Source organism: Dermacentor albipictus, chromosome 1, assembly GCF_038994185.2.
Source record: "Dermacentor albipictus isolate Rhodes 1998 colony chromosome 1, USDA_Dalb.pri_finalv2, whole genome shotgun sequence".
Classification (NCBI taxonomy): domain Eukaryota; kingdom Metazoa; phylum Arthropoda; class Arachnida; order Ixodida; family Ixodidae; genus Dermacentor; species Dermacentor albipictus.
The window spans coordinates 257,809,833-257,881,563 of record NC_091821.1 but is presented as its reverse complement, the minus strand read 5'-3'; the positions used below and the strand labels follow the sequence as shown (position 1 = coordinate 257,881,563).

General features: G+C 46.3%; 1 protein-coding gene across 4 annotated transcripts; it reads left to right on the top strand.

Annotated features, from left to right (window-relative positions):
- The first annotated feature begins 33,591 nt into the window (after nt 1–33,591).
- Nt5b (5' nucleotidase B) lies at nt 33,592–59,203 on the top strand. 4 transcript variants are annotated; one of them, XM_070531201.1, is made up of 19 exons: nt 33,592–33,762; nt 34,052–34,158; nt 34,232–34,305; nt 34,366–34,483; nt 39,656–39,751; nt 39,838–39,926; nt 40,637–40,694; nt 42,317–42,410; nt 43,819–43,898; nt 47,953–48,013; nt 48,103–48,144; nt 48,242–48,334; nt 48,416–48,482; nt 51,086–51,308; nt 51,389–51,449; nt 51,526–51,583; nt 51,662–51,780; nt 58,302–58,439; nt 58,545–58,627. In XM_070531201.1, exons 1-19 carry the CDS (start codon nt 33,664–33,666, stop codon nt 58,614–58,616), a joined length of 1,749 nt encoding a protein of 582 aa, XP_070387302.1. In that variant the 5' UTR covers nt 33,592–33,663; the 3' UTR covers nt 58,617–58,627. The 4 variants fall into 4 exon arrangements, with proteins under 4 accessions (XP_070387302.1, XP_070387301.1, XP_070387304.1 ...); XM_070531200.1 differs by lacking the exon at nt 58,545–58,627 and adding an exon at nt 58,653–59,203 and having other exon boundaries at nt 33,595–33,762; XM_070531203.1 differs by lacking the exons at nt 33,592–33,762; nt 58,545–58,627 and adding exons at nt 33,771–33,902; nt 58,653–59,203.
- Nucleotides 59,204–71,731: the final 12,528 nt, after the last annotated feature.

The following is a 71,731-nucleotide window of genomic DNA, read 5'->3' as shown; positions in this document are numbered from 1 at the left end:
CAAAGACTCTTTATGACCCGTAGCGGCAGCAGTCGCATAGAACATGTCGCAGGTCTTCAGCGACGTTACATTCAGAGCACACTGGCGAGCCCGTGAGCTAAATCTTACACCTGAAGTAGTTTGTGTAGGCCATGTTGAGCATTATGCGGTGAATTGCATGCTTGGTCTTGTCTGTTGAGGCCTCACAGCATGTAAAAGTTGCACGATGGATCTATTTTGTGTAGGGGTCCGTACTGGTAGCTGGCATCTGTCCAGAGGGATCGCTGGAGACCAGTGTCGCCGTGTCTTTTCTCGAGAACGGTACCTGGACCATTTCTCTCGAAGTGTCGTGTCCAGCTTTGGCAGCATGGTCAGCCTGGACGTTGCCTTGTATTCCGCAGTGGGCTGGTAACCACTGCAGGACAACGCTGTGATGCAGTTCGCAGGCTTTATTGCATAGGCGTCTGATGCTCATTACGAGTTGTTCCTGCGTGCGTAGCGACTTCAGGAACGGCAGGGCCGCTCTTGAGTCGGTGAAGATGGCCCAAGACTCAGCTTTCTGGTCGATGATGTAAATCAAAGCGACCCGCAGTGCAGCTAGTTCAGTGGTTGTAGTTGAAGTGTGGTGATTGAGAGTGGCATAGATGGTAACATTCGCAAACAAAATCCACACACCAATGGCAGATGATGTAGGCGTAACGGAGCCATCAGTGTACATATGACGGTGAGCCCTGTAGCTGGTGTTAACATGCTCTAGAGCAAAATATGTCAACGCTGGACCAGGAGTGTTTCTCTTGCTCTTGAACCCAGGCCGAAAGTGACAATGACAGAGCATCGCACGCGTAATCGAAGACGTGGGATCGTTCCCCACTTGCTGCAAGTTGTTTTTTTTTTTCATTGACTTTCACTTCCATTTACTTAATTTCGCCGCATTTCGATGGAGGCAAAATGCGAAAACACCCGTGTACTTAGATTTAGGTGCACGTTAAAGAACCCCAGGTGGTCGAAATTTCCAGAGTCCTCCACTACGGCGTGCCTCATAATCAGAAAGTAGTTTTGGCATATAAAACCCCATAATTTAATCGTTTGTTGTCTTATGATATGATTGATAAAAATTGGGCGCCGTAGTCAACTTTTCTTCTCGTTAATGGACCGCGAGAGAATTTTCCACGGTGGCTTCGTCGGCATAGAAGGGCTTTAATAATTCAGCGGGAGCAAGTTCCGCACCACAGGACCGCTGTCTGAAGCAAGCGGATGTACCGGCACTCTGGCGGCAAAGCGCATGTGTACTCGAGGACATTCCTGCTGCAGAAGCAATGGACCCGATAGGCGCCTGGTTTCTGCAAGGGTTCCTACACTTGATGTATTTTTCGGTAGGCCAAGGCACACCCTAGGACTTTTGCGTGCGCACCAGTGAGTGCCATTATGGTCGTTTGGGAAATGCCCTGTCGCATAGGAAGGCTGTATCGCAGGAGACCTTCACAGAGAGCCGTATACATGCGTAGCAGAGAATTTACGGAGAAGCCTCCAGTGTTGCTTGATAGCATACGAAATATTATCGCTTGTGACCAAATTTTTTAATTTAGTATTCGAATATGGAGTGTCCATGTCATTAGGCTTGTCGATTGTCACACCCAGAAACTTGACATGTACCGAATGGGTGAGTTTGCATCCTTTAACATGTAGCGCAAGACATCACACATAGTGAAAGCAACGGCTGCACACTTTTCTGGTGATATTGTTAGACCTAGTGCAAACAGCAATTTTTCAATATAATTGATAGCTATCTGCGGTCTTGCTCATAGGACACGTCTCTTGCGACCACGTCTCTATATACAGATGTCATCTGCATATAAAGAGATTTAAACCGACGTGGGAATGCTTCTCCAGTCCAATAAGAGAGATGTTAAATACTGTCGGACTTGAAACACCGTCTTGGGGAACTCCTCGATGCACTGTGTGCGGAGCTGTGTCACCTACTTTTCTGGACATGTAGACTGACCGATCAGTGAGGCAGTCTGAGATCCAACGATACATACGAACACCGACTCCAACGGACTTCAGAGCGTATAAAATAGCCTCGTGAGTCACGTTATCGAACGCTCCCTTCATGTCGAGGAATACGCCAATGGTGATGTTGCGTGCAGCTTTGTTGAATTTTACGCAGCTGTCAAGGCTGATCACGTTGTTTATGCTGCTGCGGCCCTTTCTGAATCCTGACATTTGCGGTGGGTAGACATTCATGTTCATCAACAACCAGTCCAGGTGCGTCAATAGCATCTTCTTCATAAGCTTTCCCACGCAACTAAGAAGAGCAATCGGACGAAAGAAGTTTATGTCTTTATTTCTGTCTGTAAAGGAGGTCCGTTGCAGTCTTTGACTGCGAGACCTCCTTCTGTATATTAACCTCCTGTAATTTTTCTAATCATCACAATAAAACCGATTCTGATTTTGAGTCTGGAGACTTGCCAGGGTCGAAGACTAGAATAACACGAGCTCGTTTCCAGCAAGGTTCAAGACGGCCACTCTCCCGGCTCCTTGTCGCCTAAATGTGTCAACTCGGCGTATCTGACGCAGTCAGGACCAGGAGATGACGCCTTGTTCACCAACACCAACGCGTGACGTAGGTCCATGATCGAAAAAGGTTCGTCTGCTGCAATAGTTCTCACTGTCGCTGAAGCCTCCTGTGCTGCTCGGGGCAAAGCTGCGAGCGGCGCTGCCTGTAGTGATGTTGGAGCAGAAAGTCTCCGCCACGTCCAAGTCGTTGTTTCGGGATAGTGCAATAGGACTGAAAGCACGCAGTTGAGTCGGCAGGGTTTTTAGGCCGCGCACAACGCTCCATATTCTTAACAGCGGTTTTCTGGGCTCAAGTTCGTAACAGAAGGTCCTCCATTTCTTCTTGCCTAGCTTGTCCAGGTGACGTTGGATGTGTCTTTGCATTCGCCGAGCGTCACGATTCTCATCTACAGACGGTGTCCTACGAGCACGTGTCTCAGATCTGCGGCGCTTTGCCCGGAGCCTCTCATGCTCAACGTCGGCCGTTGAATGAGTTCGAAGTGGTTTCACATGTTTAGTCCTTTGTTTTGCTCGATTTAGCGCACGAACTAACGCATCTTGCCTCAATCCAGATTGATATGAATCCTCTATTGTAGCGTTGTGTATACATCCCAGTTAATGCAACGAACCGCCCTGCGTTGTGTGTACCGTGCAGGACAGCCCAAATAGATATAGGTTGGTGCGTGGTCACTGCCATGACTTTCGATGTCTCCGAACCAGCTCGCCGTAGACATGAGGTGCGCTGAGATCATGGTGCCGTCCGAGTGCGCTGGATCGGTCATTATTGAAGTCATCTTCCTGTGAACCGCTCTCTTGTGATGCGTGCGAACCGCGTGTCGTGTATTTGGCCGCACAGATATAGCTCCTGCAACTCCCCACAGGTTCTCCGATTTCCCGTTGAGGGGATAAGTCGCCGAAGGCGAGGGCAGCTTAGAAAGTGGCCTTGTGGATATTGAAAAGGGGCCACGAATGACAGTTTACACAGACAGCAGCAGGCGGTGTGTCCTTTCGTCGCTATCAAGCCGACGCTGTGTGTGAGCTCGCCAACTCTGTCTGTACTTCATAATACTCCGGAAGGCCACACTGCCGCACTTGCAATAGCTTTGCGGGTCGCGTGTTTGAGGTGTGTTTCTCTTCTCCACGCGTCCCCCACTTCTCCAAGTGGTTCGCCTCTGAAGGTCGCCCGCTCCATCCACCGTCAGGCGTTTTCTGAAAGAACTTAATTGAAGAAAGCTGAATTGCAATCGCGTAACGCAAACCAGAACAACAACATAAAAAAATAATCGGCCGCGTTCACTTCTTCAATCGGGTTGCGTATAGCTCCGACCAATATGCAGACATTCAAGCGTTCTCTTACTATTAATATTATTATTTCTTTCGTTTCATGTCTTGTCCGGTGGCCTCCACGTGTACCGTCGAGGTCTCCTGCGAGTGCTGCTCGTGTCTGGCACTGGTGTGTTAAATAGCAAAGTGGGCGATAGTCGGTCTGGCCGAAACAGCAGTTCTCCTTCGAGGCCCCGACTGACTCGGTCTCGCTGCACGGCTATTCAGAGCAAGAGCGCTTTACGGTGATTGAGACGCATTAACATAAATGTTTTTTGCTTTCCGCGCTTCGATCTGGTGTGCTGCATTCTGTGTGCGTGGCCACTTCGTTGCCTGACTGTAGGAATCTCAGAGATGTCAGGAAATGACCGAAGAAGGGCAAAAGTGGAGGGTGTAAAAAGAGAGCGAGCGAGAAAGAAAAGAAGGAACGAAAGCTACTATTTTGATCGTGCAGTGAACGTAAGGCAAGCCACTTTTCGTTTTTTTTTTTCCTTACGGAGTGTTCACGTTGCCCGTATTGGGTGAGCAGCTACGTCCGTCGCATCTTTTTGGCGATGGGGAAACGTTCTTTAATGGAATGCGGAGGGCTAGCCGAGTGCGCATTCACTCGGGGACGTCGACGAACTTTCCTAAAGAGAATACACGGAGTTGTCAGGTTGCTTTCTTTGCTCTTGAACAGTCTGTGGTCCTAATAAAAAATAAAGATTAGCTCGAACTGCGTCATTGGGCGCACCGCCCTCTTTCTGTAACAGTGCCGGTGGCTTTATCGGGGAGTCGCGATTGATTTAGTGTAAGGAAAACAAAAAACACATAAACCCAGCAGCATAAGGTGCGACCTAATACTTGACGTCAATCAATTGCCTTCCTAAAACACTAAACTTAGCATAAGAAGAAAGGGGGTTAACCGAGGGGCCCGATTTTTGTTAATCATATCATAAAAAGCCAACAAACAAAGACACCAAGGACATCACAGGGGAAGTTACTTGTACTGACTAACTGTAGTAAAGAAATTATAAATTAATGGAATTGAAAGTGGATGAAAAAACAACTTGCCGCAGGTGGGGAACGATCCCACGTCCTTCACATGCGAATGACGTGGGATCGTTCTGTTGCTCTGTTCTGTTGCTTCTATTCTTGATAAGGTTTGTATTTCAACTTTCTATGCTAATGAATACGCTTGTGGCGCAGAATTGCTGTTTATTTGGTATGCATATCTTTCGCGAGGTAATATTTGCCAATTAACAAAATTTTCCATACAATGACATAACTGCGTGATGCGGTTGGAGTAAGTTATTCCTCTCGGTTATGTCATTTATTTATTTATTTATTTATTTATTTATTTATTTATTTATTTATTTATTTATTTATTTATTTATTTACTTATACTGCACGCCAATATAGGGCTATAGCAGGAGTGGGAACGTTATGCATTACTATACATTACACATTGTGTACGCATTGTGTGTAACACACACACACACACACACACACAAAAAAAAAAAAAGATGAATGATCAAAAAGAAGCGCTGTACATGTTAGCGAGGTGCTTACCAGTGGTTGCTATAAAATCTTTTAGTGATAGTGAACGAATGTTACCGGGTAGAGAATTCCAAAGTTTTATTGTACGTGAAAGAAACTGCACTCGAATGTGTTAGTACGGGCATAAATAGGTGATACGTTCGAGGCGTGGGAGCTTCGGGTACAACTTGCGTTAGTAAATGGGATATAGTTACAATCAGAAAGACAAGAGCTGCAGTTATTAATTGCATTTAAATGTTTTAAGGGTTCAATGCGATAAAATGAAAGCAATGTCTCAATGTTCAAAGATTGTTGAGCCTGTGTTGGTGGGAAAGTGTGGCTGTAATTTTGGCAAATGAAACGGATAGATTTTCGTTGAACCTTATTGAGCGAGCTTATTTCGCATTATTTGTATGGGAACCAAACGACATATGCATATTCTAGAACAGGGCGAATTAACGTTTTATATAATAGCAGTTTAGTATCGCAGGGGGTCTTAGCTAAAGTGTGGTGCAAATAAGCTAATTTTTGTAGGTCTTTCCCGTTTACATATTCAATATGTTTAGACCATGAAAGATGTTTTGTTAGAGTGATACCTAAGTATTCATATTCAGACACTAATTTAAGTTGGATGCCATCCGGAGAATAATCGAACGAGAGGGGGCTCTGTCTATTGGCAAGTAACATGACTGTTTTAGTGCAGTTGATGTTCATTTGCCACGTTTTGCACCGAGCGCAGAAAGACATAAGGAAGTAGGCAAGACGGTGGTGGTCATCAATGAAGTTGATAGGTTCGTATAATGCGCAGTCATCTGCATAAAGTCTGATTTTAGTTGATATGCTGCGAGGCAAATCATTGATGTATATTAGAAATAATAAAGGGCCTAATGCAGATCCGGGGTCATCCCTGAGGAACGCCTGACGTAACATCAGCAGGAGTTGATCCCACTCAGTTAAAAGAAACAAATTGTGAGCGATAATGCAGAAAACTGGCTATCCAAGAAACAAGACAGGGGTTATTGAATATGGCGTTTAATTTGACTAGTAATTTAGAATGAATCACGGAGTCAAAAGCTTTAGAGAAGTCAATAAAGATGGCATCCACTTGATGACCTATGTCTACGTTAGAAGCAATATCATGAACAAAATCGACTAATTGCATTACAGTGTTCTTAGGTGTTCTCGGCTCCTCTTGAGTACTTGCACTCTTCTCGAACTTCCGCATCAAGGAAACCAAACTGAATTTTAACAATAAAGCTTGGTTACAGTGCAAATACTAAATCGGGAAAGCGAATACAAATATGAGAGCGGCTAAGCAAAGGCCTCGGTGCCGGAGGTAGTCCGTTGTCTCTCAAGTCTCGGACAGCTCTGCTGCTCAGTCGCGCGCATTCGTATGCCCAGCACTGGGTCCACTGTGTTCTCACCCCCTAACTTGCACCGGCGGTCGGCGCTATACATTAGAGCCGTTCGCCTCTGACCCAGGCCTACACCCTCCCCCCCCCCCCCACCCTCCTTCCCTCCTTCGTGTCCATTTGCCGCTCGCTGTGCTATGCACGATTTACGGGTCGCCGAAGAAGCAGTTTGAGACTGCACTTCCATTCTGCAGCACTCTCCTCCGGAACTCGTTTCATCACTGTTCCCCCGAAGTACACTTCGCTGGCGCTCCCCCAGCAGTACGCCATGAAAAGGCAACACGTCTACAAGTACAGAAAGGGACGAGCGAACACGCGCCACTACAAGCCTAGAAGGAACAAGTGAACGTGCAGTTTAAACGAACCAAAAGAATGCATAAAGGACGTTAGCCAAAACGAGCTTTCACGGCGACGTTACAGTTTTTGGAGACGCTCGACTCTCATGCGTCCCGCGCAGCGAAGCACCGGCGGCGGTCGGTGTGGTTGCAGATTAGCAAGAGAAATGACGCGATTGTTGCGCTGCTAACGCCACCTAATGGCTGGGTTACTTGGGCGCAAAAGGGAGTAGGCTGTTTCCCTTTGGCTTGTAGTCGGCTAGTGACGCGGACCTTTCGCGCGCTCACCCACGGCTTCGCGGGACCGTCCCGAGAAAGGCTTAGGAGTACAACACCGGAATGGACGAACACTATCGTTCGAACTCGCCACGGTTCGCGTGGCCGTACACGCGAACGATTAGGCGTTGGTGTCCAGCATGCATGGGTGCGAACTTTCCGGGCGCAGTTAGTCGGAGTTACTCGGTTTGTCGCGCTCCCATCGGCATGTTTTATATTCGGCCAGCAGGTATCGGTCTATGAAATGTGCACTAAATGCAATTTTAATTGCTTGCATTGCTGTGTTGTTGTTCCTTTGTCATAAGAGCATGCGTGAGACCCCACAAGTTTCAGTTACATGTAGCTACAGTTGCAGGCTTTAATAATATCGTTTAGCTTCTTGCTTTATATATATACGTACGAAGATGTAGTAACGACTTTGTCAAGAATGTTAGAGAGACGCGGTTTCAAATCATACGCTTGCTTGTCTTCTCGTGTACAGTGACGGAAGTATAATTGTAATTGCTGATAACTCTTGTTGTCGCCTTTTGTGTAGCGTAAAAGGCATTTGTACAAAAGCAATATAAAGTGATAGAGCCGTATGGTTAACGCACTGTGCACGTGCTCTTTTGCTAGATATACCATATGGGCTCGCCAAGTGTGTATATACGGCATATCCACGCATGTGTATCGCACAAGAGGTCACGCGATATACATTGGATGGTTGGCGGAAGGCTCGTTGTTCTGATGCTGTACCTATAGTATAGGTCTGCAACCTACGCAGAGCTATACTATACATCATTGCAAGGCTTCCTTGCCTCACCTACGAACGAGCACTCCATTTAGTGTATGTAGCCGAGAACGTGTGATGTGGCCCGGCAGCGTGCGATCCTGATATCATTTCTAGTAGTCATTCGTCTGACATAACTCTCCGTACCTCGTGTGAAGCCTCGAGGTCTTGCCATCGGGAAATCATAGATTATGGGGCAAGTCTCACGTGTCACCTCATTTACCTCATTCCTACATCCCTAATTTCCTGTGGCGCGATGCTGCGTAATCGGGCTCGCAAGGGGCACCCATCCGGTTCCGTCACAGTGACACTGAAAGGATTATGGCTTGCTGAAGGTACGCTTGGGCTTCGCACGAACTTAGTCAGTGTTCACTCCTTTTTCGCTGTACGCTGACGCTCGTCTCCTCTGATGGTCTCAAAAGCGACGATCTGCTGTAGACGTGGCTCAGCTAATGGACGCCCTTCAGCGCCACATGCGAAAGTGAAGGTTCTACTGGGGCAGTGGGGCTCTTCGATTTGTCGTCCCGGACTTCCTACGCGACTGCCCGAGGCGGTGCTCCCAGCCAAGGAGCTTTGCGCATGCTGCGTCTCGGGCAGTCGTAGACAGTTCGTGACGAGAAATCGAAGAGTGTTAAATGGCACTACTTTTTTCCCCTCCGAGACCAATTGATGTTGCCCTCGACGACGGACGGACTTGTCAGTTTTGTTTTGTGTTTGTGTGTGTGTGTGGGGGGGGGGGAAACTTCGCCGAACCTTAATGTGGGCTTCATAACACAAGCACGTACTAGATTTATTAAAAAGTTTATCAATCACCAATCAGTACTTTTCACGTCTTGCATTCCCAACGCCATCAAGCTGCTTCGCATGAGCGCTGACGTAGTAGCATATTACGTACTTTCATAGCCCGAGCGTTGCTTTTGACTGTAAAAACCTCATAAATCTTTGTGTGTTTGTTTATTTCTTTAACAACGCTAAGCGGATAGTGTTGGTGAGATCGCATTGTGAAAAACAACTAAAAAAGAAACAAACAAAGAATCCGACACCCCCCAAGCAAGGTAGCACGATGATGCTATGGTGTCGTTCTGTTTCATATCCCACGTTGTTGCATTGTTTTCCGCAGTGCAGCACATTTATTATTTGAACGGCATCGAGAAGTGTGCACAAGTGCCCATCGTTTCTCGGTGAAGGGCGGCTGTTCATCCCTTTGAACATATGTTCTTAGTATACCTATTGAGCGCACGCCTGGTGCAGGCAAAAATAGCTCCGCGATAGCGACGCTCGTACATGCGATCGTTGTTCATGCAAATATATCATTGGGGAGAGGAATGCGGTGCCACCTGTGTAGAAATGTTTTTTTCTCTTGATCTCAGCTGGCTTCCCGCTCATGCTAAACGAGATCGAGTCTGCCCTCGCGTCGTATCGACGACCCCCCCCCCCCCCTAAAAAAAAAAAAGCATTCACTGTTTTCTCAACAGATGAAAAGTGATGCTCTGTAATCGCCCGCTTATCTCATTCACTAGATATTGAGAATGGAATTATGAACGTTTTCCTGCATAAGATTGCGTGTAAAACTATTTTTAATCGATTCCGGAAAAATATACTTCAGAGGATAATTGGATGGACGGGCCATAGGCGAAATGTTTGGATACAAAAAGAAATGAGTATGAGGTGAGGTGAACATTTTGCCTTCGACTCCTTGAATCATGCAGGCTAGGGGTTGTAGAGTTCGAGGTTTCATCAAGAACACATAGCAATCAGAACTTTGTCAGAACGGAAAAATCTTGATAAAGTGGCCGAGTGTAAGAAATGAAGACTTCTCGTGTGCCCGTGCTTGACGTGGGACTTCGATGCGCGGGGGAAGAACGTGCCTTTGGAGAATTTTTCTGGTGAATGATGAGTATGTTATTAATCAGTATCATTGAAAAGAACGCTATGAAGTCAGTAGTACGTGCGATCAGTGCGGGCATCTGAATTTAATGAGCAACTGTAAAGACAATAATTTCGGCTTGGCGTCGTTGCTAATTTTCGGCGCTATTCGAAAATATGCCCTTTAATAGACATTCCAGCTAGGTTGTGGGTGTTTCCCTCGAGCAAGTGATTGAATAATTATAGTTAAATATTCCTGAATACGACACTAAATGTAGCGCGTTTCAAGTGATGAAAAATTGCACGACCGAGTTCGCCTTAAATCGAGAGCCAGTTTAAGCCAAATGGTGTATTTTTTAAACTTATTTTGTAAGCCGCTTCGGATAACTACTCCGTTCGATACGATAAGATCCTCGCAGACAGAACAAAATGCGAATACTAAAATACGAGCATGAAAGCAGCCCTACATGTAATGACTAATGCACTTTCCAGCTTATCTGAGTTTTTTTATTTTTCGTATACCGCAGTAACAATGTTTTCGCAGTTGTGCTGCAACTACTCTGTCAATGAACCAGAACAATTGAATGCGTACGTGAGGAATTTTCTGCTCGCTCTGAACACGTGGTATGCTGCGTATGGAGTTGTGCAGCTGCGCGAGCAGCAAGTGACGTGCGACCTCCTGGCCGCTCGAGGGTGCAAGAGCCTGCTGTGCGCGCGAGGCGAGCGACCACGCGATTGAGGAACGGCCGTCCCGACGCGGCGGGAGGCCCTGGCGAGGGAGTCGCTCTCGAGGAGGTTCGCCCCCTGCGCAGCCATTGGCCGCGCACGGCGCCGGAAGCTGCGAGGGCGTCGTATATAAGGCCGTCCCGCGTGTCGTCGCGGTGGTTTTGCCCGTTTGGCACACGATGCGGACCACGGAATGCAAAGCGTTTCACGCCTTCAACGAGCACGACGTAAGTGATGCTGCACCTGGTGGGGTTGATGACACCACCCCCGCGGAGTTGGAGAGGGCTTTCTTTTCCATATTGTGTGCGACTGCGTCTCCCTACGTGATTTTTTTTTTCCCCCTTAGTGCAATTCATTTTTCTGCAACCACCCTTCCACACGTCGTGCCCTTGCTCATTCGAAAGAGCGTCCGTTAAGCGGTGATTGCGGCTGTGCGCGTACAGCCACCGCTGTTATTCGGCGCCTTTTCGCTCCTCTCGCGTGAGGGGAGAGTGCGTAGCTCCTCCTGCCAGAAACGGGAGCGATGTTTGTCGGGACGGCATCACGCCACCGCGTCGTCGTCTTCGTCTGCGCGATAACGAGTCGGCCTTGGCTGCTTGCGTCACGCAGGCGCGTTGACGTGTCCGGGGGATCACCGGCGGCGGCGGCGCGCGAGCGCGGTGCCGCCGTCCAGCAGCGTGCGTCGGCGCACATTCCCACTGGCGGATTCCTGCTGCGGCAGCGAAGCTGTTTTTTTGCCGCAGCAGGGGTGTTTTTGTCTTCGCAGCTGTTGTACCCCAGTGACATAATTTTGCACGGCCGCGGCGCAGTGACGAAGCGTCGGAAAAAAGCACGCTCGGCAGAGCTGCCACTTTCGCGGACCTCTGCGCTCGCAGCCGTTGGTGGGAACGCGCAGCTTGACGCGTTTTGTGCTCTTCGTTTTCCGCTTCATTTAACGCGCACCGCAGTACCGACTCGTGCGCGTACGTGCCCTGTCTGACAACTGATCTCCGCTGTGGCAGAAGCCGCCGCTTCTGAGTGATGCAATCAGGTTGGAACGCGCGTCAGTTCTATGCGAACGGGGAAGTGCGTTCGCTCAGTCCCGCTGTTTGCTTCATCGAGATATAGTGCAGGCGGTCTGACGATTCATGCTGAACGGCAGAGGCTCTTCAGCGCTGCGGTGGTAGCGAACGCGCGTCCTCGATAACGCTCGTCCTCGTGCGTCCCGGCCAGCAACGAAAGAGCCCGCGTTCTTGGTCGGGACGTTCTATGCACTCCACGTGGTCCAATCTCTTGTGATGAATACTTTGGTATTTCCTTATTTTAGCCGTAACATTGTGTCAGTGCTATGACTGCTTGTTTATCTGCTGTGGAAGTGACCGACTTGTTAAGGGGTTCCGCTTTTTTTCACTTCTTGTAACCAGGCGCCCCTTTATCGCTGGAGATTATACTGCCCTTTTCCTGCGTGCCTAAAGACCAGTTACTTGCAGTCACGTTTCAAGGACAAATATTCTAACTGTCGCACGGAGAGACGCAGACAGCTGGACGCTTTTCTTCACTTATCTCTAGAACCTTTCCCGTGCTTATCGGCGAGCATGAGCAACGTCGCTGCAGAGTTGGGTAGTCGCCCTTGTTAGTCGCCGTGCTCATATTTATTGTCATGAGCTGTTTTACCACTTCACATGTGCCTGGGGCCCTTGACACCGATTGCTGAACTTTACAAGCAGTTAAGGGCTGTTTGTTCTGTAGATTAGATAGGGGGCTATCAGACAAAAAGGAAAAAAAAAGGCGGCAGGCTATGAAGGGGATGGGGGTGGGGTGACCATACAAGGCAATGTGCTGACAAAATCGCACCGACCACCTTCTTGCTGTAAAAGCGCCGCCTGCGAAAGTTCGAACAGTATGAGTTATCAGCTCGCCGTGGAGGAAACGAAAGGCCCTTTGCAAATGTGTCCAGCTTCTGTGAGATTGCCAACATACATCGGTTCCTTGTGTTGTGTAGGGCTGTTTCGCCGTAGTTCTGACGTGTGGAATGCTCAGTGGGGATTTATATTTTGATCATAAGTAAGGTTGACCATGCGTGCGTTTCTGTGTGCAGTTAGGTGGGCCGGCCAGCGTACCAGGGGCGCGTATACCCTACTTCGGCGAGGTGTAAGGTCACACGTGCCCGCTCTTTTGGGTTGGGTCTTTTTGCTGTGAGCCTCACATAAGAGCATGGACGTTGAGGGAGATTTTCTTTCTTTTTTTTATATTGAGAGAACAGACAAAGAGAGCAACGTACGAGCGTGCCTCCAGCCATCCTTTTAAACATTGTGTGTTTCTGCGATGACTATTTCTGATTGAGTATAGATATTGGATTCGAGAAAAGAAATGTTAGTTTCTACTCACCGAGCTTTATTTCAGTTGTGGGCATAGTAATTTGCGCAATAATCGCGAATAAAATTATTAATAAGTTTGACTAATTAAGTTAATAATGGCTTTAAGGGCAAGTTGTATTTGCAGAATTTGAGTAAGCCGGCACTCGGAGCATAACCTTTTGTTAGTAATTCTGCCTAACACCAGTTTCGGTACATGCAGACTCAAAATGACCCGTGAAGTGCATTACTATCGTACTGAATTTTGACACCTGTGTGGGATCCCCCTTATCGACTAGAAAAGCAATAGTTGTTTTTTTATTGGGGTGCATGAAGTGCGTAAACAACCGCGTACTTAAATTTAGGTGCGCGTTAGAGAACCCCAGGTCGTTCATATTTCGGAGTCCCCCACTACGGCATGCCTCAGAATTAGATCATGGTTTCGGCACGTAAAGCCCGATAATTATTTTTTTAATGATTGCATTTCGTCGCAGAACTTCAATTATTCAAAACTGGTGCAAAGCGCACAGTTTCTAGTCAATTCATACGTGATCTTTGAGCACTGACTGACTTCTATTTGTGTATGTCAAAATGACTGAAAATGTTAAGTAGCTAGATATTTATGATCGTTCTGGCAATTATCCTATATATATATATATATATATATATATATATATATATATATATATATATATATATATATATATATATATGTGTGTGTGTGTGTGTGTGTGTGTGTGTGTGTGTGTGTGTGTGTGTGTGTGTGTGTGTGTCCTCATATCCACCGCTTGGTGAATTGCATTCGAATGCAGTTACAACGAACACTTTTACTACGAAATGACGTTTATAAGGAAAGGGACAAAATGTCCTGGCCAGCTTTCTTACAGCTGTATAGTGAGCGCCGCTATGAATTCACATTGAATTTGCCTGCTTGTATAGCGTGATATATGTTATAAACGAGAAAAAAGGGGGTTAACCGAGGGGCCTGACTTTTATTAGTCATATCATCAGAAGCCAACAAACACTGACACCAAGGACAGCATGGGGGAAATTGTGCTTAGTAAATGAAATAAAGAAACGATAAATTAATGGGAATTAAAGTGGATGAAAAAACAGCTTTCCGCAGGTGGGAACCGAACCCACAACCTTCGCATTTCGCTGTATGTTGTATAACATGCCGAGGGGAGCAAGGGAACTTTTTTTAATGAAAGACCGCGAATGTTGTGGTCTTTCGCCGCATACATTCTCCGTGTCGGGAAATGTTTGGAGGTGGACTGGACATAAAAAAAGGGAGAGAACTTGCCCTCATATTTTCATGAAACGTGAGGATGATTAGTGTACCTTGACGGAAAGCTAATGAGTTGCTTTAGCCTTTTGTTGGGAGCTATTTGAGTCAATGAAAGAGTAAAGAGCGCAGCTTGACGCAGAGTCCGGGCTGCATAGTCAAGAACGTCACAGTCAACGCGTTGCCGAGTTGTGTCGGCGACATGATCCTTCCAGTGTTTTCACAGGGCTTCGGTTGGCGCGGTTATACGACTGCAGGTAGCTGACGGCGGACGTCGAGGTTCGAACCAAGTCGCTGTTTTTCCATAATTACTAGGCATCCGACGAGCCTCGATGTATTGTCCACTGGGTCGGTAGAGCAAACAGAATTGTGGTGGCCCACCCCGTGCTCGTCGTAACGGCCGACAGTGCCGCAACGTGCGCTGTCTGCGGTTACGTCGAGACTGTCGACCACATATTGCGGGACTTCCCTCGGCTTGATATGCAGAGACAATCGCTCTCCATCGCATTAGTGTGATTAGATGACTGGCCTTTGCCTACGGACGAGATTCCCGAACACAGACGTAGCACAAGGCCGTTGTAGCACAAGGCTTCCTGGCTTTATTTTTTTAAATTTGCCTTCGACCACGTGACACTTGCGCGCACGTGTTCTCGTGGTACGCTTTGTGTTTGTTACAGTCATTAGCCACCAGCTGGGACTTCACCCTTCGCTCATAATTCTGTCTTTAAAACCGGCACGCTTTATCCCTCCCTGTTCTGTCACGAGCCGCGTACCGGAAGCCACCGAGGCTAGCGTGACCAGCGACGCTCGCCAAATGTCAAATTATGCAACGTCACTGGCCACAAGCTAACAGTCCGCGCTTCTTTTGACACGTCGGTGTTTCAACTTTTGATGTCGGTTAAAGCGATACGCGGGCTAACGTTTCGTACAATATCGTTCACTATGCATGCGGCAGTGTTTCTTTTTCTTTTTTTTTTTGGTACAATATTGTGCACTATGCGGCAGGTTTTTTTTTTCTTTCTTGCTTCCCCCCCCCCTTTTTTTTTCTAAGCCGCTTGACGCCGATGTGCAAGTAGTCTTTATCCGATTGCCGTTCATTTGCGAAGCAAACCTTTAAGCTAAATGTAACCACATGACAGTCTCTGGCACGGTCTCTAAAATGTTTTGTACATTTGCGAGTAACTATGCGCCTCTACGATACAGTGCCTCAGCAGTGCTACCATTGTCGCTTAATATGAACAGATTTTCGCTTGTTTTGTCGAATCGTTTGTGAAACTCTCTAGTTGATTGCCGTTGTTATTTGGGCTCCCTATAGCCTTTCTTCTTTTTTCATGCTTATAGCAATTTAATATACGTTGTGTGTATTATCGTATGGTCGAATTGCTGTCGCATCTTCTGGTGCATCCATTTGATGCGTAACCCTCGCCTTAAAAAAGAAGAGCCAGCTAAAGGCTACCGGCGTCCTCCTTCTGAAAGCTGTTGTTATTGTTGACCCGAGTGGTTGCGGCACGTACCCATTGGCCAGCATTTCCTGAGTGCTTTCTTTTCCTTCTTTCGAAGTTCAACAGTGTCCCTAATGCTATGGGCAAGCAATGTAAAATTAATATTGTTTATATTCTTTGGGTGAAATATTCCGCTTATATATTTATTGTTATACCCCCAAAGCCCTTGCGGCGTTATAGAGGGGGTGGGCGCACCGCTCATTTGCACATGTTTTCAGAAAGCTGCCCCCTGTTACTCATAGCTCATTTCGTCACCCTGGTTGGTTGTTAGTGCGTACAGAACGATCAATGAATTACGTGTCTCTAACTTCATAGGGGGTAACCGGTACTTAATTAGGACCACGGGGCACAATAAATATAAATCATTATAAACATTCACGCTAATATGCCCCTAGTGTTCGTCTTTTAGAATTTTTTTTTATTTAGAAGGAATATCTAAAAAGTAATCTGTAGCAGATAACACAATGTCGCATCTCCACATGGATTACTCGGAAGAGGTAAATATTACTTGCACAAAAACTGCAGTGTTTGGTTTACTGACGAAAAAAGTTTTAGTGATTAACATTCTAATTATTCACTTGAGGGTGCATGTTGCAAAAACGAAAATAGATAACAACGGAGTTATACCCAGTTAAATATCTTGAAACTGGCGCCACGACAGGTTCGTCCACTAAATCTGCCAAGAATGGTACTGGCGTTCCAGTTAGTTTCTACTCAAACTGCGTGAAGGGGACCTTTAAATATAACTACGAACCGGAACGTCAATGCACTTCGTGGCACCGCCCTTGGGACGGATAGAAACTTGCGGTACAATTTCTGCAGAGTATATATGCCACTTCGTCGTTACCTCGCTTCGTTTTAGCATTTACAACGCGTGCCGCTTAAGTGACTTAAGCGCTTGATTACCGAGTTAATTAGATCACTGAATGTTTCATCTTTTTTCGTGCCAGGTATAGTGGGCGTGCCTCTTCTAAAGCCACACGTGCAGTGGCGGCACGTGCCAACGGAGTATACAACTTGTCGCGTGTGGTACGCAGCTTCTTGACGTCTCCGTCACGATGTTGTCCGTCCAGAGAGCCACTCGCATCACCTGGCGAGTGCATCCGTCAACGTAGGCGGCGTCAGCTCGGCACCGGTGCCCGAGGATTCGCGCCCGGTGGTCGCGCGGCGCGTTTGGAGCGCGGGCGGCGTCTGGTCTGCGCGCACCTTCTGTGTGAGCTCCCCTCGCGGAATGGCGCGAACAAACGCGCCCCCGCCCACGTTTCCATATGGGAGCGAGAAAAACGTGCTCCTTCCGCGGACCGTGCTGTGAGCTGCCGCGCCAGCGTGTGCGCGGCCCGCGTGTGCGAACCGACTTTTGCGAGCGAGCGCTGGTCCACAAGCGTGCGTATTTTGAAACTTTAGACCGTAGTGTTTCATACTGCTGTCACATATTTGGAAACTCTTTAGGCGCGTCTGTATTCACCCAAGTCGCATGCCGCCGTATGGACGTACAGGCACTGCGATGCCGGACTCGGGAGCACTTGGGTGGTGTTGACGCAGAAAGGCGCGCACGGCGAGGAGCGTGTCGTTGAACCACACAGCGAGTGCGGCAGCTGCCGGCGCCAGCTGGGCGCCCGTCGATTTGGCTGCCTCCCCCCGCAGCTCAGCGCGCCGACGTCAGACCGTGTGCACGCGCGAGCGCCGCCGGGGGCGCGGGCCTGCTGATCGCGGCGCCTTCTCTCCTGTGCGAACGCTGCCGTTATCTGGCGCTGCGGTTGGTCGATGGCGTGCATGTTTACCGCAAGTGACCCATTTTGAGGGAAAGGGGAAATATTTAATGAGTATTTTTTTTTATTAAATAACGAATTGAGTTTGTCATTCCCGCATTCGTGGTTTCGTTGCTTTCTCTTCCTTTTTGAGGGGGGGGGGGGGGGGATGTACCTTCTTTTATGACTATGAAGGGCTTTGTAGTACCTGCGGCAACATAGTCCTGCTCTGCTTACGCTGCTGCTTTATAGGCGGGACAGTCCCAGAAGCGGCAGAGGCTAAGCTCGGGAGTGCTTGATCTTCACCATCTGCGACGGCCCGGCGTTAGGCCCAAACTATAACTCAATAGTGGCAGCTGCATGGGAAAAAAGAATGAAATTAGGGAACTTAAGACATTAATGATTGATTCTCATAACTTAGAAGCTTGGTTTCCTTCGGGTACTGGAATTACCGGCAGATATTTGTCTAGCACAGGCACAGCGATGTGTGCATCACGTTTTTCAGCGGGCTTTTTGGGGAAGGTTGCCTCTGTGGCGTGCGTGTGCTGACCGATATTTAACGTATCCTTTCCAACTTAAAGATCGCATAGCTTTTAAACAATTTAGCCCCACAATTGTCAGTCCGGTAATGTGACGCTGCGCCGTCATTGCTACCAGCGTGAATAGCGTTGCAGAAAAGCTAGAATATTCAGCGGATAACGTTTAAAGAAAGTGGCGTACTGCACTGAAGCTGCAGACGCACAAAAAAAGACGAGATTCGACGCTAGTCCTCTCCCCTCCCCCCCTTCCCCAACGCCAAATCTTTTTATTCCCACTCGAAGACTACCGTGATTATAACGTATACGAATATTCGTCGCTTGTAGCTCAGTGACGTTCTGTTGCTAAAAGCGAGGTCGTAAGCCCGAGTCCCTACAGAACGACGGCCGCGCTTCGAAGGGGGTTGAATGAAAACAATATCATACATCGCATTTTCGATGCACGATAAAAAACCCGAGTTGGTCAAAATTTATTCGGAGCCTCTGCCATGGCGTCTTTCGTAGCACACTTTGCAGTTTCGGGACGTTAACCCAATAAGGGAAGGCCATGAATTGCGCCGAATGTACACAGCATTTGAGTAAACGTTCAAACCATCGCTTATCGTCTTCTTGCCTCCCCCCCTCCCCTTACCGTTCACCCAGCCTTTGGTAAAGTTGGCACATGCTATAGCGTGAAATTTCGTCCTGTACGATCTCCTCGGCACTACAGCTGGTAATTAATAACTAAATAAGGGCTTCTGTGAAGAACACTTTTTCACTTGCAACGATTTCTGTGAGAGGCTTATTAATAATGCTTTACGGCAGTGACCGTAAGTGCCTGGTCGAATTGTATCAGTCTTAAACATGAAGGTGGATTTACAGGTGGTTTACAAGCTCCGGGCAATGGTACATAAACAAGATGGTTGCCAAACCGCTTGCGCGATCGATATTTCTGCCGAAATTCCTCAAGATCCACCCTGGCATCATCTCCTGATTTCCGTCTTTCCGTCATCTTTGTTTCTCGTGGAATAATAATTGGTGTCCTTCAAGACAAGTTGAATATTCCTTTGCAAAATTTACAAGATTGAGATTTACGAAATTCCGCCTTTAAACTTTTACTTGCACAGGTATGATCTGGCTGAGCCGCCTCTATGTTATTTTTGCAATGTACCTGAATCTATTGAGCATTTTTTCCCCTCTTTTGTCGCCCATTAATAAGACAAAACTTTTAAAAGTTCCGTTTCGACAACTTGGGCTGTCGCTAACCTCGCCAACCATTATTTATTCTGGAGCGTCTTCACTGGTATTGAGCCACGGGGATGCTTTTATCGTCGTTTACAATTTTTATTACAGACACATAACAAATTACTTCGCTGAATTTCTAAAATTATTAATTATCTCTATTATCTGATTTATTGATGTCAAACTGCTTTATCTCAAGATTCTTAACACTATGTTTTTCTAATTTCTAAATTTGTCTTTCCTTAACCCACGCTCTGCTATGCAAATTTACTTTTTGTTATAATCCTAATATAAACACTTGAAATAGCCTGTTTCTTGGCCAATCCCTAGTAGTGGGTAGGAGCCAGTGTTTGGACAGAAGAACAAATCGTCTTCTTCGTTTAAAATCACCTGCGTCTCCAGCGCCACGACTGATGGTTCCGTAACAATATATTATTGTTTCTTTAAACTGGGTGAACACTTACACCGCGTGTCCCAGTTAACTTGGACTAAGATTTTAAAGAAACCCAAGAGCTCTAGAGAAATCCTACCGGCTGCAGAGTAGCCGCAGTCGTGTGCACTTACAGCCAGTATTTTTTTTTCATTACGATTGGATTGGATTGGAAAAACTTTAATAAAAGTCCTGCAGGACGCACGTCAGCGCGCAGTGGGCGTCTCCCACGCAGGGACCGACAGGGAATACCTGGCGGCCGCTGCGCGAGCCTGCTGGACGGCCCATTGCTGGTCTTCTAGAAGCGGGCTTCTTAGGGTCTTCTCCCACTTGTCGGAGGTAGAGTCGGGCGGAGCGTTTCTGCACTCCCAGAGCACGTGTGCGAGTGTCGCCGTGACCCCGCACGAGGGGCACGCATCGTCTGGGTAGACGTCCGGGTAGATTATGTGTAAGGTGGCCGGGTTTGGATAGGTATCCGTCTGTAATAAGCGTAGCGTTAGCGCCTGCGGCCTGTTTAGTTTGGGGTGCGGGGGCGGAAAGAGGCGTCGTCCCAAGTAAAAGTGTTTGGTTATTTCATTGTATGTTATTGGGGCATCCCTGTTCGCCTCCAACTCATCGAGACGTAGTTGCCCGGGGGTGACGGCGCGGTCGGTAAGCGCGCGCGCAGCGTCGTGGGCTGTCTCGTTGAGGTTGGGCGGGGCGCCCGGAATCCGACCCAGGTGGGCGGGAAACCAGATGACGGTGTGGTGTTTGAGGGTGCTTGGATCAGCGCCGCGGAGGATGCGTAATGCCTTGACGGAGACGACTCCTCTCTCGAACGCTTTGATGGCTGGTCTCGAGTCGCTAAATATTGTGGTTCGCTTATCGTCGAGCATTGCCAGGGCTATGGCCACTTGCTCCGCCACCTCGGGATCACGTGTGCGTACCGTGGCGGCGTTTAAAGTTCGTTGCGAAGACGAGACCGCTACCGCGGCGAAGGCTCGGTTGCATCGGTAGGCGGCGGCGTCCACGAAAGCGACGTCATCCGCTTTCTTGTTTACTCGTTTGAGGAACGCGGTGGCCCGGGCTTGGCGCCTGCCTCGATTGTGTTCCGGATGGACGTTTCGCGGAATGGGCGCGATCGTGATCATGTCGCGGAGCTCGCGGGGAACCGGCGTAAGCTCCGGTGGATCCTGGGTGTTCAGTGGGAAGTACCCGAGCTCGCGCAAGATGTGACGGCCGGTCTTCGTCATCGTCAGTCGTATCATCTGCGCTCTCTCCTGAGCCTCAGCGATCTCTTCGAGGGTATTGTGCACCCCGAGCTCGAGGAGTCGATACGTCGGCGTCGTGATCGGGAGCCCAAGGGCCCGCTTCACTACCTTTCGGATTAGTGTATTGAGCTTGTCACGCTCCGATTGTTTCCACTTATGCATTGCTGCGACGTAGGTGAAGTGACATAGGACGAACGCATGTACGAGACGCAGCAGATTGTCTTCTTTGAGGCCGTGGTGACGGTTGGCCACCCTGCGTACAAGTCGTATTGCGTTCTCCGTCTTTGTCGTCAGCTTGTGGACCGTTTGGATGTTGGATCCGCCTGCCTCGATAATCATTCCCAGTACTCGGATGGAGTCAACCCTGGGGATTGGGCGACCGTCTCTGGTGCGGACAGTGATGTTGCGCTCGGTGGGTGGTTTCCATCCGTTAGGCCTTTTGCCTCGTCGTTTTGGGCTGTACAACAACAACTCCGATTTGGCGGAGGAGCACTTGAGGCCCGTGTGGTCGAGGTAGGATTCGGCAGTTTCGACTGCCTCCTGCAGAGCGGATTCGATAAAGCCATCCGACCCCGCGGAGCACCAAATGGTGATGTCGTCCGCGTATACCGTATGGTTGAGGCCTTGTATCTTCGACAGGCGTTCGGAGAGCCCAATCATCACCAGGTTGAACAGCGTCGGCGAGAGGACGGAGCCCTGGGGGGTGCCACGCTGTCCGAGCTCGACTTCTTCCGACGTGAGGTCTCCGACATGGAGCACGGCCTTGCGACGGGTTAGGAAGGAGCGGACGAACTCGTAGAACCGGCGCCCGAGCCCTAAGGCCGTGATCGCCTTTAGTATTGCCGAGTGCTGGATGTTATCGAAAGCCTTCTCCAGGTCAAGGCCAAGTATGGCGCGGGTGCCCCAAGTAGCCCCGGCGTCTATGATTTGGTGTTTCAGGAGAAGCATCGTATCCTGAGTCGAGAGCCCGGGTCTGAAGCCGATCATGTGGTGTGTGTAACAGTCCTGGTCTTCGAGATACCGGCCGACTCTGTTGAGTACGACATGCTCGGCCACCTTACCCACGCACGACGTTAGCGAGATGGGGCGAAGGTTATCGACGCCAGGCGCCTTGCCCGGTTTCGGAATGAGGATCGTCTGGGCTAGTTTCCAGGCATCAGATAACTCGCCCCGCTCCCACACGTCATTGATGGCGTCCGTGAGGTACACGACCGAGGGGTCGTCTAAGTTCCGCAGGAGCTTGTTGGTTATGCCATCGGGGCCTGGGGCGGAACGGCCGTTTAGTTCATGGAGAGCCCGGCGTATCTCTTCGACGGAAAAATCGGCGTCTAGGAGACTGTTCTCGGTACCGGTGTAATCGGGATATAGGGTCGGTGTGCCTTTGGGTATCGGCAGGTACTTATGCACAAGCGTCTTGACGATGTCATCCGGCGAAGCGGTGCCTTTGGTCTGGTGAAGGACTTTGGTGAGCGAGTGGCGCTGGTTTGTGCGGGTGTTGGTGTCGTCGAGCAGGTGTTTGAGGAGGTTCCACGTCTTCCCGTTGCGGACCTGTCCGTCTACGGAGTTACACACCTCGTCCCATTGCTGTTTGGATAGGGTGCTGCAGTGTTCCATTATGGTCTGGTTCAGTTGTGCAATGCGTTTGCGGAGCCTGCGGTTGAGACGCTGGCTCTTCCATCGTGTCATTAGAGACTGTTTGGCTTCGAGCAAGTGGGCGAGGCGGCTGTCCATCTTCTCGGTTGGCATATTCGTGCTAAATGTTTTCGTGGCCTTAACGACGTCGGCCTTGAGCTGAGCCGTCCACGTCGCGAGGTTCGGGGCAGTGTCTGGAGGGAGTCGTGAGGCGCGAGTCTTGCGAAAGAAGTCCCAGTCGACCCACGTGTATGCCTTGGGCTTCCTGACGATGCTGGGTAAGTGCACGGCCAGTATGAGATGGTCGCTGCCAAGATCCTCCGCAAGATTGGACCAGCGGGCATCGGCTGTGTTCTTCACGAAGCAGAGATCTGGAGTGGTGTCTCTGTGCGTGGATGTGCCGATACGGGTAGGGAACGCCTTGTCTGTCACTAGGGTGAGATCGAGCTCGTTCGCATGCTGCCACAGCGCGGTGCCCTTGGGGGTGTCATATACGTAACCCCAGGTGCGATGCGCAGCGTTGAAGTCGCCAGCAATGACGAGCGGGTTTGAGCCAGCAAGACGTATGGCTCTCTGGAAGAGGCGTCGGAAACGGTGACTCGTTTGTCTGGGGCTGCTGTACACGTTGAGTATGTACACACTTTGTCGGGACGCATCGCTTGGGAGAATCTCCGTCATGACGTTGTCAACCTCGGACGTGCCGAGGTCATGCGCGAGGCAGGTGAACTTTTTAGAGACCAACGTGGCAGTACCACGTCCTCCCGCGAGGCCTGGTAACCACTGGTAACCGGTAAACGTGGCGGTGTGTGTTAAAGTTTCTTGCAGAAGGATTACGTGGGGCTTGGCATCGTGGCTACGTAGGTATTGCTGCAGGGAGGCTTTCCGTGCAGTGAAACTCCTGCAGTTCCACTGCCAGATGCGGAACGCTTCATCTCGCCTGGCCATCTTGATGCTTGTGGGGATCGGCCCGGGCGCTTGACGGTTGGAAGGGGGCCGCGTGTGTGGGTGGATTGAGCGTGGGGTGTTGTGTCGAGACCGGCTTAGCAGCGTCAATGGCGGGGGCTACGACGTTTTCGAGATAGTGTTCGACTATCCCCAACCGATTACCGTGGGCCGTGAGGGTTGACTGTACGCGGGCCATATTCTCTCCGAGAAAGCGGAGGCTCTCTTTAATTGCCGACAGCGTACTTTTAATCTCCTCTAACTCGGGTTTCAGTTCAGGTATGGCGCGAGCTACGGCGCGTTTCTTGGGCGCGCTCTCGCCGTCCGCGCTATCAGCGCTAACAGGGTGTGGCGGTGGTGACGGGGCTACTGCCTTCGCAGCGTTTTCGGCGGCGGGCATAATGGCTGCGCGCGCGCTCCTGTCGTTCTGTAGTTCGGCAATCGCGGCCGTAAGTTTGAGGATTGTTTCTTTCATAGCGGCGTTTTCGCGTTTGAGTAACGCTATCTCGGATATGTTGGTGTCTGTAACGTGCTCTGGGAGTGAGCCCGACCCTACCTGTGATGTGATGTCGTTCCTTCTTCCCCGGACGACATCTGTCCAGGTGAGGGAACCTCGTTTCTTGTTGCTTGTTGATGGTGCCGGTGAGCTTGGCAAACGTTGACAAGAGGGCTCGGAGCGGGATCCAGAACGGGACCCGGGCCCGGACTTGGAGCGAGAAATGGAGCGGTCCCGAGATGCGCCGCGCGGCGCACCGCGGGAGCGGGCCCGTGGTCGGCTCCGGGATGTCGATGCCCGCCTGGAGCGGCTCCGAGATCGGCCCCTGGATCTGGAGTGGGATCGGTCGTTGTCAGCGGCCCGGGCACTGCCAGGGAGTTGCGGGTAGGCGTCTTCGGTGGTAGCGATGGCGGACTTGGGCATTGCAGTGCAGTCGTCACCGTTCCTCGTCGAGCGTGCTCTCTCCCATCGCCGTCGACGGACCACGTATGGCATGTGGTAGCGTTCCTTGCAGGCTTTGTCGGCGGTGAGATGGGGGCCACCGCATAGCTTACATTTGGGTGCACAGTGGTGCTCCCGAGTGGTGGTTTGGGGCACCACAGCCTCGGCAAATAACGTCCCCAGGGTTTGGGCACACGTCCGCACGGTGGCCGAGCCGACCACAGGCGTAACATATGTCGACCTGCCTGCGGTACAGCGTGCAGTGCATGAGGACCGAGCCATAGCGCACGAAATTGGGCACTCGATGGCCATCGAATGCCACGATTGCTGCGGTGGTAGTGCCTATGCGCTTGGCGGCCAATGCCAGTGGATTTCTGTCATTGACGATTTTCGAGTCAATGTCCGTCGGCCCATCTTCCACGGGGACCCCGCGGATGACTCCCTTACAAGTGGACTGTGGTGCCGCTTCGTAGGCGCTGATCTCGTAGGTGACGCCTTGGATGCAAATTTGCTTTACCCGCGCGTAGCGGTTAGCATTTTCTCTGAGCGGAGTGCTTGCCACTAAGATATTCTGTTTGTTGTTGGGGCAAAGCGTGTCCGAGTGTTGTTGTGCCGGGCTGAGGCCAGCCGAGGCGGCAATGGCGTTGGCAACCACCGCAGGGCCAACCTTTGCTATGTTAAGTCCCCCACGAGGCCTTATAATAATACGGATGTCATCTTTTGGCAATGGCGGCATTCTGCTCGCGCGGATTATGGTGTTTTTAACGTTTTCACGGCCGCGGGTCTCAGTTCCTCCACGTTTCAGCACGCCATATGGCGGAGTATGGTTAACGCTCTCACGTTTGGCTGCGGCGCGGCGAGACGTGGCAGTCTGCCAGCCTTGATCCGTGGTGATGTCCGCCAAGGCAATGTCATCCCCAGCCACTTGGTATTCCATGTCTCAGCACAATGATTGTAGCCCATGCAACGGCGGCGACGTCGTGGAAGAGAGAGCAACGCGCCATTACGAAGTATAAATTTTCATTACGAAGTATAAATAATTAATTGCTTTTAATTAGTGAACATATATTCTCGCTTGAATCGCAAATATACCAATTACAAAGTTGTAGGGCACCTCAAATAACCTCCGAATCAAGCATTTGCTTCGTGCTCAGCTTTGCCTCGTTGGTTTTCCCGAGAAAAAAACAAAAGCGCGCGAAACATCCAAAATAGATACGCGCTCGCGCGCCGCTGCTCAAGCGCTCCCAAGCGAATAATTACGGATACACGGCTTCACTAGCGGCGACAGCTCGATACAGGGCTTCACGCTATGTGATGGTCGCGGTATAATGAGAACACGCCACTGACGCATTGATAAGCGTAGCGGAGCCGTAGGGGTCCGGGGGGGGGGGGGGGGGATTTCGAAGCCGGGAAACCTTGACGGCGCACTTGGGACTAATTGTGCGCACTCATCTTGTTCTGTAGATAGGCGCGCCCGGAACGTAGGCTCGTTTTGTTCCCTTTAGCAATAGAAACAAACCTCTCGCAAGCTATGTGCATCCAATGCGTTTTGGCGGATCCTTGTCTTTCTTTTTTTTTTATTGCGATAAAGACTTGCCCTTAAAAGGATCTGCACGGCCAGCATATGCTGTTGTCGATTACGTAAATCATTTTTGCCTGACCTGTCAGTGCGTAGATAATAACGGGACATCTCAACAGTACTACGCCAATGACCTGCTCTTCAAGTAGACTGTCGTGCCCTTCACGAATGATCCTCCTGTTGTTAACCGCCCAAAACGTAGACGGGACACGAGACGAGAAGACACCGCAAGCTCTACGTTTTGCGCTGTTAACACCAGGATGGAAAACCAACAAGCCCAAGCTGCTATTCTAACGAATGATCAGAAGGCTAAAATTATCCTGTCTCTGGGGGCGTCGCGCGGTGACAAGAGGAAGGTAGCCAAGCTATTCCGGATGTGGCATTGTGGAGGACGCCCTAGTCCGTCAACAATACTTAGAACGTACAAAGTCATTTGCGAGACAGGTAGCTCCACAAGAACGCGACACAGGACTGCGACGGTAGTTCAAGAAGCGGAAACGGATATTCTGCCATTGTTTGCTGCTTAGCCTCGCGGTGGTGTGCGCGACGCCAGTGCGGAGACCGGAAACTCAAGGTCAACAGCGCAGTGGATAAAAAAAAAAAAAGTCATATACGCCGGTACCATGTACATCTTCAGCAAAAACTTGAAGACTGAGATTTTGAAAACAGACTGCCAATTAGATTTTCACGAAATGTGAAGAACCGGACCTTCTCACTCGCGTGCTTTGGAGGGATGAGGCTAATTTCTTCAGAAACGCACAAGTTAATCTTCACAACGCGCACTACTGGAGTGACAGGAATCACCACCGGCTGGCACAAACCAGTGGTCGTTTAATGTGTTGTGGGGTATTTTTGATAACATCGTCGGACCCATATTTTTTGACAACACACTAACGACGCAACGCTACGTCAACGACATCCTCGAGGGCCCCGTGAACGACATCTGTTGCAACGTTTCACTTGCGCACCTTCGGAACATCTGTTTCAACACGATGGTGCTCCTGCGGATAGTATAGTAGTCAGTCTCGAGCGTGGCTCGACAAACTTTTTCCTGCAAAGTGGATTGGCCTGCACGGACCTGTACCGTGGCCTGCAAGGTCGCAGGACATAACACCGCTGGACTTCTTGTGGTACTACGTGAAAGATGGGGCTATACACTCTTAAAACGGTTGCGCCCTTTGGGGTGTATATTTGTCCCACAACAATAATCGTCATCCGCCTTGCTTGCGTTTCCTTTCTTGAAAACTCGGCTCTTGCTGCTTTCCTGTCGAGAAGCTGCGTCACACTGATAACGTGCATGCCGTTCGTTACTGGGAAGTACCGGGCTCGCCGCGTTGAAGAAAGGAAATGCGGACAAGACAGATGACGATTATCGTTGCGTGGCAAAAGGGTGTAATTTTGCTTAACAGTATAAGAGTGCAGTCAGGAACCACTTGCGCGTTATCAGTATGACACAGCATCCTCGACAGGAAAGTAGCGAGCGCCGAGTTGTCAAGAAAGGAAACGCAAGCAAGGCAGACGACGATTATCGTTGTGGGACAAATGTACACCCCAAAGGGTGCAGCTGTTTTAATAGTGTATCCTTACATTAAAAAAAAGCTTGCGGCAAAGATAGAAATAGGTAAAAAACTGCTTTGTTTTACCCCTTTTCCGGAGTTCAAGAGACAGAAAGGGTAAATGGCTAAACAAGTTGCACATTTGGATGTTTCTTTGTCGGCGGCTGAGACGCCTTACGTGCTTTTGGTTTGTTTTTTATTGAAATAAACTCCTGAGTAGTTTTCTGTTCATCCGAGAGCTGCCTGTTTTCTTTTTCCGTGCTCTTTTGCGTACTGTTTTTTTTTAAACATTGGTTGAATTTCTTTTGTAGCTTTGTTTCATGATACGCGAAGGTTAATGCTATCCCGAGTGCCTCATGATCGAGCACAACATTCTTGCGTCCGCAGATGCTGACGCTTATCGCGCCAGGCTAGTTAGGTCGCGAAACTTGTCGAGCCATCCTACATGACGCAGCCTTATGCGACGCGGCGATAAACGAATGCGGTCGTATATCCTTCAGAGGTTGCTTGGAGGCGCTTGAGTAGAGGTGCGCGAGCCTACATCTATTTCATATTTCGCGTATTTCGCAGGCTTTTTACCCGCCGTGGTTGCTCAGTGGCTATGGTGTTGGGCTGCTGAGCACGAGGTCGCGGGATCGAATCCCGGCCACGGCGGCCGCATTTCGATGGGGGCGAAATGCGAAAACACCCGTGTGCTTAGATTTAGGTGCACGTTAAAGAACCCCAGGTGGTCAAAATTTCCGGAGTCCTCCACTACGGCGTGCCTCATAATCAGAAAGTGGTTTTGGCACGTAAAACGCCAAATATTATTCGCAGGCTTTTTTTTATTATTGGAAAAAACCAGGCACACTGAGCACCAAATAAATGCTTGATTCGGAGGTTATTTAACATGCCCTACAACTTCGTAATTGACATGTTTGCGATTCAATCAATAATTAAGAAATCCACTAATTAAAATCAATTAAATAATACTTCGTGATGAAAAAAAAAATACTGGCTGTAAATACACACGACTGCCGCCATCATGCAGTCGGTACGATTTCTCTAGCTCTCTTGTATTTTTTAAAAAAATATTGGTCCAAGTCAACTGGGACAACCGGTATATGCATGTAAATTGCATTTACTTCCCGTATTAACACAGAAATGGGCATTAACGCACACGTAATTCCAATTATATGTAATGAACATATCCTGTAAGTAATCCTGGAAGCTTTTGTTGAAGGCTTCTTGTTTTTTCGATGAATCTTCAGTGGAGCACGTCATTGCGTGTACTACATTTTATTTATGATTTAAAGCAGACAGGCGAAATACATCCACCTTCGCCCTTTTGAGGACAAGGTCTTCTTTGCTGATTTCGCACGGGTTTGATGTATCTGGGATCTGGCTATCTTGTAACTACTTCCAGAAAAAACAGATCAGTTATGTGACTTTTAGATGTCATATGAGCCGCAGCCGTGGACTAGTGGTAGAGCGCCCGCCTCGGCTGCGGGAGGTCATGGGTCCGAGTCCCACTGTTGCTGGATGCCCACTGGGAAATTTAAGGTACTCAAGTGAAGTTTTCTGCCATTGGAATTCCATTATCACTCACTACTATTTTTGTATGGGGTATTAATTTCGCTGGTGCATGTATCTGTTCCAGAGCTTTCTGTAGGTTTCTCGTAGCTGTTAGAGGTACTCTGCCTTTTGTTTATAAATGCATAGGTATGTACACTCGCCCACAAGATATTGCGGGATGCGCGAGCGCGTGGCGAAACGACCCTCCTCCCCTGCTAGCGGGGAACCCTTGAGACCGACGCCTGCACGCATGCGCGTCCCTCCGAGACTGCAAGCGTGCATGTTGCCCCTCTCGAGATTAGCGCTGTGGCGGCTTCGACGGGCACAACTACGTGAAGCGTGTTTTGAAGCGTTGGCCTACGCGCGCCGCTGCGGCCGCTTTTTGTCGAGTCATGAGCGCTGACGCGCCCCGTGGCGAACGCATCAAGGAGGGAGGAAAGAACTTTATTGTGTGCCCTGCGAGTTGGTGGATCAAGTCATTTCTTTTTTTCTGAGCTGCACCGTATCGTGGCCAATCTTCGTTGTTTCTTTTTACGAACAGGGCGTTCTCCCGCAGAAGAGCGTGGAAGAAAAGGCACTCCATAGAAGGAGACAAACAAGACAAAAATGAGCTCTTGATTTCCGTTGTATAAACGAAGTTTTGCCCGTCGAAGCCGCCACAGCACCAAACGCAAGAGGGGCCCCTCCCGGCTGCATTCGTATATCGCCGGCGCGCAAGGAGGAAGCGCGGAAACATGCACGCTTGCAGTCTGGGAGTGACGCGCAGGCGTCGGTCTCGGCACCAGGGGTTCCCCGCTAGCAGGGGAGGAGGGTCGTTTCGCCACGCGCTCGCGCACCCCGCAATATCTTGTGGGCGAGTGTACATACAGGATTTATTTATAGTTTGCCGTATTGCCGTTGTGATTCTGAACAGCAACTAGCATGGATCCCAACTAGCCTTGAGCTGGGTGATCCAGATATATTGTAAAATATTTCCTGTGTACTTTTCCTATTTTGAATAAACTCGAAACTTTGAAACTGCTTCAAATGAGCACCAGCATGCCCCGGTCTGGTGCTCTTCAGTGACGTCACTCTTGGAAAAAGACCCTGCGCCTTAAAGTTCTGTCGAAACCCTCGTTAGCAAAAAAAAAAAAAAGAACGAAAGAAAGAAGAACACAAAAGTCCGCCAGTCCTATGCCGGCAATTTCTGATCAGTTGGGTTTCCTTCCCAAGCGTTGGTTCTGGGCCAATTACCGAGCCGAGAGCGCGCTTGTACCTATTTTACCGGTTGGTACCTAGCGGTGGTCTGCCTCCCACAGCAACTGCGGGTGGGGGCTCGGCTATTTCACTATTGCGCTGGTGAGACAAGGGACGCCCAAAGACCTCTCAAAATCTCTATAGGCCCCCTTTCGAGATGAGAAAGCCCCCTTATGAAAAGGCCCAGTGCCGCACCGGGGTGCACCTTGTCTTCCAAGCACTTGCGCATACCCACTATGGGGGATTGGCCAGGAAGCAGGCGGTTTCCAGTATATACATCTACCCAATGTAAAGAAACCGGCAAGTTCTCGGTCGCACTGGCATTCGATCCGAGTGCCTCCCGCATACAAGGCGGACGCTCAGCTATTTCATCACCGTTGCACCCCGTAGAACACAGATGTATATTTATTTATTTATTTATTTTACCCTCAGAGTACCTTACAGTACATTACAGAGGGGAGGGGCAATCGTACATGAATATATCACTTTAATAATGGGCAAGGAATAATTGAGAAAACAACATGGGTTAAACAATATAGCAGCAATACATAAGCACAGCATTACAATATATATACAATAAATATATAATACAACACGCAGAAATACAATGAAGATAATAGAGTTACACAATGGTTAAAGACCAGCTAATCAACTGCTAAGGTGTTTTTAAAACGTATGGGGTAGCGGATGCCTGTTTTAGACCCAGGGAGCTGGTTCCAGTCTCTTGCAGTCTTAGCCAAAAAGTACAATGAATGGGTCGAGGCGCGCTGATATGAAAGGTGCGGCCTGTATCAACAATGAAAACAAATATGAGTTATGATAGTAAACAGTATGAAAAAGACATAGGTGAGAATATTTCCTGCGAGCGGCAAGTGAAAAAAGAATAATTAAATTATGGGGTTTTTACGTGCCAAAACCACTTTCTGACTATGAGACACGCCGTAGTGGAGGACTCCGGAAATTTCGACCACCTGTGGTTCTTTAACGTGCACCTAAATCGAAGTACACGGGTGTTTTCGCCCCCATCGAAATGCGGCCGCCGTGGCCGGGATTCGATCCCGCGACCTCGTGGTCAGCAGCCTAACACCATAGCCACCGAGCAACCACGGCGTTTTCTTTTTTTTTTTCTTTCCGGCGGGTCTGTGGAAGCGGCAAGTGAAGGAAGTTGTAATGATGCGTTCATGGAGGTTGCGCTGGATGTTCTGCGGTAGTTAGATAAGATAAAACGGGCGGCGCGGTTTTGTATTGCCTGGATGTTTTGGGTTAATGCAGCATGACGGGGGTCCCACAGCGCTAACGCATATTCAAGCTGTGGACGAACGTATGTAGTGCACATGTATAAAAGTAGTTTAGCGGAAGATGGTAATGTATAGACAGAATAGAGATATATAATCAATACTTAATCATCGAATTATTTGAACTACCATGTACGTCATCGACCTTGTCTTCTTTAGCGTCCACACTTGGTTAACTCGTTTTTTTTTTTCCTTCTTTTCTCCTCTTCTTTTTTTAGAATCCGAATAACACAATCGGACGCTGATCGATATTACTTGACATCGATGGGCTAAAACGTTTTTCCATTATTTTTCAGTGATCGCGCGCGTTACGGAAACTCCGTGCAGCGTTCTGGAAAATAGCATAGTGAATTACACCCGCTGTAGTAGCTTTGGCGTTGCGCTGCTAAGCCCGGCGCGATATCGAATGCCGGCTGCGGCAGCTTTCGGCTATACATTTTTTTTCTTCATTTCGCGTCCATAGAAATGAAAAAAAGAAAGAAAGAAAGAAAAAAACGCCCGTGTACCATGCAGTGGGTGCATATTAAAGAATCCCACTTGATCAAAATTAATTCGGAGTCCCCCGCGAAGGTCTGCCTGACAATCATATCGCGGTTTTAGCACTTAATACCCCAGAATTGATTTTTAAAGATTTAGTTACAGTGAATTACTAACCGTACACGGCATTGTCGAGGGAAGAAAATCTTTCTGTCATGGCGGGTACCCACTACTGGGGAGTGGCCAAGAAGCCGGCGGATGGGGTTGATAAAACACGGGAGTATAGATTACTAAATGCTCATCATTTTTCTTCGTCGTTTTCCACTTCTTTTTTTTGTATTGTAATTTTTTTGTTTTTATTCTATTTAACTTGTCGTTGGTTTACGGTTTACTGTCCGGAGAAAGAAATATTTCGAAATTTCGTTTCGGCATTTAGGTATTCTTTTAAATTCTAATTTCTTCAGTCCTTATTGGGCTCCAGTTATAGGAATGACCATTTTTGCGACTACCTCCGTGACACAGGCAGATTAATAAAGAAAGTTGATTTATTGAAGTAATAATTGGATGATTCTGTAAATTTCTGATTGTACTTAAAATCATTTTAATATCTCCAAATTTACTGTTCTTTCGTAAACTGTACGTTTTCTCTACTAATTTCAGTCTGATTATAATTAGTCTGTTTATTTCTTATTTTTTTGAGCTTCTACCCCTTCCTCTTATAGCCGCTGGCGTGTTAGCCTATTGGCCTATCCCCCGTAGTGGGTAAGTGCCGTTGAGAACCAAGCAAGTCAAGCTGTGCGCTGCTGTCCTGGACTGCACAGTTCATAATTGGGCTCTGCCTGTCCAGGACTGTAGCACATGGGAATGAGTATACAGACTCGACCGCCAAGGCGTTACGTGACCTTTAAACCGAATGTCCGCATAGGGAAGGGCTAGCCCACGAAGTGGGCCCGCCACCCAAAGCTTAGGCCTCTCGAATGAGCTCGAATCATGACTGCTACTCTTCGCTGTGCGGGTTGCTGGCCGACAGACCTTCGAGACGGGGGAGGGTTATTGCGTCAGATAAGCTTGCCGGCGGGCGCGACATCGTCCCGAGCGACGATTGTGACAATCCATGCCAAAGGTCGTCGCTCACTGATAGGCGGGGCAGGACATTCCCGGAAGCCGCCGTTGCCCTCCCATCCCGCTCGCTGCAATTTCTTGGCGACTGATAAGCGAGGGCGGTGATCGTTGTTCGGCGGGTGCTGTTTTCACACCGGCGCTGTATTCGAGCCGTCCAAGATGCCACGCGTAAGCTCTTCTTTCTCGCCACTAGCAGACGGTGCAGGTGCTGCGGCGAGCACGAGAGCTTTTGACTCGTGGCGCGCCCCTGCGCGGGAGACCTGTTGACATGCTCGGTTGTGCGGACGACGGCGATAGCTTCTCACGGAAGGATCGCTTTCGCGAAGCCTCTTTCATGGAGGCCGAGCGGCGCGCCACTCAAGACGAGGTGCGCGCTTGGCCGAGCGCGCGCCCGCAGCCTTATCGCTGCCGCTGCAGGCACCGTTCTTTCGTGCCGATGAAGGCTGCACCCGCTGGAGGCCTTCCGCGCGATTTGTAGGCCGCGTGGTGCTGGCCTCGACCGAACAGGTTGCGGTGCTCTTGGCTCCGCTGAATGCACCGCGCTCAGCCCTAGCTGCTCGAATCAGGCGCGATTTTTGTCCCATGTGCTGCGGGTTAGAGATTCAGCGGGATCGCTTCCACTGCCGAGTAAGTGAACGTTTCATCTGCCTTTTCAGGTTCACAGGGCGTCGCAAACAATAACCGACGGTATGCCAGCATCAGCCATCGACGATGGCAGCCAGTCGGGCGCTCCCAAGAAGTATTACCGGGCACCGCTCCACAGGTCAGTAAACGCTCCAGTGAATGCAGTTTATTTAGGGAGGGCGACGTCAGCAGCCTGTGTTGCCAAATTTCAGGATTTTCGTCAACCGAAGCCTTCACCTGGACAAGATTAAGTTCTTTGGCTTTGACATGGACTATACCATTGCTCGTGAGTGTTTGGAAACCACTCGTGTCGGCGCAGGGGCGTGACAAAATGTTTCACTTGCAGAGTACAAGTCCCCCGACTACGAAGCCTTCCAGTTTAGTCTGCTAGTCGACCAGCTGCTTTCCATCGGCTACCCAACAGAGCTCAAGCAATTCCAGTATGACTCAACCTTTCCCATTAGGTGAGGCTTTGCGTGACTTTACGCTTTGCATAGTCAGTGTATTTGTATGCTCAGCTGGACATGTATTGAGTGTTTCAGATGATACGTCTGAAATTCCATAAAAAAATGTGGGAGATATGCCAATCAAGCGATTTCCTCTTGCTTTCTTTTACCAATGAAGCATAGATTTTTATAATGACTCAAATGAGTAATTAGTCAGGTGATTATGAACATTCGACGAACTTTTTTACAGAACAAGTCCAGCTATTCATATTACTGTAAGGTTTGAAATCCATCAGAGTTCATAGCTGGTAAAAAAAAAAAAAACCCAATCCCGAAAGGGCGGGATCAAACCCCGGCCGCGACTGCCACATTTCGATGAGGGCGAAATGCAAAAAAACGCCCGTGTACTGTGCATTGGGTGCACGTTAAAGAACCGCAGCTGGTGGTCAGAACTAATCTGGAGCCCCCCCCCCCCCCCCCCCCTTCATTATGGTGTGTCATAAAATCATTTTTTTTTTTTGGTTTTGGCACGTAAAACCACAGAATTTTTAAAGCTGAAAACCGAAACTGAACTGCCAAAGAGCGCAACTATCGCGCAGACGCCCATGAGACCTAACTGTTGACGCTTCCACGTCGTACGAGTCCAGTTCGCTGCTTGATAAGGACGCTCACTTCAAGTTCGCCTGACGGCGAGGCGTAGTCGCGTTACGTGTGGGCGCCTGCCAAGGTCGTGAAGGATGTGTTATTGTTCCAACGAGCATGCATTTTGGCATTTGGTCATTGTCCTTACTCAAATCACAAGATCTTAAACCTTAGCACGGCAATCCTTAAACGTCGACACAGCAATTCATTGCTGTTTGTACTTGAACTTTCAGCAGTACAGGTGACCGGGCTTGTTAAGAAATTCTGTTCCTGTTGGGGGGGGGGGGGGGGTGTCATCCTCAATTACTTGTGCACCATGTGCAACTGCTCTTCTCTGGGTATCACCAATGTTCAGGAATCGGCCATATATATAGTCTTCAGATTGTTATTGTGCAAATTCAGGTAAAGCTTATCTGTGCATGCATGTGCGTGCAGCTCTGCAATTAGTATGCAAGAGATTTACAAGTAGCCTGAACCTGGCATCATTTGCCTTAAAAGCCTGTGCATTTATTTTCTTTTTTTTTCTTTTCATTTTTGTGCCATAGTTGCTTTTAGGGGAGATGCACCTAATATTCATTTTCGTTAATAGGACATTAATTGCATGGAATTGGTGCACATTATATAGTACTTTCTCCTATTATAGAATATGATTTTTGTGTCACAATATCCCCTCTGGATATTTTTCTGCGCTTCCTAGAAGTCTGGAAAGGTAGGGTCTGTTGTGTTACATTTGAGCTTCATACCAGGCTCTAGGAGAGCATTATAAGATAGCCTGTATTTTCTTTTAGCTTTATCATTTAAAGAAAGAAGTTTTCGTTTGGTAATAGTTATCAAGAATTTAGGGGATTGATTTCTGAAAAGGAGTCGACTAAATTGCAGCAAATTACAATAATGCCTAGATATTTGCATTACACTCATTGTTGTGCATGTGAATTCAAAATTTAGCCCAGGGTAAGCGCATTAAGTGTACAAGAATTTTTTGTGCACAAGTAGTAAAAAACCATATAAAATTGAGAAAAACGAAATTGAAAGTTCCTAAATGTGCCAGTTACTATTGCATATTGTCAATTTGATGAAGTTTGGCCAGAATGCAAAGCAGCCATTCCAGAAAAGTGTGGTAGTAGTAATTCATTGTTTATTTCAAATAACTAGATAAAGGAAAAGGAAGGGAACAAAAAATTGCTGCTGACTGCCGTAACTGTCTGGTGCAGTCTGCAGACACCTGAACCGCAGTCAGCAGTGTAGGAGGGAGGGGTAATACAAAGACAAGGAAAGAGGGTAGAAGTATTTACACACGTACAATATAGCGACTGGGTAAAAAATATCCATAGTTCACTTGTGGTGTGACTTCCTCGAGATATTTTGTCACCTGACCCTGCACTCCAGCACTGTTAGGTCACGTAGAGAAGCCAGGTGGCGAGGGCCACCTGTAAAACATCATTTTCCTACTGCATAGGTGATGTCCTCAGAACCCTTGTGAGCTGCCTCTTCCAGCTGGGCTTTTCTTTTCTTGCTACATAGCAACAATGACAGTTAGCTTCAGTGGTCTGTGTTTGAGACATTCCTATCATTTCTTCTCTGGTCCTTGTGGTTGCTTGGAGTGTTCCTCTCGAGTTGGAAGATGGCTCAACTTTTGCAGAACGTTCTTGAAGCCCCTGTGACCTTTGGTGACCCACAGTATGGCTATAAAAGTGGCCAGCACCACAACAGTGCATGAAGCAAATCTTGTTCTGAGGCGCAGCAGCCAAATCTTGCTGTTGAGAGACTTAGCCACATTTTGGGGTTTGCCCTGAATACAGCGAAACAACTTTTTGCTTGTCAGCACTTCAGATGTAGGAAGCATAGCCTGAGCATTGGTGAAAAAGAGAGAATGAGCTGGCGCCAACACAGCCAGGGCAAGTGCTCGCTTGTTGTTACACCACGAAAGCTCACTATCTGGACAAAAGTTAATTGTGAGCCTCGTCAGTAGATCATGAACGGAAAAATGAGCCTGTACAGCTACCATACCCCAATTAGAATAACTTTTTGCAGTCTTCTGGTTGGAGAAATGCCTTAATTGTGTTACCCATCAAAGTACGATGTTGAAGTGTAATTTTGCAATCAAAATCTAAAAATTGGATTAAAAGAAAATGTGATTTTTTTTCTACCTTTTTAACATGCCAAAATATGTAGCCCACTATTCCCGTGACCAGAGTTGGCATAAGGCCTTGCGGTGTGGCACTGTGGTTGTGAGCACTGCCCTGCTTTAGGAGTGCCGAGGTCCCTAGCCCTCTAGAGCTTTTGAAGTAGCATAGCAGATTACCATCTCCAACTTCAGCTATGGCACAGAGCTTTTCACTTTATTCCATTTATGGCCACAGGGCAAATTTTTTTATTGTACTTCTTATGTATCGCTAAAATACATAATGCTAACATACTGCTTCATACTCATTCATTCATTCATTCATTCATTCATTCATTCATTCATTCATTCATTCATTCATTTATCCAAATTTCTTTGTACAGGGTGGATTTACTGGTCAATCTAAGCATGCAGTGCTTGTAAAATGACCAGGCAGTTGGTGAAACAACATATTAAATTCATATTGCCACAATTAATACATTCTCTCGCATATATACACTGAACACCGTCCAATGCAGTAAACAAAAACAAACAAACAAACAAGCAAAAAACATTTTGAGTTCCTCTTTCATTACACAATGTTGTCAAGAAAAACGTCAAAGTCAAAACATCAAAGCGAACATAAATACATCAGTCACTTACAGGACTACAACTCAATTCTTTAAACTGCTGAATTCAAAATTATACGCAGGTATCGAAGCAAGAACAAACAAAAGTTGAAAACAAAGCCGGTAAACAATTCCGTATGAGTCAACTGGCTTTACCTACTAAATGTTTATTGAGCTTGCACACCAATTTTTGATCGCTTTATTCATTTTTCGTTTCGTGTTTATTGTACATAATTCATCACTCAATTGATTAAATACCGAAGGGACATAGTAGTTCCGGGTTCTTTTTCCGTAGTGAGTGTAGACACGTGGTTTCACGTACCTCTCAGTTTGTCGCAATGTCACGTTCTTTTTTACGGCAACCCTGAATTCTTTGCTGAAGTAGTGATTCTTCAAAACTACATAATTAAATAGTTATTTCACTGGTAGTATACCCAGGGCTTGGTATTTTTCCCTTGTACCTGCACTATCCAACGCTGTACCGTAGGTTATGCTCTTGAATATTTTACGAATTACGCGATTAATTTCTTGTTTTTTGTTTTCAGAGCAAGTGCCGTATAATGTAATGCCATACATAAGTAAAGACTCAGCTATCGCCTTAAATACAGTAAGCTTTACTTTAAATGGAGCTCTGCCTCGAAGGTGATACATCATGGCAGCAATTGATCTTAGCTTTTTACATATGTATTTAACGTGACTACTCCAATTAAGACCTTGATCGAAATGCACACCTAAATACTTTACAGTTGATTCGAGTGGCAAAGGTAGGCAGCGGCATGAATTACAGTCTGACGAATGCAAAAAAATCCTCCTATTAATTGTTATAGCTTTGTGGGGATTCTTAAAACAAATTAGCTTTGTTTTCCCTTTATTTATGTAAATATAATTTTCCTGAAACCAATCACATAATTTAACAATATCACTTTCTAGTTGTTCGAACCCTGTATCAATGTTGGCAACATCTATAGTAATCGCAGTGTCGTCGGCACACTGGAAAATTTTAGAATGCAATGGTAGAAGGCTGAGGTCTGTAACATAAATGTTAAAAAGCAGGGGTCTTGTCATATACTGTAGTATATGACAAGACTTCACAACAGTGAAACAAGTTAGCCACTGGAATAAGGCCTTGAATGAGGTAATAGCTGCTGCTTCATCTGAACTAGTGGTGTCGGAAAGCAGAGTCCCTGTTTGTCTTGGCTGATGTGATCAGGCTTCAGAATATTCACACATTCATTTGCTGCATATGTGAAATAGTTTTTCTTACAGCTGCCATGGAAACGTCATCAGCCCATCTTTTTATGCTGTTGTGCACATGCATGCATGTATTGCAGTGCTACTGTGCTTTCTCATTTCTAGCACAAAATCGTTTTCAGTATCAGTGTTTGCTGTTTGAGACTCAGTCATGACTAGCTTAATAAGGCTATTTCTTGCAGTAACTCCTGTGAGTTTTAGCTAAATATATGACACATTGAAAAGCTCTGTGTATGCTGAACTGTATGGTCATGGGTAGCATCAAAAAGTGAGCATTGTAATGCTTTCTGGACCTCACAATTACAATGCTCCTTTTCATGTCAACTGGATACCGAGAATTGTCGCTAGCTTATACGAGTATATTAAGACCACAATGCATATTACTTAGAGTGTGTAGTATAAGAATGAGTCCTTTTAGTTTTGAGTGCTTATTTATATTAATTACGTAATGCTGGTGTTTACAGTCGCACACATTTTCATCACATGCAAGCCCATCAGTGTTCCTGGCACCTTGACGGAGTTGATCTTTAAATTCAATTTCTTCATTTTTGTATGTTTAATGTGCAGGGGCCTGTGGTTCGATTCTCAGTATGGCAATCTTCTCAAAGTTGACCCCTATGGAAACATATTGGTTTGCTGTCATGGCTTCCAGTTTCTCAAGACGTGAGTATGCAGTTTCTTATGATTACAATTTAAGCCTTTGCCTGCAACTTGCCTGATCCTCAATTTTTTCTTTTGCACATTACCAGGGGTGAGATTTACAAGATATACCCTAACAAGTTCATCAAGCTTGATGAGTCTAGGGTATTTGTGCTCAACACTCTGTTCAACTTGCCAGGTAAGTTTGAGAGCATGTATTTGTGTTAGCATGGAGTGATATTCTTCAGTGAAATTCGTTAAGGAAGGCCCAACATGAAGTTTGAAAGCCAAGTCGTGCTGACACCATATATAGAAATGCTGACTGCCTTAGGACGTAATTTTAGTGACAATGTGGCAAGCTAGGTTTCGAATACATGTTTCAAAATGCAGCTATAAGATAGGTGCTGTCTTGTATTTATACATTTTTCTGCACCATAGTATTTTAATGCATGGCTTGCTTTTTTTACATGCTGACTAATGCCATAGTGGTATTAGTGTGGAAAGCTTATTTACTGCTTTTTTAAAATAGGGCTTTGTTTGAATGCAGCTTCGATTAGTGCTTTGTTTATGTAGTAATGGCAAATCAGTCCTCTAGTTGAGGTTAGTGCATCTTTAGCAAATAAAAAAAATGGTACAAAAGTAATACTTCTTTTAGAGCAGAAGTCTTTTTTTGAATTAGTTGTTTTATGTGCTGATTCATCCTTAAAGGAGCATTGTCATGCAAGATCTTCATATGGTAAAAGTGGTGCTACCAGCCAACTTTCAGAGGAGATAACAGCTAGTCAGTCCATTCTTCTTGTAATTTGGGTATTGCATACACTAGTGCCAAAATTGTGGCACAGCTGATGCATTGTTGTAGTGCAATAATTTCAATATGTGGTTAACTTGCCATTCTTTTCTGTTCATCAGAGACCTACTTGCTTGCCTGCCTTGTTGATTTCTTCTCCACGTCTCCACAGTATATCCCGTGAGTTGCTTGATTTTTTTCAATCTTCATTTTTGTGTTTTCATTGATGTCTTCCAAGTTCGCAGTTGCCCACTTTGTAAAAACTTGTGCAGCAACCTGCTTTTACAATTTGGTGTATTCTAAATGTTAGTAGTCGCTAGGATACTACAAAATTGAATGGTTTCCTTTTGGGAAGCAGATTGATCGGTACTTTAGAGAAGTGCAGTAGTGCGATTAGCTACTGGAGTACAGAATGCGCATACAGGTAGGGGATAAAATCAAGAAGTGGTAATTGAAATTCTCTTTTTCCGGCTGAAAGTACTTTAGACCTTATTTTGAACAGGCGAGAGATGTTGGATGCTGAATTGTGGTTGACGTAAGCCTGCCAGCCTGTTTGCTCTAATAAATCTAATAATAACAAATAAGGATCTGGTTCCTTTTGCCTTACCTTGCGGGCAAACCTTATATTTGTTTTGCCCAAATAAAGAACTTGCAAGTATATAAAAAGAAAGGTGATGGCTTAGGTATTTCATTAAGTACTCTTTTCTAGCTGTGTTATCTGCAGTGCTTAGAAGTTTGTCAATTAGGAGTTGTTCTGGTTGCCTACTGTGAATGTGAACGCAATTCTATTAAGTTGTGTTTGCATAATTTAAAAAATTTTATTAAACAGAAGTACTATAATGTAACATATTCTGCACTTATTAAAATTTCGAAGCACTTCTGTAAATTTTGCTTTCTGCTTTTTTGTTGAGTACCTTTGGTGTAATGAAAGCTTGACATATTATGATCCATTGCATAGATGGCTTTTTCATGGAAATGTACTGCAGAAGCAGTTAGTGTAGCGGTTGTTTCTGTGCTCTGAAAAAAGAAAAGGTCCCATGAGACTCTCTTTACTATATGCATTTTGGAAGCAAGGAATTGCTAGATGGGACAATGAGGTTGCAGCACAATTGCCAAGTCATAAAAAGTGAAGGATGTGCACTCACCGAAAATCCTCGTGCATACGCACATTTTACTTAGGGCTCAAACAGATGGTTGTAGAAGCAGGCTTTAGAAAACACACACTGGTTGGACCAACATGTGATGCACTGTGTGAGGTGCTCAAGCTAGAGGACCAAGTATAATGCTTGTGTGTGTATTTGTGGAGAGCAGTGAGGGGTATTGAGGATCTGGGTCCGTGGCATTTGTATTGTCCTTGTCATACAGCACGTGACCTCTGCCGCCATTGTGTGGACATTTGATTTGGGTTTGTCTTGGCAGGTAGCACTATAGAACTGTCAGGAGTGGAGAAAAGCTGTATAGTCTGTGATGGATATTGAAAGCAGTGGGAACCAACGGTCTTCTGTGTTGTGCCAGGCTTCTTTCTTTTTTCTTTCTTTCTTTCCTTCTTTCTTTCTTTCAGTTTTTTGTTTTTTCAACTGTGTAGTTGTGTGCTGTGTAGTTATATCTTAGTGCTCACACGGGTCTTGCAAAGCAACAGTTTCTTCACTGGCGCTAATCTTAGCTGCTCAGCAAGGCTCCCCTTGTTTCACCAAGCTGTGTTGGTTTGTATTTGAGTATTTTTCTGCGTCTTTCTGCACAGTTAATCAGTTGCACCTGCTGAAAACTTCTCTCAATACTGCATACTTTTTCACTCTTTTCAGAACAAAAACTGGAGTGAAAATTGGCAGTTTGTTTATGTCATACAAGTCGATCTTCCAAGATGTCCGTGGGGCTGTCGACAATATACACACATATGTGAGCTTCCATGATATTTTCTCAAATATTTCTGAATGGAGCGGAGGTATTTAGAAGTAAAAAAAAGTGCTTGTTGTTTATAACATGCATTGCTTCTACCCCAGGGTTCGGTTGTTTTTATGTAGGAACTTTAGTAAAATTTCGCAACATTTCTGCGATTGTTTCAGGCGCACGTAAGTGTTTTGTTGTATGCATACAATGAGCAAATTTTGTTGTATACAATGCTGAAGATGGCTGATCTCAGCTCTTTGCTTTCAACTTTTTCTTTTTGCACTGTTCAAGTGGAACAAAATTTTGCTTGATCGGATTATTAGGTGTAGTAATGTACAGGTGCTAAGCTGATTGTTGATTTCTAGTCATCCCAATTGTAAGCTCCTGCAATGGGCAGGGACATTTGGGCGACTGCTTAATTCATACAGTGTGTAGTCTTACAACAGCAGATTATCGAAGAGTTACCATTTTCTTAGAAGATAAAGGCCTACAGATAGAGCTCTTGATGGGAACGAACACTCCATCAAAACCACATACCTGTGTGTGTTCAGAGGCACAAGTCCTAAAGCAACGGAGAGCTTTTCGTTGCTCAATACATCCTACGTAAGTGTTTCTTCAAGCGTGAAAGAAGCCTGCAAATACACGCAAAGTGCCTCGAGCGGCCAGCCGTGCAGCAATTTTGCGTGTATTCGCGGGCATCTTTCACACTCGGAAAAACACTTTTATGTAGCACGTATTGAGCAACAGAAAGCTATATCGGGAGTTTTTCATGTTGCTCCACAATTTTCTCATTGACACGTTTTACCTAATTATAGTATTTGAGAAGTTGATTAATTAAGACTATGTAATTAGGCAGAAGGAAAAAAATTAGTTTCTCCAAGTGATGGCAAACTTTACCTTGGTTCTGTCCAGCTAAGTGGCCTTTGCATATTTTTAATGTTTGGCTAAAGTTAAGTAGGATGTCCTGCATAAGCTACTTAGATTGTGTACATGTTCTCCTTGGCACATGTGTAGGAACTCTAGTTATTGCCAGCGCAACATTGTTGTACCCCTTTCTAACAAGCAAGCATCACTACAATTCATTTTTTTTTTTTGAAATTGAGTGATGTCTAATTCCCTTAGTTTAAAAAAAAAAGGGGGTCAAAAGTCAACAGTATGCTGTAAGCCCTGTACTTAAATGGGCCAGCAGTGTAAAGCAGTCTTATGGGAAACATTCTTCTTTACCTTACCAGGAGAGCAGGACGCCAGAAGCCATTGTGGTTGAGTGTGTGAAAGGATGGAAAGGTCTATAAGTTATAGCTGGCCAATTTCTCTTCTTCATTATCTTGCACTTACAAACTGGGCCCTATGTATTGCATTGAGCTATGTCTTTGGGGATGGTTTTTGAGTGATTTTCTACAACTGTCATCACTTGCAGGGTCAACTTAAGACTGAGACCATTAACAACCTTGACAAGTACTTGGAAAAAGATGAGCGGCTACCACTGCTACTTGACAGGTAATACTTGGTGTTTTGAAGCTTTATTTTAACATCCACGGGACTACTGTAGATTTTTATCTAAAAACCTTTTTTTTTTCTGTAAACATACACGTGAAAGCTTACCTGTGTTTTCTGGGGAATATTTACTCTTGCAGCACAAAGTGCCATGTGACTGCTTAATTTAGTGTGTAAGCATTCTTTGGCGAGCACCCTAGCAAAATCTGTCCATCACACGAAAAGCATAGGGCCTTTCATCTCCACAAAAATGCATAATTTGCGAAGTTAAGACATTTAATCGTTATACTAGTGTCAATGTGTAAGATTGGTAGCTTTACAAGCAATAATGAATAATTGAAACAAAATATTGATCACAGAGAGAACCATCTTCATCGGGCCACCTTGAAGACTTGCTTTCCTGCATTATGGGTGTGTGTGTGTATAGAGAAACCTGCTGTGGGGCTGCCGAGTATAAAAATAAGTGATTGGTACATGTGATAATAGCATGATAATAGTAAATGATTTGTCGCATTCATAAAAAATAAATTGGTGGCATCGCTGTTGCTGCATCAAGCTGTAACAAAAAAAAAGAAACATAAGAAAATAAAATTTAAAAAAAGGGAAAAAAGCAGCTGTGGTGAAACCAGTTCTGATGGCGTACCAGCTCAGTTGATACAGTCGCTTTGAAAGGGCCCTGCTGCTTCCTGGCAACTCGTCTTCACACCATTCATTACACGGATTTCACTCCTTTGGCACTGGAAAAGTGATGGGTAAGCATGCATGAGCTAGGAAAAGCAAGTAAGCAAAGGCAAAGTAACAGCCTAGCCAAAGAATGCTTACACATTAGTAGACAAGGCTGATAATTTCTGTAGCATATTGTTAAAGAAGTACTTGCATTGCATAGTTGACTTTTTCTTTTTCTTAATGGAGGTCCTGGACCTTGAAATAATAGAAAAATGCTAGTGAGCCTGAGAACACCCTAAATAATTTACTGCAATAGCTTCTTTTTGAACCACTTTGTTTATTATCCAGTAGTATACCGTAATTTCCGGTGCATATGTTGCACCTTGGTATAAAATGCACCCCTTACTTTTTGTGACTTTGGAAGAAAAAAAATGGTATTTAAGTGTTTAATTGTAACTCTGGCAGCATGATGAAACCTTGTTACACACCCTTGTACACTCATCGTGGAATGTCATACTCGCCCATTTCGGGGCACTAAATTCCCGTAAACAATATTTTTATGTGCTGCAAGTTCTAACAGATTAGAACTTGAACCAACATTTTAGGTGCAGAAAGCGGACATTAATTACACTTCACTTGAAGCCATCAAAGGCCGAATCCTCCAACGCACTGTCAGTGTTCAGCCATCTCGGCCGGCAGTTCTCGTTGTGGGGCATGGCATGTTTGGAAAGAATACATGATCAGTGATTGCGTTACGCTTAAATACATGCATTCAAAAAGCAAAAAGGTAGCCAGAAGTACTGAGACTACTGCTGGACTACTGCAACTTCTCGCACGGGCAACTGATAACTAAATGGTGTTTTTGTTCTTGTTGTTGGGCACCCCAATGTAACATTACAAGATTGCAGTTCCTTTTTGTTATTTATTGCATATATAATCTAAACTATAACAGCAAACTAGTGTGCTTCACCTAATTTGTTCTTAATGTCGATAGTACCCGCTGTAGTTGCTTAGTGGCTGGGGGGTTCGGCTCCTAAGCACGAGGTCGCGAGATCAAATCCTGGCCATGGTGGCCGCATTTCCATGGGGGCGAAATGCTAAAACACCCGTGTGCTTAGATTTAGGTTCGTGTGAAAGAATCCCAGGTGGTCCAAATTATTCCGGAGTCCCCCGCTATGGTATACCTCATAATGAGATTGTGGTTTTGGCACATAAAACCCCATAATATTTCTTTTTTTGCATCAGTAGTGCAATTGAAATAAGTACCTTTGCACCCTTCATGATTTAGTTCTTGCTTTCCATTCCTGTATGCTAATTCTAGAGTGCTTCCACTTGGTGGAATTTGAATTCGCATAATTTGGGAGCATAATTTATTTGCCTGGCTTTTTTTGGTGGGCTATTTTGCCCATGAACACAGAACTTTGGTTGAAACTGCTTCGTAATCTGACATATTTTTTTTAAACAAGGCACATCATTAAAATTCGCCTGTCTCAAAATTTTTGCTTGCTGAACTTGCGGCTTTATTTCACCCGTGGTACGCAACACATTACTCAAATACTCGTATACTCAAAGTACACTTGACACTAGCTGAAGTCTTAATATTTTTTTCTCGTGGATTCTTGAACTGGTGTTTCTGTGCAATTTGTAGGACTTTGCAATAGTTACACCGAGGTACATTCATATAGGTTATGAAGGCGAGGCTCAAATTGAAGGCGAGAACCAATGACAAGCGACGTCAACTTCTTACGTGCAATTCCAGTGTGACTATATCTTACAGGTCAAAATGGCAGTTAATCAAAATTATACATTCATTACATCACTCAAGGAACTATTTGAAATGTACAAAGGCATTAAAAGAAGAAAACTATAAGTCACAGGTTGTTTGCTGCTGTCCACAAGCAATAATGGGTGTGAAACTGTATCAGCAGTCTACAGTTTGCTTGTGGTGATGCATGTAGATGGGCTGAGATGTATTGCTGTTTTTGATGCTGTAATATTGCCATTAGTCTCTTATCTGTAGTCATAAGTGATAGTTACATATCAGCCGCAAAAGATTCCACGAGTAATTTTATTTTTGAACAGTCTTTTCATTAAATTGTTTTGGCTACCTATTCAGTACCAGAAAAAAAAAAGCTACAGGTGGTGTGCATGCTATGTTGCTCTCCTTTCCTCTCTGAAATACTTTGACCTTGAAAGTAAATATGTTAGTGAAGATCACAGTAGTCTGAGAACATGGGATGGAATATTGCCTGCATGTTACAATTACATTTGCAGCGTTGGCAACAGCCTACCTCAGAGGCAGCATCATCACTATCACAAAATGGCGACAGACCACGTTTTTATGAATGTTACTGTGTGCATTTTGTGCTCGACTGCAATCTGGAGTGGTATGCTCAGTCAGTCACTTTTCGAGATAGTACTATAACTTTCGTGCGACTCTGCACTAGATGCATCTACATATATGGGTGCCAGCGTTTCTGCAGCTGTGCCGAGCTCGCTATCTTCGCATCGTTCCAGAAACGCCGTCAGCTGCCTACTTCGACAAGTCCAGTGCAGAGTCGCATGAAATCTCGCAAAAGTCATATCTCTAAGTGATTGCTCGAGAATACTACCAATGTGTGCTTGGTATCCGTGGCAAACGAAGCACAAATGGTGATGACAATGCACTGCTTTCATTATGAAAGCTAATTTAGAAAAAAAAAATGTTCGTGCTGTGAAGGTAAATTCTGCACATCTTGTTTTTTCTGATAGTAAACGTGGGGGGGGCTATATTTTTCTTTTATAAATTGGGGGCATGTTACATTCAATTGCACTTCTATTTTCCTACTTTAAACCTGCAAAAATTGGCTGCACCTTAGATTCAGGGGTGTGTTAGAATCTGGTAAATATGGCAACCATCCATCAAACATGCATTGGATCTTTTGCAGCCTGGGACATATCTTGAACAACAGCATTCTGGCTTGCTGCAGTTTTGATTGAATATGAGCTGGCATGCCTTAGTAGCTACAGGGCAACTTGGTGCAACAAGCCTCGAATGAGAAATGTTTTTTGCCATCAAGGATTCACAGGCAAAAAAAAAAAAGTTGTGCCTTTCCGAAAATGGTGTCCTTTACACAGGCAGTTGGCCTTGTGAGGTGTAGAAGGTGATGCGATAGCCCACAAGCCACCATTACTGTATGTGTAGGCTTCTATGGAAGCTTTGCAACCATACTAGATATAGCTTGGTTAAACTGAAAAATGGAATTGAACTGATGCAGTATAGCTGCTTGCAATGGAATGAAACTTTTTGGAATGATCCAGTGGAATACCACGATTTGTGATCACACCCTGCTTTTTTGAAAGCCTGTGCTGTACCCCCTACACCTTGCTTATTGCACTGTTTTGTCTTCAGGATGCGTGCACATGACAAGAAGCTCTTCCTGCTTACCAACAGTGACTATGGATACACTGCTGTATGTCACCAAATTTTCAAGCTCTTCTAGCTTACAATTTGTTCTATGTGCTTGTGGTTTTCTACCATCTTACATTATCTCTTTTGCAGAAAGTTATGCAGTACCTGTTTGACTTCCCAAGTACAAAGAACGTAAGTATTTTTGGTATAATGCTTTGTAGGCTCACCTGGTACTTAACCTAGGGATAAATTTATTGTCTCTGCATTAAATCTGGCAATATTTTTACAGCGAACCTGGGAGTCTTACTTCGACTATATAGTTGTCGATGCGCGAAAGCCCTTGTTTTTTGGTGAAGGCACAATCTTGCGGCAAGTGGACACGGTGAGTGTAGCGCCTTTACAAGGAAGGAAAGTAGAACATTATTTATTTTATTCACTAATCAGGGTTACTTTGATCTTGCAGTCTACAGGGGCTCTGCGCATTGGCAGCCATATTGGACCACTGCAACTTGGTCAGGTCTACTCTGGAGGTGAGCTACATTTTGCAGATGCTGCTTTCAACTAAAGCCTGGAAAGACAACGTTGAGGTTCATGTGTATCTTAATGGGACACTAAAGCAAAGCGTTGACTGTGCTAGAGGTTGAGATAATGTTGCTTGGTCTCTTAGCATTTGTTCCCTGCCTAAAGTTGACCTACTTGTGGGGAAAAATTTTTAGACAATTTGTCCCTTCCCGAGTGTAAATTGCCTGCAAATGGAGGACCAAATTGGTCATTCATGGCTTTAAAGACTGTTGGCTGCACTGACACTCTTGAATGTCATGCTCTGCAGCCTTGTTAAATGAGAGGGCAGCACATATAAGGGCCCAGCTACAACCTTCCACATGTTTCAACAAGCTGTGGCAACACAGGAGGAGTATTCTGTAAGGGTCCACCTAGTGGATTGTCCATTTCGTCGGCTACTGAAGTGTTGATTAGCTGGACTTGGTTATGCATAAGAAGGAGACAGGTTAGAAACCTGTCTCACTCGCGCGTGTACAGCTCCAGCCAATTGGCGATGGCCGAAATGGACAGTCCACTAGGTGGACACTTAAAGAATACCCCTCCAGGTGTCAGTCGCACCAGCCACAGGGGGGCTATGGCATACTGGTGCTGAGCAACAGGTCTGTTTCATGATTTTGGCTTCTAGCGTGAAGTGAAACACGGACTTCGCGCTAGAAGCCAAAATCATGTTACCGTACCAACTCGCCCAACTGTCTGTCCTTTTGCATTACAGGTCTGTTTCAATTCTTGGCCATGTTAACCTGTGCATTTCGAAGGGGGCAAAATGGGGGCTTAGCTTTAGGCAAACAATGAAGATCCCCACAAGGCTGAAAGTGAATCCGTTGCTACAGTAGGTTTTAGGCTGCCTGTAGCTTTTGGGATGTGTGATCCCATTTTTATTCATTCATATGACTGGCACATCTGTGGTACTGCTTGTCCAAGTTCCTTTACTAAAAGAAAGGCATTATGCGGCATAAGGTTAAGATTGCTGGTAGGAATATGAAGTCCAGTTCAAATAGTGTGGCCATAAATAGTTTGAATTTTACTGTGGTGGCTTTCTCTGTTGGAAAATCCCATGGAAATGGCGAAGCTACTCTTTTTCATTTTAAAATGCAATGAAATCTTATCAGGTGTTGACTACTCTTGAAAAATCGCAACAAGAGTCATGTGCGCCACCAGAAGCTTCTTCCAAGGTTCGGAAGTGAAAGCACCATTCTGCTCTTGCATGTGCATTTTCTTGTTCTTGTCAGCAGTGTAGTTTTTTTTTTTTTTTAGGACGCATGTCGGTCTAGCTTTACTTAATTTTTGCCATTAGCATCACTTTAAGGGACTGCTATTTCAATTGTGAGCAGAATATTGCTACCTTACTCATGCTGCGAAGATCTGCTGTGTTTTGGGTTATTGATAGAAAATGCACATATATTTTATCTGCACTTTCCTTCTTGTGGAAAAGGGCTTAAATTCAGACATGAGCGGAAATGGGGGAGAGGTTTCGGTGAAAAGTGCAGGGCACGAAGCTGTATGTGTACTTACAGCGTGGCTTCATCCCTCATTTCACCAATGGGTTTGGCAAGTGCACTGTCTGAGTATATTTAGGGCAAATAAAATTAGAGAAGACTGATGGACACAATTGGGGCCATTCAGATATTTCAATACTGTAACTACGATGCCAACAAACGTGCGTGTCTTGCAATGGTAAAATGTTGAGTCATCATATCTGCCTAAAAATTATTTTTTGGTTGAAGCAGCCACAGCTTTGCGTATGTTTGCACGTAATAAAGAAATCATAGGAGTTACCAACTTATCATCTTTAGATTTATATAAATGGACTTGCTCACATATAAACATTTACTGATTATCTTAGCATTGTGCCTGTCATCATTGTTTGTTTGTAGTGGAAAAAAAATCCTGTTAGCTAACTTGCCAGCATCTACGTGTTTGTTATCACTTTGCCGTGGCCATGTTCATGTGTACGTGTGACTTCCCCATCAGGTGCCACTGGGGCATACCGCATGCTTCAAAATCAGCCTAAACATGACGCGCTATGTGATGGACTAAAAGCAAGATGTTTACTTTCCCACTAATCTCTTTAAACAGCGCTGTCATTCTTGTGCACTGGTGCGTAGTCATGTACAGTAGTATATTTTTATATTTCACTGGCTTTCTTTAAGACACGTATTTAAAGAGCCGCGCAAAATATAGCGTGTCGCAAACAATTGAAATTGATGTTTTCAAAGTTGCTCTAACACCTAATATTGACATTTCTGCAGAAATATAGTAATTAAAGAGTTAGGGAATTAATCATTAGAAAATTATTAGGAATAAAAAAAAATTAATTCAGGTTGCTACTAATGACATGCAGTTGGTTTCATACGCATATAAGGCTTCCGTTTTTTCTTAACTTGTGTTGGGATACCATGTATCATGTTTGCAAATGAACATTCTACTGATCTTTTAGAATTTGTTTAGATTTAAGGAAGTTAAGTACTGTCATCATTAATGTTTCATGGTAAATAACATATGAATGTGTGCCTTTGTATTACTCATTTCGTGATATCGTTTACACACTGATTATTTTGTACAATCTCTACAGGTAGCTGTGACGTCTTCACTGAGTTTGTAGGAGCTAAGGGGAAGGATGTTCTTTACATTGGTGACCACATCTATGGAGATATTCTCAAGTCCAAAAAGACACGTGGCTGGCGCACCTTCCTTATGATTCCTGAGCTGGCCAAAGAAATTCACGTCAGCATTTCCCAGTGGACATTGTTCGAGAAGCTGCAGGAGCTCGACATTTGCCTGGGCGATATTTACAAGTAAGTGTCATTGGACAAGGGTTTCCGTTTCTGACAATAATCTTCACATAATGATGCATAACTTTTTCCCGTTTGTAAAGGAACCTGGACAGCAGTTCAACTGATGTGCCTGACATTGGCAAACTGCGTCAGTCTATACGAGTAAGTTCTTGTATTGGTTGCTTTGCAGTGGCCTGCAACTGTGTGACATGTTTTTGCTGTTCTATTCTTTATTTAGGAAACGTCTCACGAGTTGGACATGTGCTATGGTATCCTTGGTAGCATGTTCCGTAGTGGTAAGTATGGATGATTTGCTTTTTTTTTTATCCTCGATATTCGGGGCCCACACATTTCTCATACTTGATCGATTTCAGGTTCTCGGCAGACCTTTTTTGCTAACCAGATCTGCCGTTATGCTGACATCTACGCCTTTACCTTTGTCAACCTTATGTATTACCCATTCAGCTACATGTTCCGGGCTCCTCCAATGCTGGTAAGCTACACTTCCTAAAGCATTGCACTGATGTCATGGGATATATTAGCTTGTCCAAACTTGGAAGCAAATAGTGTAAATCTTGATAGTAGGTTATACTTGTTAGGGCCTGGTATCGTACAGCACACACAGCAATGCATAATGCATATTTGTATGCCTGCACGCCAATATGCATAGTGTATACAACTGTATAGTATTTGCCTGCAAATCATGTTACAGTTATCAGATTGTGATAAAGGTACACAGCTTCAGAAAGATGCATCAATTTTGCTACTTGCAAGAAAAATGTGCATTGTCATTCATTAAAATGGTCTTCATAATGTCGTTACATAACCTTTCACCACCAGACTAGGAGGTTGCTGAAAGAAAGCAGTAAAAAAAGCCATAAATAGAGCCATGTATCCACAAGCTTTTGAAGCATGAAACTGTAAAATTCCTATGTGGCTTGGCTTCTCAGCCTGATATTTAGGGAAGCACTATGTGGTTTGCATACACAGGTGTGTTGTGCATTCCTTGGTTTTTTGTAGCTGCAGTGTCCCACAATTCTTGTGAAGGCATACATCATTGTATGCGCCCTTTTTGCCTGCTACTTGGGTTGCTGTTCTCTTTTTGGATGGTAACAGTTGTTTATGCAAGGTGCCATAAAACTAGGCCCTAATTCATGGAAAGGCAAAATAGACACAGTGTTGGTCATCTTGCGTGTATGTGGGAATGTTTTGTTACTGACTGGGTTAAGATCAATCCATTTTTTATTGACCAAGTTTCAAATTACATGTACTCTCGGCTCTAGTTGTCATTTCATTGTATGCTTTCTTATTTCTCCTTTCTCCTTCTTTTTTGTTTTGTTTGTTTTGCTTGTGAAAATGCTGCAATATTGTTTTTTGCCATTCTGTCTGAATCCCAAGCTCCAGAGTGCATAAGCAGGGAAAACATATGCTGAGCAGGCATGGGGGATTGACATTTATAAAGCAATAACTTTCTTCAGGTGCTGATAAAATGGAGAGGGCAACAAAGAGTCAGGAGGTGGAGATGCATGGCAGAAGTGCAGGTGTGGAGGAGAGCTAGAGGGGCACCTAATTGGATGGCAGATCGCATAAAAAGGAAGTGTGCCAGATTGCATCTCCACTACCTAAAGCAGGCTGTAGCACAATCAGATATTTCATTCTCAGCCTTTCTTCTGGTTTCAGCTGGCGTGTCGCTTGGTGTCAAAGTGAAAGGGAGAGCGAGGCGACAAGCCAAAATGCCAAGCACTGGACGTTCGAGATCTTGGATTGGGTGTTTCTGCTGACGTTCCATTAATTAATGTCACTCCACACCACAACACTGAAAACGACATGTGAAATTTCACATTTGTGCTTGGCATTTTGGCTTGTTTCCTTCCTCCATGTTGATGAACGCTGGCGTCAAGATCTGAGATGTCCAGCCCTTGGTATTTCAGCTTGTGTCCTTGCTCCGCTTCGATACTCAATGATGCAATACCACCTGACACTGGTAGATATGCTGAATGTGGGTCGGCCTTTATGGAGTTGGCTGATGTCCCCATAAGGTTTGCAGTGAAGCACGGGGTGGTGAGGCCATAGAGCAAAGTTATTGCCGGCTTTGACAATCGCCTGCAATGGTTTCTGTGAAAGGTTTCCTGCCATTCTTTTCCCTCAGCAAATTGCTTTGCTAATTGTCAAGCATGCAGTGATAAAAAAAATTCCACGCAATGATGTACCTCTTTCGTTACAGCTGTTTCAGCTTGTTGTGGCGTGTTTGTTGTGTTTCAGTTCAGGGTGGCGTTCAGGGCATGTAATCCACCAAGCCCATCGACTACTATGTCAAGAAGTAGAAAATGAAGGAAAAAGAGTTTATTTAGCTTAGTTTTACGGCTCCAATTACCAAAGCTCGCTTCATGCAGGAGCAAGTTACAATGTCCATGTTTACATTAGGACCCGCTGTCTCACTCTCAAAAAGACTCTGCTTTTAATACCGTCATCTTCTCTAGGCGAGTCCGACTAGGGAATTTGAAGATCGTCTAGCAGCAAATCACCATCATTGACTCCGTTGCAATACCACGCCCATGCTTGCAATAACCCGCAGTAGCTCCGCCTCTGAAGAGACTGGTTTGGAATATGTGGAAAGAAATCAACCTGTGCCTCTCAGGTCATCGTCGTTGTTCCTGTCATTTTAATCCTTTGCTCAGGCTGCAAGGTAAAGGGCGGTGTGAGGGCCTTTCGTGGGGCCCTTCAACAGTCGTCCGCACTGCGTTGACATCTGGATAGGTGCTGATGAATGGGTGGTGGTTTGTCTTATGGCAAACGTCCAATTAACGCCTTTGTGGTGTTGAGGCGCAGCAAGCTATAGTGTTAAGCTGGTACATGTATGTACCATGGATCCCCCAAAGGGTTGAGAAGCGAACTCTTTGATGGTGTCATTTTGCAGTGCTTGGTGCAGGGCTGCTATGAATGTATTATATTCAAGCAGTGGCTGCAAGTTTGTGAAGAAAAGCCTCATTGGGAATACATGTTAATGCTCATGAAATAAAAAAGGAAGCAGTGCTTTCCTGCAGCACTGCTGCAGTTTATCTTGCTCAGTGTGTAGTACAGTTCAGTTAAAATACCTAAATAGTGTTCCAGACATGGTTTGACCTGCTGTGGTAGCTCATTGGCTGTGGCATTGCGCTGCCGAGCTCGAGGTTGGGGGTTCATTTCCCGGCCGCCGTCGTGGAACTTCAGTGGGTGTGGTATGCAAATGCACTTGTGTAGTTAGATTTAGGTGCTCATTAAAAGGACTGACAACTGGCCAGGTTGTGTTGAGACATTGATAGAAGTGGAATGACCATTATTTATAGTGATTGAATCGAGCACGTTGTTTGCAATTAAATTTTGAAAATAAAAATTAAATTGGTAAAGAAAGTATGAAAAAACCAGTAATTGGTGCGAGCTGGTGTTGACCAGATGTAGTTTATTAGCTTACTTTACATAAGTCAGCTTTTATTAAGTACTGCATACTCATTGCTTAAAATTGCAGTTCGTATATCAGTCACCACCATCATCATCAGCCTGTTTTAAGTCCACTGCAGGACGAAGGCCTTTCCCTGCAATCTCCAATTACCCCTGTCCTGCGCCAACCGATTCCAACTAGCGCCTGCAAATTATCTTATTTCATCGTTCCACCTAGCCTTCTGCTGTCCTCAACTGTGTTTCCCTTCTCTTGGTATCCATTCTGTAAACCTAATGGTCTAACAGTTATCTAACCGGTGCATTACATGACCAGCCCAGCTCCATTTCTTTCTCTTGATGTCAATTAGAATATTGTCTATATCCTTTGCTCTTTGATCCAAGCCGCTCTCTGTCTCAATGTTATGCCTAGCAATCTTCGTTCCATCGCTCTTTGCGCGCTCCTTTTTCTCAAGCTTCTTTGTCAGTCTCCAAGTCTGCCCGATATGTCAACACTGGTAAAATGCACTGATTGCACTTTCCTTTTCACTGATAATGGTAAGCTTCCACTCGGGAGCTGACAATGTCTGCCGTATGCCATCCAATCCATTTTTATTCTTCTATGAATTTCCTTCACATGATTAGAGTTCCCTGTAAATAATTGACCTCAGTAAACTAGGTCAATTAATCTTCAACCCCACTCTTACACTTTCTCTGTTATGGTCCTTAATCATTTTCTGTAACTCATCTGCATTGTTGCTGAATAGAACAATGTCATCAGCAAACTGAAGGTTGCCAAGATATTCACCGTCGATCCTTACTCCTAAGCCTTCCCAGTTTAATAGCTTAAGTACTTCTTTCAAGCACGCAATGAATAGCATGGGAGGGATAGTGTCTCCCTGTCTGACCCCTTTCTTTATAGGTATCTTCCTACTTTTCTTCTGTAGAATTAAGGTAGCTGTAGAACCTTTGTAGATATTTTCCAAGGTACTTGGGTAAGTGTTCTGTACTCCTTGATTACATATTGCATCTATGACTGCTGGTATCTCTACTGAATCAAATGCCTTTAAGGTAATCTATGAAAGCCATATAGAGAGGCTTATTGTACTTTGTGGATTTCTCGATAACCTGATTAATAACATGGATATGATTCATTGTAGAGTATCCCTTCCTGAAGCCACCCTGTTCCCTTGGTTGACTAAAGTCCAGTGTTGCCCTTATTCTATTGGAGATAATTTTGGTAAATATTTCATATAATACTGGCAGCAAGCTAATGGGCCTATATTTTTTCAATTCTTTGTCTCCCTTTTTGTGGATTAGTATAATGTTTGCATTCTTCCATTGCTCGCACTACTAAGTCAGCACGAAGCATGTCGGTAGTCAGTTTTAAGTCTATTTAGTATATCTGAAATGCCTGAAAACATGCTTGAATTGTCCGTGGTATACGGGTTTTAATGATTGCGGCAGATGGCATGGCATAGTATTTCTCAGTGGTTCTAACATCGTGGTTTCGGAGTCTCCCGTACGTAAGCGGTCTTGAACGTGGCCAGATACACGATATATTTTCGGCGGAATTGAACAGCACTTAAAAGCAATGTGGAAAAAAAGAAAAAAGAAAATGAAAAACTTTCAGCACTTACCGCGAATTCACTAGTTGCGCCTGGAGGGATTTAGGCATTTGAGCTATGCTCTATGCGTGTTACGAAGCAAAAAAGTCAACGCTAATGAGCGATGCTCTTGTCTCTCAATGCTTGAAGGTGCACATGAGTGCCATTATATGTGCATGAAATTTTGAGCAGTTATGTGAGCTAAAATTCTTTTTTCCACCTGACTCCGGTCTTCGAGAGGCGACATAGTTGGGAAATCAAAAGCACATGTGTGTCTACGGGAACACTCTGAACTGTGTATTGCATGTACAAGCATCATTTTTGTTACGAGAACTTGGCTTGGCTAAAAGAACACCCTTGACATGTTAATTATCAAAGCTGTTAGACAGGAAACCACGAAATCATGTAGGTGTTATCATAGAAATTAACACTTCAGAAAACATCAATCGCAGGACATCGGTTTGATAAACAAAGTAATACTTCCTCACAGCTACAGCCGCATTTGTCACCGGCCTCCCACCAATGCTGGCAAATAATCGCTATCGCGCTCACCTACCACTGTTTCCAGCATACTTCCAGTGAACGACTACACAGTGCTGATGGAAAAGTTATAAAAAAAATTTACAGAACATTCTCTGCATTTTACCACTGCATGATTGGACACCCTGACCGGTTAACTTACCATTGCATTAAAAGAAAAATGGGTGCGATAAATATTGGTTGTCAGTAAAGAGCCCCACATGGTCAATATAATCCAGATCCCCCACTATGGCATGCATTATAATCATACTGTGGTTTTGGCACATAAAACTCCGAGATTTTTTTTCGAAGCATGGTTACAGCTCAGATTTAATATGAAGGCCTTGCAGACTAGCATTGCTTAGCCTGCAAAATGTTGTCCTCGCCATCCTTTTCTGATCAGCAAATGTTCAAGGTACTCAGTGTTTCATGCAATGGTTTTAGTTTACTTTAATCATTCATTTGTATTTCGCAGGCTTTTCTCAGATAAACTAACTTCACGAAAGCAACTGCATCCGATGTCTTTTAATTTTAAGTCTTCTTAGAGTTGCCCTTGTTAAGAATAAGAGTTAGCATAACTGATCTTATCAAGCTACTAAGGATGACTGCAAATAAATTACTATTGATCTCTTGCCTCTAATGAAATAACTTTTTTTCTTTTGTTCAGGTTACGTAAATCGCCTTGTATATTGATTTGGGCGTCTCCTATAAGTGGAGTTCATGCTATGTTCATGCACCACATTGCTGCTATCGCGTGAAATTAGTTTGGGCTAACACTTTAAATCTGCTGTGTACATGACCTTCATTGATCAATAAGAGTGGTGGCCTTGTATTTTAGTGATAACTGGTATTTTTACATGCTAAAGCAAGCTCTGAAGATGACATAGAGGGCCCTGAATCAATTGTTACTGCCTGAAGATACATATATATTTTTTTAAAGTGCTTGCTTCAATCTTGGTGCACAGGCATTTTTTCATTCTGGCATCAGAATGCAGTCATTGTGGCCATGAGTTGATGCGTAGCTTCTTGGCCACAGTCACGATTCCTGAAGTGTTAGAAAATGTAGAAAAGTTAAAGGCTATGACCAACGCTCTGAGAAGGTCACTTCGCGAGTGCGACTACAAAACTGCTGCGCGAGACTCTCTCGGGCGGCGTATAGCGGCCGCGCACGCAGGAGCCTCGAAAGAACGATTCGCGCTCGTCAAGGTTCGCTTCAAGACTCCTGCGTGCGCGGCCGCTATACGCCGCCGCCCGAGAGAGTCTCGCGCTGCAGTTTTGTAGTCACACCCGCGAAGTGACCTCCACAGAGCGTTGGTCGTAGCCTTTAACTATTCTACATTTTCTGGTAACCCGTGTCCTTCTCGGTGCCAGGTAGCCCTGGAACTTGCCTTGTACTGGTCCCTCATGTTCCAATACATGCAAGGCTCGTAACTCTGGGAGTGTTGAGTCATTTTTTTGGTGATGCTGTGTGCAGATGCCACATGAATCCACCGTGAACCATGAGCAGGACCCAGCCCACCAAATGAATGGTGACAGTGCAATGGATGGAGAGATGTACATCAAGTCGACCCCTGCTGACCAGCCAGTGCGCAAGTTTTCAAAGAGCGAACAGGTGAGCCTTCATGTCTTTGTTGTGGATGCACTTCACAGCAAGCACATGGTGACAGCTCGCTTCTTTTCTTCCACCTGTTTTGTTTCTTCTTTTCTTTCCTGTCAGAACCGTCAGGCAGCACTTGATGTGCTGGGGGCAAGCTCTTCTGTTCAAACTGTGGCTAGTAAAATAAACTAGTGATGTCTATGCTCACATGAAAAAAATTGTATGCAGGTGCCCCTGCGCTTTCCGGAGGCCCCAAGCCAGATAACGCACCACCACGACACCGATGACGATGATGAAGATGCGGAGCGGGTCCCAGAGTCGCAACGCCAGTAGGCAGCTGCATGGTGCACATTCGCTCCCCGTTATTAGCTCTGCGCATGTGTGTGCAAATGTTCTGCAAGACAGCTAGCCAATCAGTGGCCTTAACAAGTAGTGCCGACTTGGGCTAGTCTGGTCTTGGAGGCTGCACTGCTTTGTCCAGCCGCGTGCATCAGGAGAGAGTGCGTTGGTCCTGGGTTGAAGCTGTGGCAAGCTTGTGTTCTTTTGAACAGGAGATATGTACATTTTGTAAATTTTTTTTATATATATGTACTAGCGCAATCCAGTTGGCTCACTCACTGTCTGCTCGTCTCTGCAGTATGCAACTGTTTTTCCCTGGCATTGTAGCTCCTTGCTCATCCCGAATTTCTCCTGTCTCTTGTATTGACTGTAATTCTTAACTGTTTATCTGCCTTGTACTGGCCACTTTTTAGGTAATAAAGTATTTTCCAAGAACTGCAGGCTGCAGTGGTATGAAAAGTGTGATTATTTGCAGTGCTTTTGTGGAATGTGGTCTCAGCACATCAGCAGCAGCCTGGCTATGCCCACTGCAGGGCAAAGGCTTCTCCCATACTTTTCGTACTACCCCGGTCATGTGCTAATTGTGGCCATGTTGTCCCTGCGAACTCCTTAATCTCATCCGCCCACCTAACTTTCTGCCAGCCCCCACTACGCTTCCCTTCTCTTGGAATCCAGTCCGTAACCCTTAATGACCAGTTGTTATCTTCCCTCCTCGCAACATCGTCTCAGCACACCAGTTATCCAAGTGACTGCTGAGAGGCACGATGGTTATGCAGAGTAACAGACCAGAACTTCTGCACCTGGTTTTTACTTTGTGGTGCCTTGTACACTTAGCTTCTTCTGTATGCGGCCTGCCCAGCCACTTCTCCCCTGCAAAAAAAAAAAAAAAATCTGGCTGTGTCATTTCGATGACGTCCTTAAAATATGCTTGTGAGGGACAATGACACAGCCAGAAATTTCTACTCCGCCAGAGTTCTACTCCTGCTGGCCGCGCGCGCCTGGCCGGGCCACTGTATCGAAAACCATCTGCGACGGACACACAGTCCACGCTGCGCAGTGTTTTCGCGCCGTAGTTAGCATTGAATAGGCGGCATCGAAGTTGGGCCCGAGCTTGGGCCCACCTACGACGTACCCGCCGTGGTTGCTCAGTGGCTATGGTGTTCGGCTGCTGAGCACGAGGTCGCGGGATCGAATCCCGGCCGCGGCGGCCGCATTTCGATGGGGGCGAAATGCGAAAACACCCGTGTGCTTAGATTTAGGTGCACGTTAAAGAACCCCAGGTGGTCGAAATTTCCGGAGTCCTCCACTACGGCGTGCCTCATAATCAGAAAGTGGTTTTTGGCACGTAAAACCCCATAATTTAATTTTTAACTACGACGTGGCCTATTCAAATACATGTAAAACGCAAAAACGCTTTTCTGAGAACTCCTGGACCGACTCTAATGAAATTTGTTGCATTTGAGAGAGAAAAATAAATTCTAGTGACTGTTGGAAGCGGAATTTTGATTTAGAGCCTGAACTTGGCTGAAAAAAATTTTCAAGACTGAAAGTTCGAAAAAAGTAGAAGCACGAAGCTTACAAATAGCTCTGCTTCAAGAACGAGATATCGCGGTTCTGTAAACGGCATCCATTAGATCATTCAAAGCGGACAAATTCGATATGTCAGTTTATATCTTAGGTGAATTCGTTACGTTTTGTACAATGATTCTGCAAAAGCTGTATTTCCATATTACTAAATTTCTCCTGTTACAAATTTTCCTATGTAACATATATATTTTGCCCGCTTTAGATGCACTATTAGGTGCAATTCACAGAATTGTGATATTCTTTTTCATTGCTGAGTTAGAGTCGTGTAAGCTTCATAGTTTCGCTTTCTGAAAAGGTAGTGACTACAGTGACGGGGCCCGGCACTTTAACATCTGCACTACAGTGACGGGGCCCGGTACCTTAACATCCACACTACGGTGACGGGGCCCGTCGCTTTAACACAACACTACACCGACGGGGCCGTCACTATAACGATGCTGGTATTGGGGGCGAGGACGACTTACGGAGTCGCCATCTGTCGGAAGCGCCTCACATGCGTCGGCGTTAAACATACTACGCGGCAGCCCTCCTGAACAATTTTGCAAGTACTCTCGAAATGGCAGTATTTTACCTTTAAAATAATCATGTTGGATAAACAGAAAGCACAGAATGGTTTAGAAACGCTATCTTTTTGCCTACTACGTACAGTAAGCTGGGACACTGCGAGCGGTCGCCGCGATCGATTCCACCGAACCGGTTTGCGTGAAACGTAAGCAATCGCTGAGGAAACTATGTGAAAGATGTTCTTATAGTGGGATGGCTGTCTGTGTAACTAAATGTAGCATAACAGAATGAAGCTGCAATGCAGCGATCGCACGGGTTCGCGGTGACCGACTTCGCGTCTGCATGCATGTCCTCGCGCAATGTTTCGCTTTCGCTCCGATCACGTTTTCGCACCGTGCCGTGAGCTTTATGCCGCAGAATATGACCATTTGACAGTACGCAAGCAACCATTGTTGCATGGACACTATCGGAGCTGTTCAAAAATAATTTTGTTCTAGCTATGGTCTTCGACGCCTACAGCGACTTGTGATGTTCCGTCGCGATGATTCAGTCTTGATTTTTTTTTTCTTTCCTCTAAAGTCTTGGAAGCTTCAATATCAGTATTTCTCAAATTTTATCGAACTGCATGTTTATCAATCTTCTAAGCGAGCAATTACCCGCTGCTTCTTTTTCTTAATTCAGTAGAATATTCATTGTCTGGTGCTACACAAGCAGGAACATGTGCCGTGCCTTTTTTTTTTTTTACCATTCCCCTTCCATTAGAGTGAACTTTCTTTCTTTATTATAATCATCATAGGTGTTACAGTGCATACGCAAAAGATTGTACATTCGTGGACAAGACCCATTGCGGTCGTTCGATCCGTATGTGTGCAATCGATGTATTCCGTTACTGCACGGAAGTTGCTGACATCGTGAAATTCACGTGGTGTTGTGGACAGTACTGGAATAAAATACCGCGGTCCGTGAAGTGCTCGGCATCCCCATAAGCGTCAGCACAGAGAAGCTCATGCAGCTGGGGGTCCACAACACCTTCGATGAGGTTGGGTCACAGAAGTTAGTCCAGGTTGTCAGGCTCGCTTCCTCGCCTGCGGTGTGGCGGATCCTGGAGGCGCTGGACTTTAACTCTACAGGGAAAGGCGGTGCGTGCTCGACGCGTGGTCGCGGGAGGCCGTCACGGTCTCGCCGTTCCCGCGCAACGTGCACCCGCAACGCAATGTAGGCACACGCCGGGCCCGAGCTGCCGCACTTCTCGGATCCGTCGCCGACGATCCACGATCGGTCGCGTTCGTCGACGTCGCCCAATACGGTTCGTCCGACAGGTTCGCGGAAGCCGTGGTGGATCACAGGGGCAACCTAACGCCGCGTCCGCGCGGGGCAGGTGTCCGGATTGCGGAGATCCATTCTGCACTTAGAACGCATGCTCTGGCGGTGTCCCTCGTTACGGGACCACGGTCATCTCACCACGGAAGAAGAGTGGGAGGAGGCGGTGAGGCACGGCCTGCCCGTCCCAACGTCGGAACGGCTCGAGGCGGCCCCCTCCCTCATAAGGGGGTTTCGGAGTCGCTCCTCAGGACCTCAATAAAGTTCACTGCCTGCCGTGAAGTGCTCGAAGTTGTTTGCATAGAATGTTTGAAAGAACTGCAGGGCAGAGGTTAAAGCGCGGAGCCCCGTCACTGTAGTGTATATGTTAAAGTACCGGGCCCCGTCACTGTAGTGCATATGTTAAAGTACCGGGCCCCGTCACTGTAGTCACTACCTTCTGAAAATTTGCGATTTTTGCCAATTGTTAATACAAAATTGACCTAAATCAAAAATTTGAAACCAATAGTCCCTAGATTTTAAGTTTTTCTTTTAAACGCAACAGACCGTCAAATTTGGTGCAGTGGTTGCCGAGAAAAAGGAATTCTGCTTTTACGTGTATTTAGATAGGAGCACCCGAGCTAACGCTTCCTCTTAAAGGGCCCCTCACCAGGTCTGGCCATTTTGAGCTGACAAGTGCAGAGTATACAATGCGCGCTAACGATTGTGTTTGCAAAGAATTACATCGCTAAGCGCCGCGGAAAGGTCTGAAATTTCAATCCGAACGCCGTTCTCCGTCGCGGCGACCGCGCTCCAAGCCGGACGGTGACGTACTCGTTTCCGCAGTGTGACGTCGATCGTGGTGACACGTGACTTCGAGGATTATTCAAGACAGCATATGTTACTTGTGTGATCAGTTGCTTGAATTGACGAATTGACGTTAAGAGAAATAATAAAACACAAACGGAATGGCTGTGTATTTTCATTCTTTTTTTCTTTTTTTTTTACTTCGCACCGAAGCAAGAGATGTACTTCCGCTTCGTCTGCTTGTTCCCACTGTCATGCGGTCACGAGCGCAGGTGCCGAAACTATGCAATTTTCTACCGTGTTCCAGCGCGTGATCATGCTCTGCGATCCCCTTGTTCTGCCTCGGTATTCGTGTAGCACTGAATTATACCGCTAGTCATGTCTCCTTGTTCACAGTGCGCAAAATCGTACGCTGTGCGAACGAGAATAGAGAGTTTTAGATTAGGGGCCCCAAAGAGCTTTGCGGGTGTTAGCGTTGCGGCACGCAGGAGTGAAGTTTTAGAATAAGGTTTTGCGTTTGCGCATAGCTGGGTGGATGGATGGATGGATGTTATGACCGTTCCCTTTGGAACGGGGCGGTGGATTGCGCCACCAAGCTCTTGCTACTATACTGCCTAATATCCTACCTAAGTTAAACAATTAAAAAAAGAAGGAAAAAAAAAACACTATGAACTACCACGCCCAAAATTTCTTATCCCCTATTGCGAACTGTGCTCTTGTACGTCTCCGTCTATTGTCGTTTCCCAACTTTTCTTCCACCAATCCTCCAATCGCCTCTTACTAATGTCTATTACGGACATGTTTGCTTTACCACTGCTCCCTCTGAACCCAAGGGGTGGAGGCCAGTGGTGCCTAAATCGACCGCTGGGTAGACGTCTTCACATTCTAATAAAACATGCTCCGTAGTTTCCCTAGCTTTACCGCAGCAAGCACATGCTTCTTCCTTCTTATATCTCGCTTTATAGGTGCGTGTTCTAAGGCATCCCGATCTCGCTTCGAAAAGTAATGAGCTTCCCTTTGAGTTATCATAAATGGTTTCTTTCCTGATTTCGTTTTAAGCTTTAGCTCGGGCCCAACTCCGACGCGGCCCATTCAAATACATGTAAAACGCAAAAACGTTTTTATGAGATAACCCCTCTACTGATTTTAATGAAATGTGTTGCAATTGAAAGAGAAAGTTAAATTGTAGTGACTGTTGGAAGCGGAATTTCGATTTAGGGCTTGAATTTTCTTAAAAAGATTTTCAAATATCTTACTGTTTGAAAAAAAAATAGAAGCACGAAGTTTACAAATTCAAAGCTCTGCATCAAGAACTGATATCGCGGTTCTGTGAAATGTATCCATTAGATCATTCAAAGCGGACAAATTCGATATGTCATTTTACATTTTACGTAACTTGTTACGTTGGTTACCAGGGTTCTGCAAAATTTGCATTTCCCTATTACTAATTTTTTTTATATTCATGTGTAACATATTGATTTTGTCCGCTTTAGATGCACTATTAGATACAATTTACCGAATTGTATTATCGTTTTTCGTATTTGAGGTACAGAGTTGTAAACTTGATAGTTTCGTTTGTGAAAATTTTCAATTTTTGCCAATTTTTAATAAAAAATTGACAACATAACTCAAAAATTCGAAACCACCAGTCACTAGATTTTAAGTTTTTCTTTAAAATGCAACAAACCTCGTCAAATTTGGTGCAGTGGTTGCGGAGAAAAATGAATTCTCCTTTTACATGTATTTAGATAGGAGCACCTTAGCTAAAGCTTCCTCTTAAGTAGTTACTGATGGCAGGTTTCTTTTCCATTGCCGCCACCCATGAGATTAATTCAGCCTCTCTGACTCTCCGCTTGACCTTCTTTGTTGCTGTGTTGTCCACCCTACAGGCCGCATACTTGCTAGTAAGCTTCCTAGTTCTTTTCCTCCACTGTGAATCAATGTTTTTCCTGTACAGATACCTGAACACTCTCCCAGCCCATTTACTTTCTTCCATATTCCTCAGCCGTTCTTCATACTCAATTTTACTGCGAGCTTCCCTCACTTCAAAACTTGTCCAGCCCATATCACCCTACACAGCTTCAGTTGTAGTCTTCCTGGTCTTCCCGTGAGCGCCCAATGCGAGGCGACCCACTCGCATTGGTACAGAGGCTAGAAGGTTTGAATAGCATTGGGCACTCGCATTGGGCGTCTTGCGCTGACAGCGCCACTACGGCGTCAAAGAAAAGTTATTAGAAATAATTAAATAAAATATACCATTTCATAATAGGAATTTCGGCTTTCGTGTATTAGCGTTTAATTACAATTTAGAGGTTATTCTGTAAACAGCAAACAATTAGTTGCGCTCAGTTTTGAGCAAACCAACTTTACGGCATTCACCAGCCAAGCTTAGCCGTGTAAGGCCTACGAGCCATAAAATCCACAATCGAATTCGGAATCAGTGGCGTCTAATGAATCAATCTTCATAACACACGCTAGTTGAGAGAAAGCGATAACCGCAGTCACTTCTCCTAGCTTGCGAACTTCACGCGTTACCACGAATCGAACCCAGTTTGGTGCTAGGTTAGAGCAGTCACCTCGATGGGTGCCGCCATGTTTGCTGACGCAAAGCTTTTGGGGCCGCTATTTGGGCTCCCGCTGAATCGGTGAAATAGCGCTCCCAACGCAAAATCCAAACGCAGTTTGCGTCTCGCACATTCGCAGTGGCTTCGACGCTATTTCTTTGGGGCCCCAAAATGTTTGGGGTCCCTATTGTAAAGCCATCTAATAGCTCGCGCGCAACGCCATCAGCAGAAGTGCGCAGCGCCGAAGAAGAAAGAGTGAGGAGAAAAGAAATACAGACGGGGGCCCATGACGTGTGCGTCACGCGGTCCTCGAGGTCCGGTATGGGAGAACGCAGGGAAGGAATTTCGCTTGCGAAGGCTAGACTGGGCGAGTGGAGAGAGTGTCTCGCTATGCAGTGGAGCTCGCCTTCTGAAATCGTGTTCGCGGCACTGAAATATTTCTATCTCGGCTATTAATGAGCCGATTTGAAAACCTGTTGCGGCAGAACGATTCCTAGAGGACACGTAACAACTTTCAGCGTATAACCAAAATCTGCTATGGGGTCTGGTGAGGGGACCCTTAAGGCTGGGAGCATGACGTCAGGCCGCTAACCTCGGCAAGGCAGACTTCTTTGGTGCTCCACCTCCTTTCCTTCAAGCCATGGTGCTTAGCGCCTACCTGCGCGTTGGATCTTGCGAAGGTCCTCCAAGTTGTCGGAACTTTTAAGGCGTTGTTTGGTTCGTGGCAGTTCCCAGTGACGGCCTTGTCACGGTCGGCCCTCGGCACCTGTTCTCTCTTCTGTGATGTTTTGGGTCGGGCATGAAATAGATATGGTAGTTGGCCCATGCCGTCGTCCAACTTTTCCACGCTAAGGACGTTGTTGAAGGGAGAGACTTGTTCTCATCGAGAACGAGGAATATGGGATTTATTTACAGTATCTACATGAGAACGTTGCAGTTCATCAGTCTAACATGTCTGAAAGAGGAATGCACTCCCAGTAGCCGCACAACAGCTGCTTATAAACACTCTGTCCTCCCTAGGTAAGGGAAAAACGGCCGTTCAACCTGCTACCAATTCGATGCGTTCAAAGTCATCGTAGCCGTCCCGCCTTTGATGGGGGGGGGGGTCGCACACACCCTTCTGCGCAGGTTTCACTGACCACGCCGAGGTGAGTGGGTTCTCGCAGACACGGTGCTTTACCCGAGCAGGTGCCTCTTCATCCCAGTGTTGACTCCGCAGAAAATGGCCGCCGCGTCTGTCCATGACTTCTAAGCTGCGTGAGACGGCAGCGCAAAATCTCTCCCAGGGGCTCCCCTACTCCTATCGAACCGTGAAGGCGGTGGCGATTTCACAAACAATATTTGGTACCGCCGACCGCGTTTAGTCATAGCGGCGCCGAGGGGGTGTTGAGGCGGCACACCGTCGTCCCTACAAAACGAGTCGCCGCGGCAGGTGGGGAAGGCTTCCTAGTGCTTCTGGGAAGCACGCCACCCTCGCAGCTACGGCTGGCTGGGAAAATTTTGTAGGTCGGTACACATGCCGGCCGTTCGCGCTCGTCTTATCACATTATGAGGGTGTATTTCCAATGAACATTGACCTTTCTTTACAAACTTGTTTTTGGTGACGTCATCATGTTTGGCAGCAGCGGCCTCCACTTAGGGTAGTCTGCTGCCACGTGCGTGTACGTGCGCGCACCCAGCGCTAGCCTTTCTTTATATGAGAAATAGGTCCTACTCAGGTGACAGGCAAGCAGCTATTTCTAGCCGCCGTGAGCGCAGAGAGTATATGGGGAGAGTAGAGCGGGCGGGGAGGTTCAAAAGTATCACGTAACGCTCCCTCCTTGTGTCTGTTTCCTTCCTTTATGAACATGAGTCATTGGGTTTAATCGCGAGCGAAAGCTCACGCACGCGCGCCAACCCTTTCGAAGAGACGGTTATTAACACGCCCCGCCTGTCACAGCTTCTTTGCCGCTTTCAGGAACCTTTGTCGGGCATCTTTGTCAAAGTTCGGTGTGCCCGCCCATATTGCTCGCGGCTACACACCGCGGAAACAAGCAAAAGAAAGGAGTTTTAGGCAGGGCACGATAGCATATACAACAATACTAAATGGTATATTACAACATCATTTAATCATTGCGACAGATGCTTCACAAACCGAAGAAAAATCTGGAATTGGCATTTGCGGTTCCACTTGTGACTGCTCGTTTTCGCTAAGATTTCCTGACTACTGTTAAGAATGGCGAGCTGCAAGGCAAGATTGCCACCCAGTTACGACAGGGCGACACGACGCGCATCTCCCCCTCACCGTCGCTGCAGCTAGGAGGCGTTCGAAGAAGCGGCCTTTGTGCTGAAAACCGCCTCCTTCCTCCAGCCCCATCGACATTGTGACGGAACGAGTTCGGTGTGCGAACAATGGTTCCGGAGTTCCCCAACGCGGACCTGATCTGACACGCATGGACAAGCTGCCGCGGGAAAGCCGTATTTTGGTGCTTCTCATGCCTCGGCGTGACGCAAGACAACGAGCTACCCACGATTGGCACCGATACTTCCCGGAACGGCACCCCTCCAACGCCGTCGTTTGGGCCTCGGAATGTGTGTGCCTTTGTGTACGTAAACTGATCTGCGGAGCAGCGGCGAGTTGGTGATGAGTAAACGAACAGTCGCCGCCTCGTATGGCCGGCGGACCGAGTGTATAAAAACTGTTGTTGTGCGAATGCTGGAGACTTCTCTTGAGCAGTCATGTTAGACTGATTCACTTCTCTCATGCAGTCATGTTGGACTGATACTCTTTTTCTCAAGCAGTCATGTTAGACTGATTTAATTTCTGTAAATAAACCCATTTTCCTCGTTCTCGATGAGAAGCAGTTCTTCACTTCATCGACGTCCTCAGCGTAAATAAGTTGGACGACGGCATGGGCCAGCTACCTTCGAATTCATGTCGTACTCCAATCTTGGCAAAGGACCACGAGCGATGGGATTGAGCCCCCAATCCTGACACTACATAGCAGTACTTTTAGCTGGGTTTCTGTCTGTTAGATTGGCCCTACTTAAAGTGATTTTATCAATCTCGACAGTTGTTATAGTAACGCATTCCTTATCTTTATGTTCAGCTCTCACTGCCAATAGTGGTTCACATATTTCACGTAGATTTAATTCTACGATACCACTTAACCCTAAATAGATTGGTATGGGACTGATTAGCGACACCTCCTATTCTTTTGGAGTAGATGCCGTACTCGAAAAATTGAAGTCCTCTTCATAAGTTTGGCTGAGCGAAAGCTCACGCACGCGCGCCAACCCTTTCGAAGAGACGGTTATTAACACGCCCCGCCTGTCACAGCTTTGCCGCTTGCAGGAACTGGCGCCGTCCTACTTGTGCTCATATTGTGACGATAATGATAAGATAAACCACTTATTATCAAGCCGCCGTTCTTCATTATTAGGAAGAAAATATTTTAGTCTGTCTTGGATTAAATCTTGCCATTTTCTGATATTCTGCCTTTGAGAGCCTCCTTAGGGATGCCGTTGCAGCTGTTGTGAAGTTTATAACTGAATCAGGACGACTTCCGTGTTAACTGATTAAATCTGTGTCTTGTTTCACTTTTCCTTTGCTCTATTCAAAATACAGACCGGGGTATTCCCCCATTTAAAATTGCTAAACGCCATGTATCCCACTCGTTATAGGGCCAACTGTCCTTGGTGCGGTGGCATACCTACCCTAATACATAAAACCTAGGAGTGCACTAAGCACCCTCATAGGCCAAATACCAGTAACACAATGGAGCAGTGGCAGGCACAGCTCGCCCGCTCCGACCTGGCAGGACAAAAGTCCTTAATTAGCCAGGTCAGGCAGCGGCAGAGGCTAGTGGGGCCCTGGACTGAGAGGTTCCAACCACCCCTCCAAATCGTTTGCATTGCAATAAGATTTCTCTCTCTCTCTCTCTCTCTCTTTTATATGCGACTAATTATTTTCCTAACACATCCGATTATTGGCCAATCCCTCATAGTGGGTATAACCCACTCATAGACGAAACCAACCAGTGAGTGAGTGAGTAAAAACTTTATTGAATAAAAATAAAATAAGACACCATGGTTAAGACCCCTATTCCAGGGCCCCACTGGCTCGAGCGGCTCGCTGGGCTTGGTCCAGAAAAGTCGATTGGCTCTCCCGACCCTCGTCTGCAAGCCATGCCTCCCACTGCCTATTCCTCATTAGTGGATGGTGTAATATGGGGCTGTCTATGTGCGGAGGCCTGGGGCACTCCCGTGGGATGTGTTTTAGTGCGGGTGTATCAGTGCACCACGGGCACTCGTCAATGAACCTCGTGGGGTGTATTCTGTGTAGGTGGTGCAGGTTGGGGTATGTATTCGTCTGAATACGACGCCAGTCCCTCTCTTGTTGGCTGTTTAAATCGGAGTGAGGATGTCCAAAACGTCTCCGCTCCTACCTTTGCTGTAGGAGGATGTCACGAGAATTTGGTGGAAGGTCGTCGCTAGGCCATGCCGTTGCTCGGACGTTTAATCCTCGAGCAATACGGTCTGCCCTCGCGTTTCCTGCCAGTCCCTCGTGTGCCGGACACCGTATGGTAGTGTGGTGCCCCTCTAGTTGATTGCCTAAAATTTTGAGTATTGATTGGGGTGCCGTTCCATGTAGAAACAGGCGGCAAGCCGCTTTTGAGTCGCATAATATGACAGCCGAAATGGTTTGGCGCTCGGCGTCCTGAAGGGCCAAGGCGATGGCTGCAGCCTCTGCCACGCATGCCGAGGTGGTTTTGAAGGACGCCGTTGTTATGTTGTTCTTACACGTAGAAACTATGGTGAAGCTGTCTGAGCTGGTTCGACTGGCATCAGTATAATACACTCCCGGTTCCACGCCAAAACGTTTGTGAAAAGTCTTTATCCTTGCTATGCGTCGTCCGGGATGGTACTTGCAAGGGTGCATGTTTTTGGGAATTGGGGCCACCTCGATGTGCGATCGAACGTTGCGGTCTATCTGTGCGGTTTCCTCTCCGCAATACTGGGGTGTCAGGGGAAAGCCTAACCTCGCCAATACTTCCCTCCCCTGAGTTGAAGAACAAAGTCGTTCTTTCTGAGCATATAACATCGCGACTGCGTACTCGTCAAACGTATTGTGCAGACCCAGTCCCTCGAATCTATCTGTGCTAGCGCATTTGGGAAGACCAAGGGCGGCTTTGAAGGCTTTTCTTATTATTCTGTTTGCCTGTATGATCTCTTGGTTTGTCAAGGCCTGATACGGAAGGGCGTATGTGATTCGGCTAATTACGAATGCGTGAACAAGGCTGATGGTCTCTCCCTCAGTTAGGCCGTCCCTGCTTCTTGCCACTCTCCGTATCATTCTGGCCACGTTTCCTGTGACCCCCTTTAGTTTTTTTAAGCGTGTGGGATGTTCCAGCGTTCTGCTGTATCCACATCCCCGATATTCGGAGTGTCTCCACTTCACGAATTGGCGCCCCGTCGAGAGTCAGAGTGAGCGGCACCCAGTCCTTCTTTCTTGCGTATTTCGCACGCACCCGAATGAATTCCGATTTTTCGGGTGCGCATTCCATGTCCGCCGCCCTCGCGTATTCCACGACTGCGTCTATAGCCTTCTGAAGAGTTTCTTGCTTGTTCCCATAGGACCCCTGGTGAGTCCAGAAGGAGATGTCATCGGCATAGATCGCACAGCCGAGATTCGGGTGTTTATCTAGCTCCAGGGCTAGCTTTCTCATCCCCACATTAAATAGCAGTGGAGAGAGTATAGCTCCCTGAGGGGTGCCTCTGTCGGGACAGTTAAAGGTGTCGGACCTCGTGGAGCCTAATCCGATTGTGGCCGTGCGGTCGCTGAGGAACGAGCGCACGTAGTTGTAAATTTGTGTTCCGCCGTTCATCGCTTCCAGTCCCTTCAGAATAATGTCGAAGGCCTTTTTGATATCCAGTGCCAGCACAAATTTATCGTCCGACCCTCTGTTGGGGTGCAGGACCTCGTGGTGCTTTAGTAGTAGAAAAACGTCCTGCGCCAACACGTGGGGTCGGAAACCGAACATGTTGGAGGGGAACATGTTTAGCTCTATGTGGTTCGAGAGCCTGACCTGCACAACCTTTTCAAAGAGTTTCCCCGCACACGACGTAGGGAGATGGGTTGAAGGTTGCTCATGTTACGAGGCTTACCTAGTTTAAGAATGAGAATAATTTTTGCTTCCTTCCAATCTTTTGGAAGGACGCCGTTCT

Excerpts from the sequence above, each read along its gene's own strand:
- Nt5b (XM_070531200.1), top strand. The coding sequence starts at position 33,664 with ATGCTCGGTTGTGCGGACGACGGCGATAGCTTCTCACGGAAGGATCGC. Across the intron at positions 34,306-34,365 it reads CATGGACTATACCATTGCTC|AGTACAAGTCCCCCGACTAC; the intron begins GTGAGTGTTTGG and ends TTTCACTTGCAG. Across the intron at positions 48,014-48,102 it reads GTGACTATGGATACACTGCT|AAAGTTATGCAGTACCTGTT; the intron begins GTATGTCACCAA and ends TCTCTTTTGCAG.